Source organism: Garra rufa, chromosome 7 (genome assembly GCF_049309525.1).
Source record: "Garra rufa chromosome 7, GarRuf1.0, whole genome shotgun sequence".
Lineage (NCBI taxonomy): Eukaryota > Metazoa > Chordata > Actinopteri > Cypriniformes > Cyprinidae > Garra > Garra rufa.
Window position 1 is genome coordinate 49,343,148 of NC_133367.1, and position 60,948 is coordinate 49,404,095.

A 60,948-nucleotide genomic window follows, 5' to 3' on the forward strand; every position below is an offset into this window, starting at 1 on the left:
CCCAAGATGATGTCCATGGTGGCCCCCTCCAGAACCAGAAGTTGGATGAGTTCTTGGTGAAGAGCTCCTATCTGAAGGTGGATGGGTTGGCATTTACGATGGATACGGGGTCGTGCTGTGATGGAACGTGTTATGGGCTGAATCTGGTAGACGCTCGACGAAGCTTCGGTTCGGAGCTGTAACTGGCGACAGAGGCTCCCCGAGATGAAGTTCCCCGCTGACCCGGAGTCGATGAGAGCGTGGGCTATGACAGAAGATGTGGAGGTGGTTAACTGAACACATGTAGACAGAGGATACATCTTTTCAACTTCGGATTGGATGACACTCACCGCGGTAGGAACAGGACGAAGGGGGCATTTCATCCGAACATGCCCACTGGCTCCACAATAGAGACACAGACCCCGGGTCAGCCTTCTCTGTCGCTCAGCGGATGATAGTCTACCAGATTCAAGTATCATCGGCTCTGGTTCTGGAGGGCTGGCGGTCTCCACTGGGCGGAGGAGTGCATTAGGAGAGACATCGGAGAGAGTATGATATGATTGCATGCGGTCAGAACATCTGATGGATTGCTGTATGAAACGCTCCAGACCCATAGCGTCATCCAATGCAGCTAGTTGGAGGCGAAGACGGGGTTCGAGCCCGAGACGATAGGTGGTCAGCAACGACCGCTCGTTCCATCCACTGGCAGCGGCTAGGGTTCGAAACCGTAAAGCATACTCATGAGTGGACATCGATCCTTGTGATAAGTGATAGAGCTGCTCACCCGCTGATACTTCCCCGTCTGTACGGTTGAACACCTCTTTGAAGTGATTGATGAATGCCTGGATGGAACGAGTGGTCGGCCCGCTTTGCTGCCACATCGATTCGGCCCACTTCAAAGCTGGTCCTGTGAGAAGAGAGGTGATAAACGCTATTTTAGACTGGTCTGTAGGATAGAGCGCTGGTTGCATAGTAAAGACAAGAGAACATTGCAGTAGAAATCCATTGCACTCCTCCGCCCCGCCAGCGTAGGGCGCTGGTCGGGCCATGGGACTGGATGGTGGTTCCGAAGAAGTGCATGGAGGTACGGGTGCCGGTGGTGCGGAAGGGGTGACAGATGGGGATGACAACAAAACCTTCCGCAGATTATCCACCAGTTCCTGGAATGGATCCTGAGCACTCATGCTGCTTACTGTTATGGTCCGGGCTTCTGTTATGAAGCAGACGGGACAAGAAGGTAAGTGTTATACAAATGGTGTTTTATTTATACAAGCAGCAGTGCCGGAGGTGAATGGTGAGTTCGTGAAGGTGAGCAAGACTTGAAGTGATGAATACTGAGCTGGATGGTAACGTGAAGAGAGTAACAGGTCCTTTCCGTTTTAGGTGGCGAGACTGGAGGATTCCAAGAACGAAAGCCAGAGGGGTTCAGAGAGTTCGTGGATCCACCACCCTCCGCTGACGCGGAAGTCAGCTTACGGCCACACACCGCTAATGACAGGATACTGAGAAGACACAGAGGACTGGCGCTTGGAAGACTGGAACGAGACAGAGATAAGGTAAGTACAATTGGGTAAGTAATCTCGATAGTGATACTCGCCAAGAGTTACTGGAAGTCCGCTTTCTCTGGAACGAGCCCGGACAATGAGTGGTGTGTGGAGAGTGTCTTTTATGTGTTGGTGATGATTACGTGCAGGTGTTCATTAATCAATACTCAGGTGACGGTGATCTGGGAGTGATTGTGGGTGCAGAACCTGACCAATCCGTGACACGTACAGTATACAAATGAAATAATTTAAAATATTTAATTAACATAATTTACAGAGTATCTACAGTATTTAAAAAATTAAGTTTAAAGGCTTTTTAAGACCTGAACAAATAAAAGTAATACTGTATGAGTGGAGAAGGGCAATGTCTATGGTAACACATTAATGGCTGGTATGAAATGACTGTAAAACAATATGATACTAAACTAAAATTCCAAAGCTTGAAAACTTTCTAAAACTTGAAGGCTTTTCACAAATATATTTCACATTTCAGCCTAAAAGTACTAAAAGGTAGTCAAAAAGAAATATAATTCACATAGAATAACATATATAACATATAGAATAATAAAATTTAACTAGCCCAAATGAAAAAGACCATTTTTTTAAACTAAATCAGATAGGAGCCTAAATGTCAATCAAAAATATTTTCAATTCACAAATATCAAGGCATTTTTTTCACTATTTACAGTGTATCTGCAGAATTTTTTAAATATCAATTTAAGGCAATTCATGACCCTTTTTAAAATCAGCACAAGTAAAATGAACACAGTATGAGTGGGTTGGATAATGTACAGTAACATATTAAGCCATTATAATTACATGATTTATAATTCTGATTTTGACAAAAACACTGTACAATGACATTTCAGCCTTTATATTTTTAAATATTGATAAATCAAGTATATAATTTATTATATTTATTGAAAACATGTTTAGATTTTTAGAAAGCATATAAACTTCTTTCACATTTACAGCTCTTATTACAGCTCTTACGGGGGCAGCCGTGGCCTAATGGTTAGAGAGTTGGACTTGTAATCCAAAGGTTGCAGGTTCGATTCTCAGGTCCGGCAGGGATTGTAGGTGGGGGGAGTGAATGTACAGCACTCTCTCCACCCTCAATACCACGGCTGAGGTGAGTGTGTTCACGGTGTGTGTGTGTTCACTACTGTGTGTGTGCACTTGGATGGGTTAAATGCAGAGCACAAATTCCTAGTATGGGTCACCATACTTGGCCTCACCTCACTTCCTTTCCTTTCCTTCCTTATGTGTCTGCTGCATAAAATATTTGTAATAATCTGACTATAAACCCCTGCGTGTGAACCATAGTCTGTATGAGCAGCAAGTGTGGATCACTGCAGACATCTACTGGACAATTCATCAAAATGTTTTTGCCCAGAATAAATTAATCATAAAATGTGTTCATGTAAACCCCAATAGAAATACATTAGTGTTAATTGCTTTATTTTAGTCATTTATTTATTTATTTATTTGTATTAATAATAGCCTGCATAAGTGATTTATTTAAACAGCCCCCATACAAATCAAAATGTAGGTTGAAACGTATTGCATCGCAGGACTTTTTGGTTTTTAACATTTCTGTTAAGTTAAACCATGGCTTGCAGGTAAAACTTTGAATGTTTGCTGCCATCTCCAGGACTGACACACATGCACAGATATTGCAGGCATTATTAACTATTAATTAGCATTAATTAGCATATATAATATTATATTTCATACAAATCTTACTGTTGAGAATTAACAGAGGTTTCGATGTTAAAGTTTTATGGAAAATTGTGATAATCGTTTGCTTTAGTTGGGCTTTTGACCCTTCACTTTTTAACACTATAGTTTTTTCTAAACTAAACGTTTCTAAAGCATGTTTGTTATTCTGGGCGCTGTTCAAATACAGGTATGTGCCAAAAAATTTGAATATCGAGGGAAACTAAGTTTCAAATAGTGAAACGTGTATGTTATATTAGTTCACTACACACAAAGTGATATATTTTAAGCCTTTATTTGTTTCAATTTTGATGATTATGGATTAAAGACAAAAAAAAATCCAAATCCAGTATTTCACAAAATTAGAATATTTCAATGAGCAATTAAAAAAAGGATCTTAAACACATGTTGGCCTTCTGAAATGTGTTCATGTACTGTATTATGTCCTCAGTACTACTTCCAGCATCAAGGCGGCGTGGCATGGAGGCGATCAGCCTTTGACACAGTTGAGGAGTTATGGAGCCCAGGTTGCTTTGATATTGGCCTTCAGCTCGTCTGCATTTCGGGGTCTCTGTTCCCTCATCTTCCTTTGACAATACCCCATAGATTTTCAATGGAGTTTAAGTCAGGGGAGTTTGCCGGCCAATCAAGTGCAGTTATTCCATGGCTATTAAACCAGCTACTGGTAGTTTGGGCTTTGTGGGCAGGTGCCAAATCCTCCTAGAAAATAAAATCATTATCTCCAAAAAGTTTGTTGGCAGCAGGAAGCATGAAGTGCTCTAAAATGTCCTCATAGACAGCTGTGTTGACTGTGGACTTGATCAAAGACAATGGACCCACAGCAGCAGATGATATGCTCCCAAACCATCACTGACTGTGGAAACTGCACACTGGACTTTAAGCAGCTTGACTTTTGTTCCTCTCCGGTCTTCCTCCAGACTCTTGCTTTCCTCTGAAAACAGGACTTGGGACCACTGGGCAACAGACCAGTACTTTTTCTCCTTAGCCCAGCACAGATGTTGTTTTTGGTTCAGAAGTGTCTTGACGCATGAATGCTCCAGCTGTAGCTCATGTCATGCAGACGTCTGTATGGTGGTTCTTGATGCACTGACACCAGCCTCAGTCCAATCCTCATGAAGCGCCCCCAGATTTCTGAACCGCCCTTGCTTGACAATCCTCTCAAGGCTACTGTCATCCCTGTTACTTGTGCACCTTTTTCCCTTCCTCTTAACACTCTGTTAATATACTTCGACACTGCTTCTTTTGCATGCCTTTTGAGACTTTTCCTCCTGATGGAGGGTGTCAATGATGGTATTCTGCACAACCGTCAAGTCAGCCGTCTTCCCCATGACTCTGAAGCCTACTAAGCCAGACTGAGACAATTTAAAGGCTGAGGAAACCTTTGCAGGTGTTTTGCGTTAATTAGCTGACTAGATTGGGACACAGGGAGCCTACAATCTTGAACTTTGTCGTAATATTCAAATTTTATGAAATACAGTTTTTTTTTAATCTTTAATCCATAATCATAAAAATTGAAACAAATAAAGGCTTGAATTATTTCACTTTGTGTATAGTGAACTAATATAACATACAAGTTTCACTTTTTAAAACAAATTATTGAAATAAATGGACTTTGCCTCGATATTCTTATTTATTTGGCACATACATTTGTCGTATCCTGTAGGGGGAGCAAGTGATACTCTTTGGTGATGAGGAAGAAAAAAATTATACATTAGGAGACTCAAACTCCTCCTTGTCAGGTGACACATGAAAGTGAAACTATTACAGCAGGATCTGTTTTGTCGTATGAGGAAGTAACTTACATTAAGAGAGAAAAACACGGTGAGTACCACAATTTCACAATCATCTTTGATAGACAAAATCAATCCTGACTGGTTTAAAGTGAAGTACAACAATAATCAGATATAGATGTTTTAGATATTTTGAAAGGTGTTGAACCGGGGTAAAGTTGGTTTTATATTCGCACATTCGGACTTCCGCCTTCAATAACTCTTTTAATCTGCAACAAAAAAGGCTAATTTCGGTCAAATATTATTACGGACCATTATGAGCACAAACGCATTTTTCTGTAGAACTTTTTTAAAACAGCGTTTTAAAGAAGCGGGTAAACACGCTTATCTCTATGGAGTGTCATGGCGTCATCGCTTATCTAAGGAACCTTATCTAAGGATGTTAATGTTTCTTTTTTTTGTTGTTTGGGAATTTTTTATTCATAAGCAAAAAAAATTCTAAATCGCTGCCTTCTTTTTCACATTTCTTAATTAAAATTGTTCTTAATTAAACTTCTTTTTTTTGTCTGCTATGACCTTTATGTATCCGTTTAATGTTTGCATAATAATAATAATAATAATAATTTATTATGACTGCTAATTATTCACTCTCCATGATACTAAAGTCATCAGAGAACGAGATATCATAGAGGAAGTTTATTTGGGCAAAAAGTTAAATTTTAAATAGTTGAAACAAATACTTTAAACGTATAAGCGATCATAAATGCAAATGTATTTTGTAAATTTCTAATTAGCATTTGTCAAGTATTAATTCTAACTGTAGTGGTGTGTCAGGACAGGAGTGTTTTATCATCTTGATCTTGTATGTTACAATGATATATTTATTGATATGCACAACAGTAAAAACACCAGTGGCAGGTGTTTTTTTTAGGCGATCTTCGATACTACCGCATTCATACAGCATTTTTTTACAGTAAAATGTTAATTAAAAGTACTTACATCAAATCTATAGAATTTATCTTAATTGTTTGTGAAACCTATTCAGCTGTAGATACACAAACACTAATAAAAATAAATGTATTGCAAAGTTCTTTAATAGAGGGTTTTGTTTTGCATCTAACAAAATGCAGTGTCTATTTAAGTGCAAGTCGATCGTCTTGTTGGCAGAGGTTATTATTTACACTAACTCTGCTCACTCAAGTCCCACATAAAGCATCAGTTCCAGTGGGGTAGATCAATAAGTCTGTACCTTTTGACACGAATAACCCAAGTTCACAGCTGCCTTTGCCAAACTTTTTTCTCAAACTGATCTACTACAGCTAAGTGGCAGATGTGGAAACATAGTATGATACTAAAGGATCTGAGGATCCTCAAATGCAAACTGTGCAGTAATTTATTAATTTATTCATATAATCAATCATTAGTCATTATCCATTTAAATGTTTAATTATTTGATTATGTTTTATAATTTTAAGCATTTTAACTTTTATTAATTTACTTATTGTTCTTATGCTTCTATATTTTATATTTCTTCTTATTTCACTTGCTTAAGCATTTCCATTATTGATTAATGTCCAGTTTTTGTGGGGTAACAGGGAATGTTTATGGAAACTCAAGGTTGACAACAATGACAGCTGAGTAAAAACTAAAGATCTGTGTTGATTTAGCTTATTGTGAACTGGGGAAACAAGTAAAATCATTTTTTAAATGTGTTCTACTATATTTGTGCATTATGTGTCCTGCCTTCACAACCCCACAAAACACAAATACTTGTCAAAGAAAGTCTGTATATTTTGGAGAGTATAAATACAAGACCTAAGGGAACTGCCCAATTTAAAGACTGGGACAAGTGTATTTTTGTCTTGTTTCTGGTCAAAATATCTAAAAGTTCTTCAATTAAGATGCATTTTGCTAGATAGATTGCAAAATGACAAGATATTTAGTATTGTTTTAAGCAAAATGTTTCAACATCTGGAGTAAACAGTTAACACTATGAAGTATTTATCACACTTAAAACCGGAAAAACAGAAGTAAAACAGAGTGAATTAAACAAGAAGACATGGGCTGAAGTATGTTTTGTAGGGTCCAGACAAGATGTTCCAACTTGCTTTGGAGCAGTAAACCTGTGCTTTAAAAACCTATTCAAATAAATCATATGTCATTGTTAAAAACAACACCGTTCTTGTTCATTTGAAGGCAAATAATTGAATAAAAGCAGTTGTAAACTTAAGCAATTAACTATGTTCAGGAGATTACAAGAGATTTTTCCACTTGTACTAGATTATTAATTGTTAATAAAACGGCAAATATTTATTGTTGCTAAAGACAATCTATAGCATTAGAAGACATAATGTGAGTAATATTTGCTGGTACATCTGTAGTTTGCTAAAATGTAGTTGTCTGTTTGCACACAATGAAAAACAATTAGAACTTTTTTTAGATGGTCCCTATCTTGTTTACCACACTACATTCGACATTCAGTGGACAATCGCAAGTAAATATGGCATTAAAACAACACTTATCCCTTTTGATCGATTGTAAAAACAAATGAAGTAGGTTGACTATCATGTTGCTGATCAGAATTTGCAAAAATTTACTTTATTGCACATATAATCAGAAAGTTATTGAACTCGGAAATGTGTGAAAAAGAATGTGCAAATATAAAACCAACTTTACCTCGGTGTTAAAATTAGAAGAGAAACACAGAGTCTGTAAATCATCAGATCAAACCTTTACTTTCATTTTAACACAGTGCTTGTCTGATTTTGTTGTGCTGTTTATGAATAAATTGGATTCTGTGTAAATAATGTCAGGAGGAAATTGTTTTTCATGAGTGCAGGTCATTACTGTGAACTGACTGTTGAGACAGAGCTGGATTTGAGGAAATTAATTGTTGAGATGATTCATAACTCACTCTGTGGATCAACATCTGGATCTGCTTTTAGATGAAACCATGGCCTCCAAAATGAATCTCTCTGATGAACATGAAAGAAAGAAAAAGACAGTCAAGAGGTGAGAAAATGTTTGAAATGTTTCGCATTTTTAATGCTCAGAAACAATAAATGTATACTACAATAGCATTTTCATGTTCAGTCAGATTCAGGAGGTGAGTCAGATTTACTTGAACACATCGATGTGTCTGTGAGGAAAAAACAACTGATGGATCTTTCAAACATTTCTATAATGCATGAATGAAAAAAGCACATGGGGCAGATTCATTTTATTTATATGAAAATAATACTTTAATCTTTTAACTCTCAAGTCACAACAGACTACTCAAGTGAAATATCAACATTAAAGGGAGTTACAGTAACAGTAAATGTGTTTCTGTCAGAGCAGTGTGAGATTTTCAGAAACAGTTTGTATTGCTGTTATATTTCAGTCTGTGGCAGAATCAATCTCCTGAACCCAGCTGTGTGTCCATGAAGAGTGACGCGTCAATGGATCAGCCAATTGCTTTCAGTTTGGGAGAATCATCTGCTGATCTGAGGTGTTGTTTAATTTACAGTATAAGAAATAAATGATATTCATTAATTTACTGATGTGCATTAAATACATTAGTATATTTACAAAAATGTTCAATATTTGTTTAACTACAGTCAAAAACATAAAGGACCAGAATCACAAACAGCAAAGAAGAACTTAGACTCCATTTTCAAGGTTGGTTTTGTGTGTGTCCATCCCAAAACAATAATCCTCTGGGTTAAATTATTATAAAAATTATCTGTAAAATCGTCTCTGGAATAGTCACATTTACTTCCCTACCCAAAAAAAAGTATTAAGAAACTGAGAAATCTGTGAAATTTTCTCTTTAATAGTCATATTTACTTTCTAACACACGTAAGATATTAGGTTACTAAAGTAGAGAAGATGAATCCATATGTAACCTGACTGCTGCACAAAGATGAACATCAATCTAGCAAACAGACAATCCAGTCAAACTCCCTCTTTTAACCTCAGTATCTGTAGACGCTGATGTTTGAGCATACAGTGGAAGTTATTATCAGGTGTGATATAATTCAGTGATGTTTATAAGTATTCATGCTCTAACTCTTGTGTATTGATCCTTTGGTTCACCTTCTCTGTGACTGAATGGATGTTTATTGTTTGAATATTTACTATGATTTCAGGAGATTGAGCACAGAATCGTCTCTGAGTTAAAAAGTTTTAAGAGACTACTGAGTCCAGATTACCCAGAATGCTCTGAAAGAGACCATTATGATGATGAGGGTCATAACAGAGTCAGAGAGGGGCTTCTGAAGATCACACTGCTCATCCTGAGGAAGATGAACCAGACAGACCTCGCTAACACACTACAGACCAGTAAGAGCTCTGGATCAGCAGATTATAGCCTGTATTTTTATGATCAACCTTCTGTCTTCAGTCGCTAATGTTCCTGAATGTCACGACACATCTAACATATCAAACCGAAAAATACATTTCTAAAACATTGCTCTGCCGATAACAACAGTTATTTCCTTTGCTCAGAACTGATGCCTGTGTATCAACAAAAACTCAAATCCAGACTCCAGGACAAATATCAGAGAATCAGTGAAGGAATGTCCAATCATGGAGACTCAACACGTCTGAATGAGATCTACACAGAGCTCTACATCACAGAGGGAGGCAGTGGAGAGGTCAATAATGAACATGAGGTGAGACAGATTGAGACAGTGTCCAGGAGACCAGAGACACAGGAAACACCAATCAACTGCAATGACATCTTTAAACCCTCACCTGGACAAGACAAACCCATCAGGACTGTGCTGACTAAAGGAGTCGCTGGAATTGGAAAAACAGTCTCTGTGCAGAAGTTCATTCTGGACTGGGCTGAAGGAAAAACCAATCAGGATGTTCATTTCATATTTCCACTTCCTTTCAGGGAGCTGAACTTGATACAGAAAAATCTCAGTCTTGTGGATCTTCTAAACCACCTTCACACAGAAACCAAAGAATTTAAGTCATCAGATTATGAAGACTACAAAGTCATGTTCATATTTGATGGTCTGGATGAGTGTCGACTACGTCTAGATTTCCAAAACAATCGGAGCTTGTCTGATGTAACAGAATCAGCCTCAGTGGATGTGCTGCTGACCAACCTCATCAAGGGGAATCTACTTCCTTCTGCTCTCCTCTGGATCACCTCTCGACCAGCAGCAGCCAATCAGATCCCTCCTGAGTGTGTCCACCAGGTCACAGAGGTACGAGGATTCAACGACCCTCAGAAGGAGGAATATTTCAGGAAGAGAATAAATGATCAGAGTCTGGCTGATAGAGTCGTCACACACATCCGATCATCAAGAAGTCTGTTCATCATGTGTCACATACCAGTCTTCTGCTGGATTTCAGCCGCTGTTCTAGAGAGGATGATGGGTAAAGCAGAGAGAGCAGAGATTCCCAAGACTCTCACACAAATGTTCACACACTTCCTGATCTTTCAGACCAAACTGAAGACACAGAAGTATGATGGGAAATATGAAATCAATCCTGATCAGGCTAGAAAGACTATTCTGTCTCTAGGAAAACTGGCTTTTGAACAGCTGGAAAAAGGGAACCTGATCTTCTATGAAAAGGACCTGAAAGAGAGCGGCATTGATGTCAGAGAAGTGTCAGTGTACTCAGGAGTTTGTACCCAGATCTTCAGAGAGGAGTTTGGACTGCAGCTGGGGAAGGTGTACAGCTTTGTTCATCTGAGTATTCAGGAGTTTCTTGCTGCTTTATTCAAGCTGCTGTCCTTTTCTGAACAAAACACAGGACTGAGGAATGAGTTCAGGTCACCAATGACCAGTTTACTGAAGAGAGAAGTGGACAAGGCCTTACAGAGTGAGAACGGACACTGGGACCTTTTCCTCCGGTTCCTTCTAGGTCTCTCACTAGAGTCTAATCAGACTCTCTTACAAGGCCTCCTGAGAAAGACAGTAAGCAGCTCTGATATCAATCAGGAAACAGCTGAATACATTAAACAGAAGATCAGAGAGAATCCCTCTCCAGAGAAATCCATCAATCTGTTCCACTGTCTGAATGAACTGAATGATCGCTCACTAGAGCAGGAAGTCCAGAAATACCTCAGCAGAAAAGATAGACAAGATGTCTTTGGAGCCAATTGTCTCTCTGGAGTCTCTCTGTCTGCTGCTCAGTGGTCGGCTCTGGTGTTTGTGTTGTTGAACTCAGAAGAAGAGCTGGATGAGTTTATACTGAGTAAATATGATCGATCAGAAGAATGTCTCCTGAGGCTGCTGCCAGTGATCAAAGCATCTAGAAATGCTGAGTGAGTATTTTACAGTGTCTTTGTTTTATTGGCATTGTTTTATACGGTATAGGTTTGTGTTTCTCTGTGTTACTGTATATTTGAAGGTCTTTCTTATTTGACACTCAGCTATCATCATAAAGCGCTCTACTAATGACCTGATGAGTTGAATCAAGTGTTTGATTAGAGAGATTTGTCTAATCTGTGCAAAGTCAATATGCCTTTAGGAACAGGGTTGTGACTCTCTGATATTATAAATATTGGAATTGGGATCATTTCCAATCACTTAAAAGTTACATTCAGATTTTTTGAAAAAAAAAAAAAAAAAAACTTAAATTCAATCTAATAATTCATAAGTTATTAGCAGAGGTGGAAAGAGTAATAAAATATGCTACTCAAGTAAAAGTACTGTTACTTCAATGAAATTTTACTTAAGTACAAGTACAAGTACTGGTCAAAAAATCTACTCAAGTAAAAGAAAAAAGTAACTCATAAAATTTTACTCTGAGTTAAATTTAGTCAGTATTATTATTTTTTTTTAACAGCAGTGCTGGGTGGGGGATTCTAGTGTTATTCAAAAAAAAAAAAAAAAGAACAAGGGGATATAATTCTCAACCTGGTTGTTTTTATTTGAGGAAACAACTTTACAAATTAAAGTGCAATAAAAACAAATAAATAAGATACAATAAAAAAATAACCATATAAAACATTTAGGGAAATTTTTAGGCAAATAATCCCATAAAGCTTTAAACATCACAACCACTGAATGTTGATATGCCAGACATGTCCTCTTATTTATTATTATCTTATTTATTTATTTACTTCTGCAGTAAAGAGAAAAGTATTTATTTTTAAGTCTTTTTTATTAACCAAAACATTTGTTTTGCCTTACTATTCTTCTACTGCATCTTATAAAAAACTTAAAATTCAAACAAACTTTAAAATAAAACTTTAAATATACCTTATAACCTTTAAAGAAAACCTCTGCTAAATTCTAACTTTTTAAAATTATATATACAGATTTAAAGCACCTGAATTCCTTACTGAAGACAGTATTTACAACTCCAGAGAACTTTTTCTTAAATAAGTGAACCTGCCTTACCAAACAGGACAGGGAGATGCCAAAAGACCACTAAACCTATCCCTTTGAACCTGACTGACTGAATATCTACTGTTTCCATTAAAAAATTAACATACGAATTCAAACTACAGCAAATACATTCTAAATCTGTTGAAACGCATCGATGTGAAGGTTCGACACAGACACAATCATTGAACTGTCAGTGCGCGCCTGATGCTCATAAACACAGAGCCTCACTCCTCTTCTATGGGTGAGCATTCATTATAAAACACTCACAGGACAATAATTTGGACAACTATGCAAATGTTTTGACGCAAAAATACGATAGGGATCAGAGCCCAGAGAACGCGCATAGTTTGTGAATCAATAGCGGACTTATGCGTGTTTTTTTAGTAACGGATGATATTTAAAATGTAGTTAATAAGAATATTTAAATGAAAACGTACTTAAGTAAAAGTAAAATTACAATATTTAAAAGTTACTTTAAAAAGTAGAAGTACACAAAAAACCTGCTCAATTACAGTAACGCGAGTAAATGTAATTCGTTACTTTCCACTTCTGGTTAATGAGCATTGAGAATAGCTGGATGGCTGAAACGTCTGCTCTTGCTCTATTAAAATCATTAATTCTGTTTGTTACACATGACATGTAATTCATATTATGTCTATGGTTAGACAGGGCTGCCACCTCTCACATATTCAGTGTGAGACTCACGCAATTGACACTTTTCACTTTTCGCTCCAGGGCGTATTTGTGTTTGTGCTCTTGAAATCGCCAAAAGACAGTGTTTTCGTAGCGCTGAGCAATGTAGCCAATCACAGACATTTATATTGATCTAGAACGCCTGTGATTGGCCATTGTGTTCTGAATTCGCTCACCTCTAAATGCCAGATTGCACTTGTGGACCAGTGTTGCCAGACGTACGATAATTATCGTATTTGTACCATAATTTTGACCTCTGTACGATGTACGATCAATAATACCACAATGTACGATAATTTCAGAATTTTGTGACACCATGGTCGTTGTAATTATAGAGCTTCTATTCTCAAAGATCTAGCTGTGTGGATCCTACGTCTACCTGCATGATTGTGAGGAGACGTGAACGTGGCGTTACGCATGTCTTTCATCCGTTCTTACGTCTTCTCAACCAATATCATCGTGGAGAATGGCTCTCTCTCACGAGCACAAGTTAACGTTCCTGTCGCACTTAGGTCAGTTGTTTCAAAACTGAGGTTGTTAGTTTAACAATAAAGTATAGAAAATGAGTGCTGAAAAGGATAAATAGTTGTAACATCTAGACTAATAGCTGTATTTTGAACGTTTGACTCGGGTAAGATAGTTTAGCATGAGTGCTGAAAAGGATAAATAGCGGTGTAACCCAGTGTAATAATTTACAAGGTTTTTTTTTATATACATGTTTATATTTCAGGAGCATTTTATAAATGTATATGGGTGTGAATAAGTTCTATGTTAATTAAGTTGATATTTATTATTTTTGTATTTTGATATTTCTATTGTTTATCCAATCGAATTCACTTGTCCATGTTGGGTGTCCAATCAATGCTCTAGATTAAGGTGAAGGGGGCGGGAAGAATTGAGGGCAAAGTTGAACGAGGAAGAATCGGGAGAGCACGAGAGAAGAGCGTGCGCTCATCTAGTGTGATATTGTTTCACAAAATATATAGTATAACTAATGCTATAATGTGTTTCAATAGTTAATGTAGTTAGTGTGTTGTCAAAACGAGAACAGAAACTTATACTACAGAGACGGGTAAGAATTATTTCTCCACAAAATAGTTCTGGTTGTATTTATTCTAGCCTCCATTTACTAGTACAGCGAATGGACTATTTATAGAGACTAAACAGTGTCTATCTTGCCCGGATGGATTGTGTGTTTAGTTGGCGAGTCGTCAGCATGAGGATTCGTGGCAGTTTCAGATGAGGATGAGTCCAGATGACTTGAGTTAACGTGAGTGCTCGGAATTCCTGTGGCCTTATAAGGAAATCGCCGCGATCGTGGGGTTGACGGACATTCAACGTCGTGAGGTGAAACACGCTCTTCGGATTGGGGATATTAAGGTATTTTTTTTTTGTTTGTTGCTCAGTGTTGAGTGAAGCGGTCTTTTGTTTGTTTGTTGACCACAACGTACCCCAGCATCAAACAGGCCTGCAACGTGACAATGAAAGACTTACCGATTGAATAAGGTTAAGTGTGAGCTCATATTGCCGGCTTAGTATTTGGTTAAAGAGTATTTTGAATTTGAGTGAGAGTTTGGGGACTCAAGTTTAAAGTATATCTAAAAAGAGGGAAACAAATAACTATTTACAAAAACGTGAATATGTGAAATGTGTATTTGATTTATTTTTTTGATACATCTGTGAATTGTTGAAATTCCTATTGCTTATTTTCATAACTGTTATTTTATTTTACATTTTTTAACAAATCCTGAAACTTGATCCTTACAATATTTTTCAGTAAATTGTCATTTAACTTACAGTATACTTGAGTGTTTTCAATTTATTATTATTTGAGATTTAATTACTTTATTAACAGAAGGTAAATTCTAAAATCCTAATTCATAAATGTTTAGGTGATTTTTATTTTAAATTTAAGGGACCCAAGGAGTTAAGTAGCAAACACAGTTACACAGAATACGTTGAAGTGAGTAAATAGGCACACATAGCTCACAATAGTTGATAAAACAAAGTTTATTCATACGAACTCAGAGCGCTCCATTATCTAACCATGTAGGAAAGGGTTGAAAGCGCTACATAAATTGGAGGCACCGCTGGGATTCCTTGCGTGTCCCGTTACAGTTGTGTGCTGTAAAAGAAGAAACAAAAGTAAGTCTCAGTGATCATCTAGTTAGCACAGAGTGACCATGACTGCTTATTCAATATATCCTGGGCTGGTGGATGAGCTTAAAGGATGGTGTCGAGGAGAAATGCTTAATGACGCACATGCGCTGATGGTCATTGTCCCTGAAGAAGTAGATATTTCTCAAATAGAAGACACCCTCCAATCTGTTAAATGTCTGGGGCGAGTGCGTGTGAGAGGACGCATGTACAACAGCAAACTGGATAGTTTGACTGTTTTATGTGAATGCAAAGAAGTTGTAGATCCTTCTAAAATCCCTCCTGAAATACTTCCCACAGGTGGAATGGTAGCCTGGCCGATTGTCATGGTGACCCGAAGTCCAGTTTCACCAAGTGCTCCTTCTAGTGCAGAGCAAAATGATTCATCTACCGCTGTGGATGATAGCAATGTTCAGGAGTTGTTGGGCGCACATGATGGCTCGGCTGAGTCCATTATTCGTGCCGTGGGGGATCTGCTAGCTAAAATAGAAAAACCAGTGAGCGATAGCAGCAGTTATCGCCGCCTCCGTGTTTTTTCTGGGACTGTGCCAACTCCTGCCGGAGAAGAGCCTTTAGAACATTGGCTGGAGCAAGCTCGTCTCATGGTGGAAGAAAGTGATTGCTCAGACAAAGAAAAAAGACGTCGGATTATGGAGAGTCTACGAGGTCCAGCCTTGGCAATAATAAAAGCTGCTCGTGTAACCACTGCTGATCTCAAGCCAGAACAATGTTTAGAGGCTATTGAAAGTGCCTTTGGTTCTGCAGAATCAGGGGAAGAGCTTTATATTGCTTTTCGTTTGATGCAGCAACAGCCCAGTGAAAAACTGTCAGACTTCCTTAAAAGGTTGGAACAGGCGTTGACCAAAGTCATAAAGCGAGGTGGTCTGTCGGTTGCCGCTGCAAACCGTGCAAGAGTGGAACAGTTACTTCGAGGAGCAGTTGCTGCTGATCTTATGTTGGTTAATCTCAAGTTGAGGGAAAGGAAGGTAAATCCTCCATCCTTTTTGGAGCTTTTGACTGAGATTCGCAGTGAGGAAGAATACGAGGCATCTAGGACTAAGTTAAACTCAACTGTGCATAAAATCCATGTTAAAGCAGAGGTAGACAATAAGCAGACAGAAATTCAGACTTTAAAAACTGAGTTGAAGGAACTGAAAGCTATGTTCGCTTCTATGGCAGCCACGCCATATGGAGTTGTGAAAGAAGAAGCGTCTGCTGGTCCAGTCATGAAAGCTACAACCTTAGAAAATTGCCCCGACCCTGAAGTGACTGCACTAAAAAAACAGGTCAAAAGATTGCAGCAGAAAGTTCAAAGTAAAAAGCCCATTGCCTCTGTCTCCTCCTTGCCTGTGGAGACTTCTAGAAATTTCACTGGTACATATAAGCCGACCACGTACAGTGATCCAGATGAATATTACTGCTACCGCTGTGGAGAAAGTGGACACTTCGCCGCAAAATGCAGAAATGCTGAAAACCAAGCAAAAGTTGTTCGAAGATTAATCCAGTCGCTGAAAAAAGCCAAAAGTAAAGACTCGCATTCACCTGAGCCAAAAGACAGTACAACCAACTGTTCAGTAAAGAGGAGTGCTGTAGACATACAAAAACAAAGGCACCTTCCAGAAGGTTTGGTTGGTCCAATGTCGGTTGTTCAGATAAAGGTAAATGGACATGAATGTGATTCCTTATTAGACAGTGGTTCACAAGTAACCATCATCTTCGAAGCATGGTACAAGCAGCATCTGTCTGATGTTCCCATTCACCCTGTCACAGGTTTGGCCATATGGGGTTTAAGTGAGTCTAGCTACCCTTACTTGGGTTACGTGATGGTAGATGTTGAGTTCCCTAGCAAAATCACAGGAACTCAGGAAACCCTTTCAGTCTTGGCCTTAATCTGCCCAGGACCGTGTAGTCCAGATCAAACACCAGTTATTTTGGGTACCAATGCTAACCTTTTCAAGCGTTTGGCTCGTTTGTGTAGAGAAAGTACTGGAGTGGACATTGCACAGACCTTGGGCATAAATGTGAGTTCAGTTTCCGAAGAATTGTCATGTGACCCTGCTAAGATCTCTGGTGAAGACGGAGTGGGCAGTGTAAGGTGGCTTGGTCCTGGCCCCTTGTCCTTGTCCGCAGGAGGGGATTGCGTGGCGATCTGTGGGGTAGAGTTAAATGAACCATTAGGAGAAGAGGTTCTGTTGGTAGAGGCTTCTCCAGAGGCCACTCTGCCAGTTGGAGTGTTACTGCAGCCCATGGTAGTGCCACATTCCGAAATGGATGTCCACCATTTCCCAGTACTGATGCACAATGAATCCCTGAAGGACACCGTGATTCCAGTAGGAACAGTGGTTGGTCACTTACATCCAGCAGATCCAGTAACATCCGCCCCAAAGACAGGAGAGTTCGATACAAAGCTTATTAACTTTGGAGATTCCCCAATTCCTGAGACATGGAAGCAAAGGCTAAGGCAAGCATTGTTGGAAAGAGCTAATGTGTTTTCGCTTCACGAGTGGGACGTGGGTTTGGCGAAAGGAGTGGAACACCATATTCGGCTATCCGATACTAGGCCCTTTCGTGAGCGCTCTAGGCGCCTGGCTCCTGCAGATATCGATGATGTTCGAAGACACATTCAGGAGCTTATGAAATCCGGCATCATCAAGGAATCACGAAGCCCCTACGCCTCCCCTATTGTAATCGCCAGAAAGAAAAATGGAAGCGTAAGAATGTGCATCGACTATCGCACACTTAATGCTCGTACAGTGCCTGACCAGTATACTACTCCGCGCATTGATGATGCGTTAGACTGTTTATCAGGGAGTAGATGGTTTTCCGTCCTTGACCTCAGAAGTGGCTATTACCAAATAGCTATGTCTGAAGAGGATAAGGAAAAAACTGCCTTTATATGCCCCTTAGGATTCTATCAATTCGAGCGTATGCCACAGGGCATTACTGGGGCACCTGCGACTTTCCAACGCTTGATGGAAAAAGCTGTTGGGGATATGAACCTGCTTCAAGTCCTTGTATACCTTGATGACCTGATTGTCTTTGGGAAGTCGTTAGAAGAGCACGAAGAAAGACTTCTGAAGGTTCTGGACAGGCTAGAAGAAGTGGGACTAAAAGTGTCATTGGACAAATGCCAATTCTGCCAGACCAAAGTAAAGTATGTTGGACATATAGTATCTGCTGAAGGCGTGGCAACAGACCCTGATAAGGTCAAGGCAGTCAGCACATGGCCACAACCTACCGACCTTAAGTCCTTGAGATCTTTTCTTGGCTTCTGTGGATATTATCGTAGGTTCATAGCCAACTACGCTGCAATTGTCCGTCCCCTTACTGAGCTCACGAAAGGTTATGCCCCTACCCAGCGAGGTAAAAAGTGTGAAAAAGATCGATCTAAGGCTTACCTGAAAGAGTCTGAGCCCTTCGGAGACAGATGGAACCAGTCATGCACCGATGCCTTTAAGCAGATCATTCAGTGTCTAACTAATGCCCCAGTCTTAGCTTTTGCAGACCCATACAAACCCTACATTTTGCATGTAGATGCCAGTCTAAAAGGGCTAGGTGCTGTATTATATCAGGAGCATTCATCTGGTCTGCAGCCTGTAGCATTTGCTAGTAGAAAACTGAGTAATTCAGAGCAGAAATATCCTATTCACCAGTTGGAATTTCTTGCCTTGAAATGGGCAGTCGTGGATAAATTCCACGATTATCTATATGGAGCAAGATTCACCGTACGTACGGATAATAATCCACTTACGTACGTTCTTACCACGGCTAAACTCAGTGCCACTGGACATCGTTGGCTGTCTGCACTATCCACCTATGACTTTGATGTGTTGTACAGACCAGGCAAGAACAATACTGACGCAGATTTGCTGTCTCGTAATCTGGCAGATGAGGAAAAATCTGAGGTTTGGCAAAGCATCTCTGAGACCGATGTAAGGGCCATATGCCAGGAAGTTCATGTTGACTTAAAGCTCAACAAGTCACCTAGGTATGTAGAACAACTAGCAGCTTCACCTGAGTGTATTCCTGATGCGTATGCTTTCCCGGTTCAACTGGAATGTGACTTCTTGGAGCAGAAATCCATAGCTGATTTGGCGAGAGCCCAAAAGAATGATGTTGTCCTGAGGAAAGTAATTGAAGCTTTGAAGCAAGGGACATGGCCTACTGAAGTGAAGGTGAATTCTGAGTTGTGGCTCATGAAACGTGAGGAGAATAAGCTTACAATTAAAGAAGGGTTGCTTTTTCGAAACAGTAAAACACCCTCTGGAGAAGAAGTTTCCCAACTTGTCCTGCCTGCTGAATTCAGGGAGGATGTGTGCAGGTTGTTGCACGATGACATGGGTCATCTGGGCATAGAAAGAACCACCGATCTTATCAGGAGTAGATTTTACTGGCCCAAAATGGCTTATGAGGTGGAACAATACATCAAGAATTGTGGAGAGTGTATTACTCGCAAAACACCATGCGGTAAAGCAGCGCCTTTGCACCAAATTACCAGCAATGGACCGATGGATCTGGTCTGCATAGATTTTCTCTCACTTGAGCCTGACTCCAAAGGAATAAGTAACATCTTGGTAGTCACAGATCATTTTACACGGTACGCCCAGGCGTTTCCCTCAAGGAATCAGACAGCTCGCACTGTAGCCAAAATCTTAGTGGACAAGTATTTTGTGCATTATGGCTTACCTGGGAGGATCCATTCCGACCAAGGGCGAGACTTTGAGAGTCATTTAATTAAAGAGCTCTTGCTACTCTTGGGGATTCGAAAATCACGTACCACTCCATATCACCCTCAAGGTGACGCTCAGCCTGAGAGGTTTAATCGGACCTTGCTCTCGATGTTGGGAACCTTGGGACATGAGAAAAAACGTCAGTGGAGTCAGCATGTGGGGTATTTGGTCCATGCCTATAACAGTACCAAAAGTGATGCTACAGGGTACTCTCCCTATTACCTAATGTTTGGAAGGGAAGCAAGACTCCCGGTTGATCTTTGTTTTCAAACGTCTGCTGATGGAACAGAGGAAAGACAACATTCTCAGTATGTTGCCAAGCTGAAAAGAGATCTAAAAGAAGCTTATCAACTAGCCTCTGAAGCTTCAAACAAAGTTCACCAACGAAACAAGAGAGCTTATGACAGCAGAGTTAGATTCCAGGTTTTGGACATTGGTGATAGAGTGTTGGTGAAGAATCTAGGACTGAGAGGAAAACACAAACTTCAGAGTCGATGGAGTTCTTTGCCTTATGTTGTGGTTGACAAAATGCCCAACTTACCAGTGTATAAGGTGAAACCTGAACATGGTAGAGGAGTAAAAACCATCCATCGAGATCACCTCTTACCCATTGGACAGTCTGTGAGAATGCTGGAGAGTCCAGGATATGCATCGTCTGAAAAGAGAAGAAAACATTCAAACTCAAACCAAACAAACAAAGAGGTGCTAAAAGAAACCCAAAACCACTTACCTGAGATGACAGAATCCTCAGGGTCAGAGTGTGAAAGGTTTAATGTGCCTTACCAGAAGTACGTGCACAAGTTGTTGAAAAATAAGATGACAAGAGACAGATCTCCGGATAGCAGTGCAAATGAGCAAGTAGCCGGTGATACTGATCAGGAGGGAAGTAATCAGGCTGAGGAAGAGTGCACTGACAACGACATTGTTGGTGAATCAGAGTCAGACTCCGAAGTTGAACCAGACACTGTGACTATCTCTGAAAGGAAGTGTGCAAGACCAAAAGCGGTTATACCTTCTAGTCAGAGATCCCATAGTAAGAGACCTGTGAAGCCTGTTATAAGACTGACTTATGACGAACCTGGAAGAAGTAGTGACCACCCAATTGAAATAATTCATAGAGGGGTTATTATTAAAGTAGGTCAGAGTTAAAATAACTAAATGAATAACGAGGTATAGACGTAAAGTTTTGATTTAAATGTCTGATGAGGACATTCAGACAATTAGAAAGGGGAGGGTGTAACCCAGTGTAATAATTTACAAGGTTTTTTTTTATATACATGTTTATATTTCAGGAGCATTTTATAAATGTATATGGGTGTGAATAAGTTCTATGTTAATTAAGTTGATATTTATTATTTTTGTATTTTGATATTTCTATTGTTTATCCAATCGAATTCACTTGTCCATGTTGGGTGTCCAATCAATGCTCTAGATTAAGGTGAAGGGGGCGGGAAGAATTGAGGGCAAAGTTGAACGAGGAAGAATCGGGAGAGCACGAGAGAAGAGCGTGCGCTCATCTAGTGTGATATTGTTTCACAAAATATATAGTATAACTAATGCTATAATGTGTTTCAATAGTTAATGTAGTTAGTGTGTTGTCAAAACGAGAACAGAAACTTATACTACAGAGACGGGTAAGAATTATTTCTCCACAAAATAGTTCTGGTTGTATTTATTCTAGCCTCCATTTACTAGTACAGCGAATGGACTATTTATAGAGACTAAACAGTGTCTATCTTGCCCGGATGGATTGTGTGTTTAGTTGGCGAGTCGTCAGCATGAGGATTCGTGGCAGTTTCAGATGAGGATGAGTCCAGATGACTTGAGTTAACGTGAGTGCTCGGAATTCCTGTGGCCTTATAAGGAAATCGCCGCGATCGTGGGGTTGACGGACATTCAACGTCGTGAGGTGAAACACGCTCTTCGGATTGGGGATATTAAGGTATTTTTTTTTTGTTTGTTGCTCAGTGTTGAGTGAAGCGGTCTTTTGTTTGTTTGTTGACCACAACGTACCCCAGCATCAAACAGGCCTGCAACGTGACAATGAAAGACTTACCGATTGAATAAGGTTAAGTGTGAGCTCATATTGCCGGCTTAGTATTTGGTTAAAGAGTATTTTGAATTTGAGTGAGAGTTTGGGGACTCAAGTTTAAAGTATATCTAAAAAGAGGGAAACAAATAACTATTTACAAAAACGTGAATATGTGAAATGTGTATTTGATTTATTTTTTTGATACATCTGTGAATTGTTGAAATTCCTATTGCTTATTTTCATAACTGTTATTTTATTTTACATTTTTTAACAAATCCTGAAACTTGATCCTTACAATATTTTTCAGTAAATTGTCATTTAACTTACAGTATACTTGAGTGTTTTCAATTTATTATTATTTGAGATTTAATTACTTTATTAACAGAAGGTAAATTCTAAAATCCTAATTCATAAATGTTTAGGTGATTTTTATTTTAAATTTAAGGGACCCAAGGAGTTAAGTAGCAAACACAGTTACACAGAATACGTTGAAGTGAGTAAATAGGCACACATAGCTCACAATAGTTGATAAAACAAAGTTTATTCATACGAACTCAGAGGTAAAGGGAATGAAAGGGTTGAAAGCGCTACAGCTGTAACATCTAGATAAATATCTTTATTTTGAACGTTTGACTCAAATACGATAATTTTCTCCCAAATACGATAATTTTGAGCTTTTGGTACGATACTTGGACATTTCCAATCTGGCAACACTGTTGTGGACTCTCACTGTAAATAAGCGGTTCATTGATAATAAAAGGACTTTTGCGATTAACTGCAGCGACACATTTTAGTGATTATCAAGGAAGGGCTATTGCGCACACCAAGGCTACGTATAATCCGTTTAGAATTTGAATAAAAGTTATGTTTTTCGTTCTGCTAACAGCTGTATATCCGGTACAAGAAGCAGAATTTCGGGAGTGATAAATCCCTCATGAATGAAGGATTAATTTTCGAATATGAGAAAAATATAATTCCTCAGAACAGCAGACTACAGAAAAATATTTGAATTTTCGTGTCAAAATATATATTGTTTTAAATGCAGTTGCAATTATTTATAATGACTAAATCTAGGAATTCTTTTACTGCACATAACTTTTTACCACAACAAGAAAAGTAAATAGTTTTGCAGCACTGCAGCAGTTATTTTACGTTATTTCGTGATAAAAACACAGTATGACATTTTTATAAATATATAAAAAAAATAACAAATAATTTCACAATGCTGAAGTCAGATCAAATTTTAATAAAAAAAAAACTGCTCATGCGAACATGTGTGTAGCACCTTTTTTGTATCATGATTTAAAATGCAGTGTTTAGTTCTAATTTTCAATTTATTATTATTTTTTAATTGCAAAAACAGTTTCATTGCCAGAAAAAAAAAATATATTTATGGCTGGTAAATTCTCTCAAATCACCAAAAAATGTTGTTTGTATCATGAATAAAATGGCAGATATGGCAAAAAGTTTTAGGCCCTGCTTGTAAGTGTAGAAATTACAACAAAAGTATTGGAGCTCTGAATTGTGAACTCTCAAAGTGCACCAGATAGATGAATTTAACTGTAAAATGTACAAAATTTTCTTACGGGGGAGCATGCTCCCGGACCCCCCTAAAGACACTGTGGGAATACTCACTCCAAGCTGAACTCAAAAGTTGGCAGCCCTGGGTTACACATGACATGTAATTCGTTGTAAGTAAATCTAAGGGGCAGTCTTTGGTCTCATTTATCTATTATTTGTTCCAGAGAAGAAGATAGTTTATGTAGCATGTTTATGTCAATTCAATGCTGTATATCAGAAAGCTGCCTTTACTCTTTTCTAGCAACTTTTTGATAGCTGTTTTTGTTGTTGTTGTTTATTAACTATTATTACTCAATAAATAAAAATGTAAACTATATTTTAAATAATGTATTTAATGATAATTGTTTAGTATTAAGAAGCGTGCCTGTGTTCGTGATGGTGATTTTAGTTAACGTTACATTGTTCCGCCTTTAGATGGCGACAAGAGACTGTTTTATGAGTGAACAGTTAAATGTGACTTTGGGACTTTTAAACTGAAAATTTAAGCGGAAGTTATGTTTAGCTTCAACAACAGTTTGCCACAGCGAATAAATGGACTGAGCAGCAAAATCACCTTTAACAGAAGAATGGATGTTAATATTTTCTTCAGTAAACTTTTAAACTAATGTCATATGATCGTGAATATGAATAATGAATCAGATGCAGGTCCGTTAATCACTTGCTCAGTCCATCTCTCTCTCTCATAATACTCAAACATGATACAGTGAGGTTTTAATACAGTAATCATAGGCTTTTAATGAAGCAACTCAACTTTCCTTCGTTACTAGTTCTAAACTGACGTTTTGGAATTAGTGAGATTTGTAATATTACTTGCATATCATTGCTCTTTTGTTGATTCTGATTGCTTTCATTTTCCTCATTTGTAAGTCGCTTTGGATGAAAACGTCTGCTAAATGACTAAATGTAAATGTACTGCTGCACAATAAACGGGCTGAATACAAATTAAAATATAGTTCAGGGTTAAGACTCAAGTCATTTTGGGGAATATTTATGGGAATATTTGGGTCCTATTTTTTGAGTCAAATGTGAATTTATTTAATTTTGAGTCTGAAGTCTATTAAAATGGGACTTGACTCTGAGTCTCTCTCAGTGCCTGGTTTAATAATTGATATCTATGATATGTATTACATCTGTGTTTATCAGCAATTACATTAGACACATGAGTCCAGCACTAATAACTCATCTTTAGTTGTTCTGTTTATTCTCTGCAGTCTTTCCGGCTGTCCTATTACACAGAAAGGTGTTGCTCTGATTTCTGCTCTACTGGAGGATCCACACTGTAAACTGGAGAAACTAGAGTGAGTCTCATCACATCTCAGTAACTATAAGGTTTGGAGTAAAAAGTAAAAACTCAGATGTGTTTTCTGTAGCAGTGGTTTTGTTTGCTGCCCTTTCACCCTCAGTTCAAACCCTTTTTAAATAAATAAATAAATAAATAGTAAATAAAAATAATTCAATTGGCATCTTATTAATTGCAATATTTTGATGAAGCCTTTAGTGTTTGTCTTTAATATCACAGCTACAGTGACTGCTAGAATCTAGAAGTGCTTCTTTCATTACTGCACACCAGTATTAGAGTACAATCGGGACAAAGACACGTGTCTCCTCAGAGTTATCAGACAAATGAATATTGAATGCAACTTCCAAAGGGAAAGAATAGAAATATATGAGGTGGAAAGAACAGCTTTTTATGTCACACTCGAGGTAAAAGACTCACCAGTATGGGGCAATAGTTCTACAATATTGATATAAATATTTCAACTAAAGTAATATGTTTTAGTTAATTATTGTCTAAAACAACCCCTTCAGCAATGATTGTACCATATTCTGCTTTGATCAAATAATTCACTTTTATTAACTGAGTAAACTGTAAAATGGATTTATTAACTCCTTCAGCTCTGCGGCATATTTTGTATTTTTTACTGATTTTGTCATCCCTGAATTCAAAAGAGCACCGACTCACATACATTGGAGTAAATTGATAAAAATGGTCTCATTTCATAGTAATTTTTTAACATATTCTTTAAACACATGGGTGCAATAATTACTATTTTTTGATTGCATTTTTTCATAATATTTTGATAAACACAAATAAAAGATCAAATTTTATTATTATTTAACTGAGATTAACTTATTATTATTATAATAATAATAATTATTATTATTATTATTATTATTTTTATTTTACTGAGATTTAATTGAAGGGAGGCAGTTTGTCCTCTAGGGGTCTCCATTCTGCAAGATAAGGCATCCCTGAATTAAAAAGTGTCCTATTCCCACATACATTGGGCTAAATGGATAAAAATGGTCTCATTTTACACAAAACACCTTAAATTTGAACAAATGGGTGGAATAATTCATAGTTATTATAGTATTTGTTGATAAACCATAGTGTCCTAACTCTGATCAAGATCGCGGTGAGCGCTAGGGGCCGGTGTCCAGTTCATGAGCAGTGCGTCCTCCTCCCTCGTGTTTGGAAAGACATAAATCGAGATCGGATTGGTCTAGGAGTTTGATCTGTGTGTCTTTGGACAGATCTGATTGGGAGCTTTTCAGACATATGACACAATACGTGAAGACGTAATCACCAGTCAACATAAACGTGTTAAGGCAAGCTTCATTTGATAAATAACTCATCTATGTTTGGTCAGTTTGAGCGATATGAATATAAATATAAATATTACTTCGTCATCTTCACGAAGGGGGCATTGTATATGGGGCAAATTCAGCCAAATTTATATGTTATGTTATGTTATGTTATGTTATGTTATGTTATGTTATGTTATGTTATGTTATGTTATGTAAAATAAATGGAAAAGTGATGGGATGGACAAGAAAGTTGAGTTTATAAGCTTTCAAATGGCATATATGTCTAGTTCACTTCTTCACAATTTATTAATTCTGTTCAATAACTCTGATGAGGGGGATGCAGAGCTGAAGAGGTTAAAAAACAAACGAACAAACAAAAAAACAGGAATTATTTCATCTAAATAAAAATAAAAAGATTGTGATAGATTCTTACACTGCTTGAAGATCCCATAACTTAAAATGGCTTTATACTATCTTAATTAAAAGATTGTTTATATCTTGTGAGTGATATCATATTACTAAATATGTTGCATTAAAATATGGTGATTATTTATTTTTTTAACACCAAATACCATCTTTTTTAAATGCTCCAGTTAAAGCTGAAAACATAAACAAGACCTTTGTTTCAAAATATAAGTCTGTAATTTTAATGATTCTCGTTTGCTACATAAGTCTGTAATAATTTTAAATGAGTCTGTGCATCTTTAGCCCCATTGTAAACTACCACACGAGTCCAAATATAATATGATATAACATAATCCAAAATAAAACATATAGATAAATAATTACAAAAATACAAATTGACAAATATTTATCAATTTCATGAATAACAGATCTACAAATACTCAGTGGCACCAAGACTTGAATATTTTAATCTGTTTGAAGAGTACTTATTTAAGAGGAAACAGCATTCATAAATGCTACTTTAATAGAGTGATGTCTATTTTCCAAATTTCCCTGCCCTCTCAACTAGGGCTGGGCCGATAAACGATATCATATCGAATCGCGATAAAATTTATGTTAATAACGATGATAAGCTCTAGACATTTTTTGCTCGATATGGATTATTCTAAGAGCCAATCACACAGCAGAAATATGCGACAGCGGCCAATCAGCGTGCAGCGTGCGTGTGCACGTCAAAGTACAAAGTTCATTTCCTACAGCACTTTGCGAAGCAACCTTACACCAGGACGACAAAAAAAGAGAGTGAAAGCAGCGACGAAAGAGAAACTAACCTCGAGTTATTATCCAAAGATGTTGAAGTTGTCGACAAAACAGGTAGCACGAATTCCGTAAGTGGTTTGACTATCTGAAAAGTGACTCTCAGCTCAGCTGAGAGTTTGGCGCGATTGTTAAAACTGAAACCGAAAGCAAAAAACACACGTGCATTCAAAAGCAATTTTAATCCCCCTTGTTTAGAGAGTGACTCCGCAATGCGCGCAAATTAGGCTAAATGACATATCTAGGCTGTTATCAGTATGTAGACTATAATAGGTTGTGTATGTCTATAGCTCTGTATCATGCTTGAAATATTCCGTCTCTATTTGCACTTTGAATAATGAGAGAGTAGCCTACTTTGATTCTGGCTGAATTGTCAGCACTTAATACGATTAAGAAAGAGCTGTGTCGTAATTTTTTGATATTTATACTGTAGATTGTTTCAAAATGCAGTGGTTGCCTCTAATTTAAATAGCTCAACCTATAATAGAGAAAATAAACAATTGTGTTTATAATAATAAATAATAAATAAAAAAATATGTTACAAATTATGTTTTTACAATAATTTTATGTTTACATTTTTTACATTTACTCTCATTTACCATACTCTGTCACAACTTTTTTTTTTTTTTTCATTTATTTTAGTAAGTTATTTTAATTTTTAAGGCCAAATCTGTAATCTGCTTGTGTTAATAAACTATACTTAAAAGTGTCATTTAATGAATCCTTTGATTTTTGTGGCTTTAGTCATTGTTGGGATACTTTTTTAAAGCTGGCAACATCAACAGCTTATATCGAAATATATATCGTCATCGTTCAATATGGGGAAAAAATTATCGAGATTACATTTTTGCCATATCGCCCAGCCCTACTCTCAACCACCTCACAACCTCAAAAACACCAGAGTAATATGTTATACTATAATGTTACTATTCATATTTTAATATTATTGTCTATATAGTACTACACATGGTTTGATGAATGAAAATGATGAACTAGTTCAGTATCAGGAATCATGTGGGTAAAGTGCATTTCAATTAGTTTCTTAGCTTGTGCTTGTTCTGTCAAGTTGAAATCTCCATAGTGCCAATCCTGGTGTTTAGAAAAAGTAGTGCTCATACAAACACACAAACAAACACACTCTCACCCTAAAGATTAAACACAATCTCAGAGATCATTCATGTTCTTCACTCTCTACAGGCTGAATAACTGCAGTATTGGAGAGGAAGGCTGTGCTGCTCTGATTTCAGCTCTGAGATCAAACCCCTCACACCTGAGAGAACTGAATCTGAACTATAATAAACCAGGAGACTCAGGAGTGAAGCTGTTGTCTGCTCTACTGGAGGATCCACACTGTAAACTGGAGACACTAGGGTGAGTCTCATCACATATCAGCAACTACAAGATTTGGAGTAAAAAGTAAAAGTAAAAAAAAAAACAGTTTTCTGTTGAAGTGGTTTTGTTCGCTGCCCTCTCACCCTCAGTTCAAACCATTTTAAAATACATGTAAAAATTAATAAATAATCATTTAATTGGCTTCTTATTAATTGCAATACTTTGCTGGAGCCCTTTTTCAACACCAGCACTTTAGTGTTTGTCTTTAATATCACAGCGACAGTTACCTCGTATTGTTACATAGACAAACTACATTTTGGGGCGTTGAATTCTTTCTTGAAAACCAATTTTTGAAAACCTATTTCTTAATATTGAACGAATAAAACAGGAAAAACACAAAACTTGTAAATAAAATAAAAATGTTATATATATAATTTAATAACAATAGTCTACATATGAATGGGTGTTCATCAACTGATTGCATGTCGTCAGAGGTTACAGTGTTGACAGCTTCATAAAAAATAGTCTAATGGAAGCGCTGTAGTTTTGCTGTATATAGCTACTAAAAATATAAAAGTATAGCACACAAATAACATTTTAATTTACTTGCATTTTTGACCAAAGACAGTAATTGATTTCATGAATACAGGAGCCTGATTTTTGTTTGAATTGTCAGAATCTATAGTACATAACAAATAAAATAATATAAAAACAAATCACAAACATTTGCAGTCAAGACTGTGAAAAAACAAGTGCTGAATGTAAAACAGATTTGTCCAGGTTCACATTTAATGGTTCACATCGATATTTTATAACTTGCACTAAACAATATTTCTATGAAAACTATTTTATGAAACCTGGCACGAAAGTATATTTTTCTTGTTGAAGAAAGTCAATGAATTTAAATTCTAGTTTTGATCTAAACAAAAAGATATAGATTTAATCAAAGCAAGAATTCCCATTTAAGAAATAATATTACAAATGATTTATAATTACTACAACTGACTTCCAGTCACAGCCTCAGATGAAATCAACTGAAATAAAAGCAGAGGAGGATTAAACAGCTCCACACACAGCATTACCAGCTTCACACATTACTAACCAGGGCTGCGTTTCCCAAAACCAACTTTGGTCACAAGTTCAGTCGTTACCAACAGAGTTCAACAGAAGTTGTGACCATAGTTGGCTAATGATGCTTTTGGGAAACGCACCCCAGTTTGACTTTATTTGTCACACAGAAGTTCACACTGAGAATTAACAGAGGTTTATTTTCATAGTTTTAGTGAATTTCATTTGAAGGTTACCATTTTTTGAATAGTGTTTGCTTTAGTTGGTCACTAGGTCATTGTCTTTATAACATTGTTTTTTAAAGCACATTATCATAACAAAGAAAAATTCAGATATACAGATCTTTGAACAAGCTACTAAAAAAATCACAACACAAATTTGAATTTATTTATTGAGGGAAAGCCCCTTGAGATGCTCCATCTCATTTTCGACGGGGACTCTATAACGCATACATAGAACAATACGAAATACAACACAAGTAAAAAAAAACATACAAAAAATTCACAGCTCAAAAAAAAAAAAATAATAAAATAAAATAAAAATAAAAATAACATATACATAAATATATATATTGCCTATAGACAATTCTCACTCTAAAGTTAAAAACATAAACAGGTTGTTTTCAAGTGAGATATTAAATTAATCCTAAAAAGATGAAAAGATGTAATTGATTTAAGGGAAGAAGGAAGATTGTTCCAATCATATGGAGCTTTATATTGAAAAGACCTTCGACCAACTTCAGTAAGGATTGTAGGAATAAAAAAATGTGGATACTGCATATGACGAAGTGAATAAATAGATGTAGATGAAACTAAAAACTGTTTTAAATAAGAAGGAAAATTTAAATAAATACACTTGAAAAGAAACTGAAGCCAATGATATTGCCTTCGGGATTTAGGTTGAAGCCAACCAAGAGCTTCATACAACATACAATGATGAGTTCTATAAGGACATCTCAAAACAAACCTACATAAAGAATTATGAATAATGTTTAAAGGTTTTAAATTGGTATCAGAAGTATTTTGATAAATAATGTCTGCATAGTCAATAATAGGAAGAATTAATTGGGAGATTAATCTTTTCCTGACTTGAAATGAAAAGCAATTAATTGAGCGATAAAGAGAACCGAGACACCCATATGATTTTTTAGTAATATAGTCAATGTGATGCTTAAAAGACAATTCAGGATCGAGCCAAAGACCAAGATATTTGAATCGATCGACTTTCCATAAGAGTGACCCATCTTTAAAAATAATATCTAAGTCAAAAGAGTGAGAACGATGACATCTTCTAGAAAACACCATACTACAGGACTTCTTTTTGTTAAGAATGAGTTTATTTTTATAAAACCAATTCTGTAATGAGTTAAAGTCTAACTGCAAAGAGGACTGAATATATGAAGTATCAGAATGAGAAAAATAAATAACGGTATCATCTGCATAAAGCTGAATAGACGAATGTAAGCAGATTTTGGGAAGGTCGTTAATAAATAAACAAAAAAGCAAAGGACCTAGGGTTGATCCTTGGGGAACACCCTTGTCAACAACCAAGTAATCCGAGTTTAAACCTTGGAATGAAACATATTGTCGTCTATTATGAAGATAAGAATTAAACCAAAGAAGAGAGTTTTGATCAAAACCTATAGAATGTAACTTATCAAGCAGAAGATAATGATCCACCATATCAAATGCTTTAGAAAGATCGATAAAGATAGCACCGGTAGTTTGACATTTATCAGAAGAAGTAAACAAATCACTGGTGAATTTCATTAGAGCTGTAGTGGTAGAGAAATTAGGTCTAAAACCTGACTGAAATGGGGACAAAATATTAAACTGATTAATATAATTAGATTAGATAATTAATTTCTCAAAAACCTTTGCTACAGTACAAATAATAGAAATTGGACGGTAATTATTCAAATCAGATGGGTCACCACTTTTGAAAAGAGGAATAGTCTTAGCACATTTCCATATGGAAGTCATTGAACAAGAAGATAAAGATAGATTAAATAAATCAGTCAAAGGATACATTAAGATGTGAGAAGCTAGTTTAACAAATTTAGCTTCCAAACCATCTGGACCAGGCCAACTATATTCTTTTAACCCACGTATTGCTTTTAAAGTATCAGAGGGAGAAATTTTACTGAAAGAAAATAGCTGATTTAAACAGCCACTAGAAGAGAAGGTATCAGAATATTTAATAGTAGAATGTGTACCTATGGAAGTAAAATAATTATTAAACGCATAAGATACCTGAATAGGATCAGAAATATGTTCATTATTGATCATTATCTCTTTTAAAGAGGTTTTGTTTCTCTTATTTAAAACGTTATTTAAATGGTTCCAGAAATGTCTGGAGTTACGAAAATCTTGAGAAAAACAATCATTATAGTAATTAGATTTTGCATTCCTTGTCTTGGTTTTACACATATTCCTAAGCTGTCTATAAGATTCCCAGTCCTCTGGCAATTTAGTTTTGCGATATATAGTCCAAGCCTGATCCCTTTGCTTGAAAAGATTAATCAAATCTGAGTTAATCCAAGGAATTAAATTAAATAAAGTCGTAGAATTGGTTAGGGTAACATATGGGTAAGAGCTGCAAAACAACACAGTCATAAACACAAACTAAAAAACAAAATAGAAAACACAGAATGACCAAAGAAAAAGCGACTACAGGTTAAGTCTGATACAATAATAATATTAAACATAAAAATGACCTTTTAACTCAATAATATAAACAAATAAGGTGATAAAAAACAGATAAATTACTAGCAGCGGTTACAGAGCAAAGTATACTTAAAGTGCTACTCACAATCAAATCACAAAGGAAATTGATATTCACAGAATCAAAAAACAACAACAAAAAAACAGCTGCAATTCAGAGACCTACTCACAATCCTCCACTCACGAAATAAAGAATAAATAGTCCGAAAAAAAATAGTCACTTAAAAAAGAGGATAAGTAGTCACGGAAAAAAAGATCGGCATCCTCGGCTCAACGAAACAGTTTGGGCTTTCCATCCACCATGACTCTTAGAGTTGCAGGAAACAGTAGAGAATCACGACACAAATAGCAAAAACTAAAGCAAATAGTTAGTATAAAAGAAAATACTAAGACAATTCATTTATTCATATTGCAGTGCATTTTGGGAGGCATGGATGACTTTTGATTGACATCTAAACCTCTGTTTTCAATAATAACTTTTTTGTTAGACATATGACAGAAATGAAGTCAAAGCGGTTAGTAATGCGTGAAGCTGGTGCTGCTGTTTGTGGAGTTGTTTAATCCTCCTCTGCTGAGATCTTCAGAGATTTAATGTTTTATTTCAGTTGATTTCATCTGAGGCTGTGACTGGAAGTCAGTTGTAGTAATTATAAATAATTGTTTATATTTCTTAAATGAGAATCCTTGTTTTGATTAAATCTACCCTACATTACCCTACATTTTTTTTAACTGAATAAATGATTTTTTTTTTTTTTTTGTTGTGTATTCTGTCATACATTAAAGGCATAATTCGATACGGCAAAGTCAAAAATATTAGAAAAGATTTTTAGAATTCATTTTGAAGAACACTTGCTAAGTTTCCATCAGGTTTTTGATGTTTTGTTATCGACAAAGAAAATATGCGTAAAAACAAAAAACATTATTTTTCTGATTAACTTTTATATATTTCTTATATATATTTTTTTCTATATAATTATTAAATTAACAGAATGAAATAAACTGTGCAACAAGTAGCAGCCTATATGCAGAATTTAGTTTCATTTTTGTGATGCGCTCACAGTGGCATCCTGTTTGTTTCCGTCATTTAAAAAAAAGTGTTGTTTTTATTGTGAATATAGCCTACACAAATATAATAAATATTTAGAATAGTTTCGAAAAATGTCTTACTCTTAAAATACCACAGAAGGAGTAGCCTATTGTTGAGTAAAGTTGTTTCCACATTTATAAGGGAGGAATAAATCAAGTGATGGTGTCGGCGCCTCTGGCAGTTAAGCATTAGGCTACTAACTGGACAACGCAGTCTGTTCATTGACAATAAAATACAGCCAATACAGGTAAATAATTACAAAAATACAAATTGACAAATCTTTTTCCTGTTCATGAATAACAGATTTGCAAGTACTCAGTGGCACCAAGACTTGAATATTTTAATCAGTTTGAAGAGTATTTATATAAGAGAGAACATCATTCATAAATACTACTTTCTCTAATTCAGTGTGAGAAAAAAAATACAGTGATGTTCATTTTCTAAATTTCCCTGCCCTCTAAACCACTTCACAATCTTAAAAACAGCAGAGTAATATGTCAAATTAAATTGTTAAAAATGTAAGGGTCAAGAGATCAACTAATGCAAACATTGACCACTTTAAAGGTTGCTTACAAAATGTGATTTTCTCCTTTGGTGATTCTGCTTGTTAACATCAGGTGTCTTCAATAATGATCAATCATCACTTAATTAATCACTAATTATCTCATTAACTTTAATGTCATAAACTCTGCTTCAGTGTTAATTTACACTCTTGAGAGTAAACTCAAACTCCCGGGAGAGATAAATTAACTCTGGCCTCAGTCGCACTTGAGTTGCATTTTTATAGTCTTCAGACTTGACTTGACGATTACTTTTGACCCGACTCCAGGAGAAGGACTTGTGAATATGTTAAAAGCAACTCGAGTCTTTTATCCTTAAATACTGATATTCACAGTAGGGTGTTCAATTGCGTTGAGGTACAATTCATATTTCTTTATTAAATAACAAAATAATTAGAAATCTTTCTGTGAGGAGTTATTTTACAAACAGCACGAGTGAATCTCCGCAAGCTCTCTGTCTTTAAATGACCACATCGCGTCTGCACTATAAGCGAGCTGCACACTGCACGGTTGAAACAGGAATTGTCACAGTTTACATCGTCACTAAAGTTTATAATTTGCATTTCTTTTCAAGTTTGGCCAGTATTTAAACCATTCAGCACTTCTGCGCTCTCCAGAGACGGTGTGCTCATGCTCACTCAATAATTGCCCTATTGTAAAAACTAAAGTACACAGCATGATCAAACATTTAATAACATTTTTTGGGGAAAAAAAGCTCCCCTCAATCGCTTAAAAAATAATAATAATAATAATAATAATCCTCCCTCCCACAAGAGTCACGTAAAAGGGAAATTCACCCCAATTTCAAAAAATGTGTGTAGTCTAAAATTAAGGCACTGTTTTTTTTTTTTCACAAAAAAAAAACATTTATTGACTTTAAAATGTAAAAATACATTTTAAAATATCATACATTTCAATTTTTTATTTTTCAGTCTGTAAACATGTTTTATTTTGAATAAACCTAAAAATGTATAGATTTTATGTCATGGCTCTGGGCTGCTGCCTTTCCCTTCGCCACACGATGTCGCTGTTTTCCCTTCCCTGCACTACACTTCTCTGATTGTTGCACCTGCCTTGATTGTCACCTGTCTTCCCCAGCTGATAACACTTATGATTTGTCTTTATAATCTCCACACTTCCACTACCCTGGTGAGTCTGCATTGTTTCCTGTAACCTGTCTTCTGTATGGTTTGTTTCCTGTCTCTGTTTTCAAGTTTTATGTGAATCCTGCTCCTGCCCAGATCCAGTCGTGTGTGCCGTGTTGGCCGTTTGTTTGTTTGTTTATCTGTTTATTGTCAATTAAATACACTCTCCTGCATTTGGACCCAGACACTTTATCTTTACGTGACATTTTAACTATAAAATCTTCAGTTCCAGTACAGGGTATATGTCAAACATTACATGACAAACCAGTTTTCATGACTGCTGCTTTGTCAGAGAAAGTGTTAACAGCATTATAAAATAACAGTGATATCTATTGATTTTATTTGGAGTTAAAAGCTAACTTAGAAAAGTGTTTTCAATATCATTTTTAATCTCAGTGAGAATAAAAATAATGAACATTTATACAGTGGTGGCCAAAATGATTCGAACACTAGTATTTTCACCAGCTGAAATCTCACAGAAACCTCACTGGATTATTTCAAATTATAATGCGGTATGACGGTATTTATCTACAGTATGTATTTGTTCATTTTACAGTAATAATGCTGTGAAAACTACAGAATTTTGTTACAGTGTACATGTAAAAATTTTTGTTTTTTTGTCTGGACCTCTGCTTGGAAGAAAATATAGAGGCCTGTGTCAAATATTTCCTTATGTGTCATGATCGATAGGACTCTTATAATAGAATTTGATTAAAGAAACTCACACTTGACTTCCGGTTATGGCGCGGTGCTGAGTGGACGCGAATCGGAGCTCCGCTACAAATACTGACTTAAATTGTATTTTATAACCCAATAAACGCTGACAAACCAATTCTATTTGAAAATCTGATACATCTTAACGTTTCAAGATGCCACCAAAACCAACTAAAACGACACAGAAACAAGTTAAATCGACCGTACCTGGAGAGGCCGAGGCAGATGCTAAATCCAATGAAGCTAATAGCGAGGAGGGAGCGTCAGGTGTTAGCCAAGAGTCTGCAATACTGGACGCTATCCACTCATTGAAATCGGACTTTGCTGTGCGATTTGATGGCTTGCTCCAGGCGATTAACGCAGTTCAGTGCGATCTTAAAGCTCTCACAACACGGGTAACGGAAGCCGAGGACCGAATAAGCAGTCAAGAAGATAATGTCACGGAGTTGCAAACGGAAAGCGCAAAATTGAAAACTGCCATAGAATCCCTCTCATCAAAAGTCGATGATCTGGAAAATCGCAGTCGTCGGTCCAATCTACGATTAGTGGGACTTCCAGAAAAAATTGAAGGAAAGGACATGTGCGTCTTTCTAGAGAAATTACTCCCTCAGATCCTCGGCCCGGAAAACTTTCCTGGCCCTCTTGTAATTGAGAGAGCTCACCGAATCGGCAGATTCTCCGAAGATCGTTCTGAGTCTGACTCTCCACCGAGAGCTGTGATAATGAAATTCCTAAACTACGCTGATAAAGTACGTACTCTGAAAGCAGCTCGAGCAGCAGGCACCGTGATGTTAGACAAAAGAAAGCTTATGTTCTTTTCTGACGTGTCAGCTGAACTGCACAAGAAACGGAAAAGATTTGACTCAGTGAAGAAGGATCTTCGCGATCTCAACTTCCCTGAATTGCGTTATGGCATCTTGCACCCGGCTACTCTGTGCGTGACATACAAAGGAAAGCGACACTTGTTCGACAATCCTTCAGATGCTCAGAGGTTTTTGCAAGATTTGAAAGACAATGTTTAGCAGGACTTAAAGGAAGACGTTTTTCTTCGTGGTCAGTTGCATTAACGTAAGCAAACTTCTGGTTTATCACTGATGCTAAAATAATATGTATATATGTGTATATATATATATATATATATATATATATATATATGTATGTGTGTATATATGTATATATATATGTATATATATATATATATATATTTCGTGATGTTGGGTTGACATCTTTGACTGTTGCGGACGCGTCCGACCTTCAGACAAGCTGTTCCTCACCGTGAAAGGATCGCGGGTGGACCGGCGTAGTGCCATAATCAGGCTCTTTCGAGAAGACCTTGGGAAGTGTTTAATTAGGGAGGGGAGGGGGAGTGATGGTATTTCATTTGGGGAAATAGCTGTTCTGTCTGGCTGTATTTGGCCTTTACCAAGGTGTTTTTTTTTTTTTTATTATTATTTTTTTTTTTATTATCTCTCTCTTTTTCTTTCTTTATTTACAATAATAGTCTGTATACTTACTCTACTACTTTTTGCAAAAATGGGAATATGCTGTATATACAATAATGGCTCCCCTATTTGATATTCAATTTACATCCTGGAATGTAAGAGGCCTTAACAAAATTGTAAAGTTAAAACAAGTGATGAACAGAATTCGGCAAATGAAAGCTAAAATAGTGTTCCTCCAGGAAACCCATTTAGCTTCAGAGGATGTGAATATGGTGAGGAAGAGATGGCCAGGGCAAGTACTTTCTGCCTCATTTAGTTCACAATCTAGGGGGGTTATTTTACTTATACATAAATCCATTCCTTTACAAATAATTAACACTATCAAAGACAGGCTAGGGAGGTACATAATTATCCAAACCGAGATATTTTCTGTTAGATTGAATTTAGTAAATGTTTACGGACCCAATGTAGATAATCCTATTTTTTACAGAAATCTATTTTTACTATTGGCTGGACTGCCAGGATATTTTGTTATTGGAGGAGATTTCAATTGTGCTTTATATCCAGAATTAGATAGATCAACTAAATCAGACCTCTCTCATGTACAGACCAGAATAGAGTTAAAACAGTTTATGCAAGATTTCAATTTAATAGATATTTGGAGGAACAGACACCCGGATAGTTTGACTTATTCATGCTACTCTAGTACTTATAAAACATTTTCTCGTATCGATTACTTTCTTTTATCTACTGATTTAATTTCTAAAGTTAAGAACTGCTGGTATGATAGCATTTTAATCTCAGATCATGCGGCAGTTTCATTTACATTAAACTTTCCAAATTTTTTGTGCAGACCCCCAAGATGGCGACTACATATATCCTGGTTGAGAGATCCTGAATTTTTGGAATTCATTGATAAACAGATAGATTATTATTTTGAAATTAACACAAATCAAACATCTGCCTCAGTCCGGTGGGAAGCATTTAAAGCTTTTATAAGAGGTCGAATGATTAGTTACACAAATTATAAATATAAGCACTGTCGAATAGAAATGGCAGACCTTGAAAACAAAATAAAGAAAATTGAATCTGAAGTATACCAAAAAATTACACCTGATCTTCTTTTGGATCTGCACAAATTGAAAATGAAATATAACGAACTTTCACTAGAACGTGCAAAGAAAAGTTTGCTGAGACTTAAACAGACTTATTATGAAGCGGGAGAGAGAGCGGGTAAGTTACTAGCCTGGCGTATTAAACAGTTACAAACTGAAAGAGCCATAAATTCCATTAAGATAAAGGAGAGTGAGGTAACATTTGATCAAACTGAGATAAATGAGGTCTTTAGGAACTACTATCAGGCTCTTTACAGCTCTGAATATTCAGAATGTGCCACAGTGAGAGAAAAAGCTTTCCTGGATACTTTGGACTTTAAGTCCACAGATTTGGGTTTCATGGCATCTCTCGAAGATGACCTAAAATCTGAAGAGCTGTCTGAAGCCATTCGTAGTATGAAAGGAGGGAAGACCCCAGGGCCTGATGGCATACCGATAGAGTTATATAAAATTTTTCATCATAAATTAATTGGCCCCCTTTTGGACATGTACCAGGAATCCCTGAAAAATGGGGCTTTGCCTCCTTCTCTGAATACTGCGATAATAACTCTGCTGTTAAAACCTGGCAAGCCACCAACTGATTGTGGTTCATATAGACCAATTTCTCTCTTAAATAATGATTTAAAGATTCTTTGTAAGGTGCTAGCAAAAAGATTAGAAATTCATTTGCCTAAACTTGTTCATATGGATCAAAATGGTTTTGTTTGGGGGAGGCAAGGTTTGCATAATATCCGTAGAGTATTAAATATAATATATGAGAAATCTAATACTTGTGATAATGCACTTCTGTCATTAGACGCTGAAAAAGCGTTTGACAGGATTGAGTGGCAGTACCTGTTTAAAACTATGGAAAGAATGGGATTTGGGGATAAGTTTTTGAAATGGTTCCGGATCCTGTATGCTAACCCTTCAGCTGAGATACTAACGAATGGAATAATATCTGCCCCTTTCAGACTCTACAGGGGAACACGCCAGGGCTGCCCGCTGTCTCCCTTGCTATTCACCCTAGCGATTGAACCACTGGCTATGGCAATTCGTAAACATACACATATTTCAGGTATTACAATTGGCCCTTCCGAACACCGCATTTCATTATATGCAGATGATATAATTATATTCTTGTCCAATCTAAAACAATCTATCCCAGCATTGTTAAATTTGATTGAAACATTTGGAGAATTCTCAGGGTATAAAATTAATAATTCTAAATCTGTGTTGTTGTTCCTCCATAAAGCCGAAAGACTTCTCCCCCCAGTTCAAACACCCTTTAGAATCTCACAAGACGGTTTTATTTATCTTGGGATTAAAATTACGCCAACTGTTAATGAAATTATATCAGCTAATTATAATCCCATATCAGATTCTATAACTGGTCTGTTGAACAGGTGGACAAAACTCCCCATCTCTATGATTGGCCGTGTTAATATATTAAAAATGTCAATTTTGCCCAAATTGTTATATCTCTTCCAATCCATCCCACTTCCTCCACATTCTTCTTTTTTTGTCCTAATGAAAAAAACTTTTACAAACTTCATTTGGAACAACAAGCGCCCTCGCCTCAGACTTTCCTTGCTTTACTTGCCGTATGATAGAGGGGGGTTAAACCTACCCAACCTAAAATGGTACTACTGGGCGGCTCAAATTAGAGCAGCAATGTTTTACTTTGAGAAGGATTACCCTCCAACCTGGGTATCTATAGAGTCTTACGTGATTTCAATCCCTTTGAATTTATATTTATATTCAGCAGATGTTAAAAAGTTGATTAAGTGTACAAAAAATCCATATACCAGAAATACTATAATAGTTTGGTTTGAGGCTCTTACTTATTTAGGTGAATTACCACAACTTTCTTGCTTTTCACCAGTTTTTGGTAATGAAAATTTCCGTCCCGGTAGAGTCGATTCAGGTTTTAAAATTTGGTCAATTCAAGGTATTAGTAAGGTGTCTGATCTTTATAATGAAGGGAAATTCATGTCCTTTGAAGAAATTAGGACAAGGTTTGGAATTCCGCAAAAGCACTTTTTCAAATATTTGCAATTACGTAGCTTCATTCAATCAAGACAAGGCCATAGTCTGGTTAAGCCTCCTTTTTCTACTTTGGAAAATATTACACTTAAATATTTGAAAGGTAGAGGTCAAATATCTCTATTATATAAACAGTTTGTGGCCAAATCTAAAGAATCGTTTAATGACAGACTTCAAGCATGGCGATCTGACCTGCAGGTTGATATAACCGAGGAAGAGTGGCAAATAGTATGTTTAAAAGCCCAAACTCAGACAATGAGCACCCATATGAGACTGCTTCAGTATAAATGGCTGAGTAGACAATACATCACTCCAGTTAAGTTACATCACTTCAACCCGAATATTCCTGATGAATGCTACAAATGTAAACAAGAAAAGGGAACTTTATTCCATTGTATGTGGGAATGCACTAAAGTTAATTGTTTTTGGGTTAAAATATTGAACATTGTAAGTAAAATCATTGGCAAAGTAACTCCTCTTGATCCCAAGCTGTGTATATTACATATTTGTCCTCTGAATTTTAAAACTACTAAACATGAAAGAATGCTGCTAATTCTTTGTTTGTTGGAAGCCAAACGTGTAATTGCATGTTGTTGGAAAAAAGAAGAGTCCCCTAGCGTGTCTCAATGGATAAAGGGGATGACTTCATGCCTTGCTTTAGAAAAGATTACCTATTTTTTGAAAAACAAACTTCATGTTTTTTGGTCCATCTGGAAAGTGTTCCATGACTTCTTGCAGAGTCTAGATGGTGACTCTTTTGTAGAACTGATGGACATTGAGAGTATATAGACAAGTATCTTACTGTTGTACGGGAGTGTTTTTTTTATTTATTTATTTTATTTTATTTTTTTTTTTATATGTTGTATTTTTATATTTGTTTATTTTTATTTATTTTTTTTATTTTTTTTTTTTTTATTTTTTTTTTTTTATCCGGTTATAATGGAAAATAGAACTGTTGTATTAATCTGTATGACAATGTTTGAAAATAAAATTGTTGTTTAAAAAAAAAAAAAAAAGAAACTCACACTTACAACTCAACACCTCTTAAAAAAAGCAGATCACAGATCATACATTTTGTCTATAAATTTTTTCTAACAGCTTCATAAATAGGAAGATTTTAATATATGAGGATTTTGAATGGATTTTTTTTAGCAGGCCATTAAATGACTTGAGACTCGATTCTGACTCGTGACCAAAGACTTAAGATACGACTCAGACTTCAGGTTAAAGACTTGTGAACATCTCTGCTATAATGTTACTCTTAATATTTTTATATTATTGTCTATATAGTACTATATGGTTTGAAGAACAAAAATAATGAACTAGTGTCAGGAATCATGTGATAAAGTGCATTTCAATTAGTTTCTTAGCTTGTGCTTGTTCTGGCAAGTTGAAATCTCCATAGTGCCAATCCTGGTGTATAGGAAAAGTAGTGCTCATACAAACACACAAACAAACACACTCTCACCCTAAAGATTAAACACAATCTCAGAGATCATTCATGTTCTTCACTCTCTACAGGCTGAGGGACTGCAGTATTGGAGAGGAAGGCTGTGCTGCTCTGATTTCAGCTCTGAGATCAAACCCCTCACACCTGAGACAACTGGATCTGAGCCATAATAAACCAGGAGACTCAGGAGTGAAGCTGTTGTCTGCTCTACTGGAGGATCCACACTGTAAACTGGAGACACTATGGTGAGTGTTATTATATTATTGAACACAAAAACTGTGTGAAAATACTGCCAAAAAAAGAAAATTATGTTGTCACTTTACTTCTCTTTAAGTCATTTCAAAACAGTACGACTTTCTTCTGTGGAAAATAAAAATAGATATTTATTTTGAGACATGTTTACCAGAATAACAAATAATAGCCCGTACTGGGCAGAGCCTATAGACAGGGCTTACTTCTGTAGGCATAAATTCGACAACCTGCGTGAGAAATACAATTTATTATTTTCTTATGGCCTAAATATTAATTTATTCACTCACAGCTACCCCCATCTTTGGCACATTGCCTGTTTTATTGAGCTGACATATCAAAGTATGTGACCATGGAGAACTCTATAGATCATATATTTCAAACTTTTGTGAGTACATATTGTTGTTACAAAATGTAGTTACATATTTCTTGTTACATGTGTACTTCCAGAAGTGAAAAAATTGTTGTTACCAATGTCCTGTTACACATTTGTACTTACAAATGCTATTAGGTGAGTTGTTACATGTGTGTAATTATACCAGTATTAGAGCTACAGATACAATATACCAATGTGTACATACACTGTAGTTACATGCTACGTACACATCTAGTTACACATGTAAGTTCACAGGTATTAGGGACACTTAATATAAAATGGGACCAAATTAGTAACATTTAAAATAAAAAATTTAACTTTTTGATTTTAAATAATTAATTTACTCTATTACTCTTAATTTAGACAAATTATTTATTTAATCCACTTGAAATAATTAGTTAGTATTGCCATAACTTTAATAAGGAAAGAGAGGTATTCGTTTCCAACATTTATTAACAGCTGCCATGTACATACAATTGGGTGCACTAAGTTTCTGTTAGCAATTTTAATGTTAATGTTGTAGACATTTTAAGATTAAAAATTACATAATCGTTAAAAATGACATAAACGGGAGGAAGGCTTTGGGCGCAGTGTGTCAAATCCCACAAAAAGTCTTTGGAAAACCTCAAATGTTTTGCAGAGTTGTGGTGGAAACTGCAGGTTCGGAGCAAATGTCATTCCCGGAAGCAGGCAACATGCCCTGGCCAAATTTCCAAGATCAGTAAGCACTGGGTTTCCCTCAATGATGATGCCCACTGGTTCACGACAGACATATATCTGCACATGTTCAAATCCTCATGGACGCTGCTCTCCGTTTGTCCCTGTATGAGAATAAACAGAACAATAAGTTGCAACAGAGAACAATCTTCAAAAGGTGTGGTTTAGTAAAAGTTCTGAAAATGCCACTCTTACAGTTTATCATCAGATGATTACGACTCCTGCATTAATGTAAAACAAGGATTTTACTTTTGTGAAACTGCAGTAAAAAAAACGAAAAAAAAAAAAAAACGTATTTTTAAAATCAAGTCCACAAGCAACTGAAAGACAAAAAGGGGACCCTGGTTCCTACACATACATTTGGGTGTTTGTAGGTGTGTTTTTGAACTTTTGACAGAGCCAGACTAGCCATTGCCAACCAATTACAGTATTTGTCTAAGACAAGCTAACCAATCCCCAACTCCAGCGCCGTACTATAACTCAGACAGACATAAGATTGATATCTGAGGAATAAGTGCTTTTCCCAAAAGAGTCAAACTATGCTTTTTAAACAATACTTACATAGTAGTCAGAGATGATTCTTGCCCACTGTTTCCCATGTATTGAATGAGGCATCTCAGAGTCACGTCTCTTTTCTTCACGAGGTACTTGGATCCTGTAGTTGGTAGTGAATAAAGGAAAACTGAATATTGCAGGCAATATAACTACAAACAGGGTTTCCGCGGGGTCTTAAAAAGTCTTAAAAAGTCTAACATTTAAAAATCAAAATTTTAGGCCTTAAAAAGTCTTAAATTCGATGTTCTAGGTCTTAAATAATTTTACACAGGTCTTATTTTTCCGATGTCCATGTAACGCTACCTCTAAAGCTCATTTAAATTCTCTTTTTGTTGTTTCCGTGGTGTTGTAGTTCTTTATTCCATGGAATGTCTGGATACTGATTCTGATTGGCTGGCAGGTGTGCAGTAAAACCGTTTAATGCACAGGTAGTTCCAAGTCAGTTTAATCAAGAGAGAGAGAGAGAGAGAGAGAGAGAGAGAGAGAGAGAGAGAGAGAGAGAGAGAGAGGTCGGAGATCGCATTGTGCTGCGCATATACATAAACTTCTTGTCAGCGTTTGCCTGCGATCCTTATTAAAATAGCATAGATACTAGATCGCTACATTATATGCATCAGCAACGGGGTGGTAAAGCTGCTGTTTTTGAATGAATTGTTGTTTGTAGAGAGAGACGCACAGCATGCAGGTACGCACGCACATTCACATACACACACACACGCAACTGTCATCTCTCTTGCCTTCACACTCTCTCTTGGTCGATCGATAATCTACTGAAACAAATGCTATATTTCATTCAAATAAATGTGATCTTACCGGACTATTTAATCTCTGAGTCTGATTTGAAGCGGCCAGAATGCTAGAGCTGCGTGTCATAACTGACGAAAATAACCGTCTTTTTTATCCATTCAGTCAAATTTTGCGCTGCAAATATCAATCCTAGTTTTAATTTGTCTATAACCATGGAATAAGCGGGATAATCAACGGCTTGCCGTGCGTTAAAGGATTTAAAATGCACTATTAGCCTCCACGTCGTGCATTTAAAATCCTTTAACGCACGGCAAACCGTTGATTATCCCTTACTTATTTCACAATTCCAAATATAATTTGCTGTATTTAAACTACAAATGAGACCAGCATGCAATAGCCAATCAGCTTTCTGTTATTGGCGCGAGTCTCTCTCGGATTGTACCGCAGAAGTAAAATGGATTTAACTTTTTAGCTATGGGGAAGTACAAGTTTAGCGATACTTAGCTTGAAAAAACTGAATATAGGGCTTGGCTAAGGCCAGTTGCTAACAACTAGATTTTTTTCTCCCTCTGTGGAAGTTACTGCGTCTTCAGAATCGCAGTAGCAGAAGAGTAGCAGAACACTTTTTCTGTATATAATGTTATCAATAATAATAAGAAGAAATATAGGTCGAGCTAGCTGACTGCCAGCCTTCGAAAGAAAGAAAGAAAGAAAGATTCATATTTCAATACATTCAACGTAAACAGAAATTGATAATGGATAGTGTATTTCTGGTCTATTTGTGACATACTTTAAAACAAATGAATGTAACAGCACTCTAAAGAAACACACTGAGGTAAAAATTTAAAATGTATAGATTATTTATAACATGATATAGTTCAGTAATATACCAAGTGAGCTTTTTGCTGAAAATTCTCACAAATGTTACATTAATTTTAGCTCAATAAAAAAGTAGTTAGTCAAGTAGTTACTTACATATTAGACAATATGCAACATTAGCAGGAGCATTCTCCTAGCAATGTTTTGCTATACCGTAATTCAGCGTTTTGCTCGAATCAGTTGAAATAACTCGCTCATGAAGTGACTTACCGCCACCTGCTGGTAGTTTAGTGTGTTTAAAAGTATGCCTCCACACCCAACATTTCTAATGTATATATTTATAAATCAATAAATGTATTTAAAACATTAATCTCACTTTTAATGCAGTGTAAATTATGTAATCTCACTGCTAACAGCCATTTAGAATTTATTGATAAATTCATAAAATAAATTTCAAAGGTAATGCATACATTTCAAAAGTAAAAAAAGTCCTTTATAAAGGTAAATCAAATATGCAGATTTAAGATGTAAAAGCTAATAGAGCACTGATGAAAATATTGCTTCAGAATTTTTTTTTTTTACATCAGATATTTCTAGTTTTACTTTTATGGGGATATTTTGTGTGGAATAGTATCTGCTGATATGAAAAGTTCACTGTGTATTGTAGTAATAAATTTAATTTATGACAGCCATGAAATTGTGTTTACTTTTTACATTAAACACATTAAATATTACATGTATGCATGTAATATAATATCTATTTCCATTACAGGTTCGGTCTTAAATTTCATATAAGGTGGTATTAAAAAGGTCTTAAAAAGTCTTAAATTTCACTTGTTCATATCTGCAGAAACCCTGTACAAACATACAATGTCATTATCAGTGTGGTTCTGTGATCTGTACTATACAGAACCACACTGTATTCTTTACTATACATCAGTGGTTCTCAATCCTGGTCCTGGGGGACCCCTGCTCTGCACATTATGCACGTCTCCCTTATTTAACACACCTGACTGAGATCATCACCTCGTCAGTTCAGTTCATGGATCTCTCTCCTAATGAGCTGATGATCTCAATCAGGTTTGTTATATAAGAGAGACATGTAAAATATGCAGAGCAGGGGGCCCCCAGGACCAGGACTGAGAACCAGTGCTATACTATACTGTAGTATACTATACAATCTATATGAGTACAAGGCAAGGCATGGCTGTGTCCAAAGGTCCCATGATGCAGTCTATAATGTTTTAGATTATCATTCTTTCCTGGTACAACAGCGCTGTATAATTTACAAGGCCATCCCATCTGTCATTAAAAATAGAAAGGGATGCAAATTTTGTTTTTTTTCCCCTTTTTTCCAACTCTCAATAACTGACTTTTGGGTACCTTAATTCCTCTAAATGGACAAACCTTTGAAACATTTACCTCAATTCCACCTTCTAAAGAGCTTACCTACTCCATGAACTGCTCCTTCCAGTAGATCTGATGGTCTCCTAAAAAAGCAACTTAAATGAAAGAAGAGTTTAGGAAAATATAAGGATCAAGTTATTGCAATGCAAAATAAATATTTAATCTTTTTAATTGAACAAATGGTTTAAGACAATGTAAAATATTTCAAACAAATATATAAAAAGATGAAGTTTAAGAATTTGTGTGATGCATTGCAGAAAGAGGCGCCAAAAAATGCCCCCATCTTTTTCAATCATGCAGGGAACAACTGTGACAACAAACCTAGCAGCTAACGTAACTTTTAACTGACACAACGAGGATGAGAGACCATGTTACTGTTTTGCTAGCTAATTCGGAAAGAGGCAGAACATTTAAGACAAATGATTTGAGACATAATACCGATGCTAACATTATTAGACTCCATAAATAAACAAAATGACGATGCTTTTTTAAGTAACCAAACTAAGTAGAAACATAATTTGGCAATGCATCTCATATATACCTATACTACGTTAACGTTAGCAATAGTTGTTAAGATTAATGTTAATTTCAAGACCTTCGGTAAGCCCGCATTGCAACTTTATGCAATGTAAATAGTTACTTACATGTGTTGCACGTTGTATAAAGCTCTCAAAAACTCCACAGAAATCCGAAACTGGTCCGGTTCAGGTGACAACGAGCAACGATGTTGGTGTTCTGCATGTGGGCCGGTCGTGACGTTATACTTTAGATAATAACACTTAAATAGAGTTTTGTAGGGGGCAGCCGTGGCCTAATGGTTAGAGAGTCGGACTTGTAACCTAAAGGTTGCAGGTTCGAGTCTCAGGTCCGGCAGGGATTGTAGATGGTGGGAGTGAATGTACAGCACTCTCTCCACCCTCAATACCACGACTGAGGTGAGTCCCTTGAGCAAGGCACCGATCCCCCAACTGCTCCCCGGGCGCCGCAGCAATGGCTGCCCACTGCTCCGGGTGTGTGTTCACGGTGTGTGTGTGTTCACTACTGTGTGTGTGCACTTGGATGGGTTAAATGCAGAGCACAAATTCCTAGTATGGGTCACCATACTTGGCCTCACTTCACTTCCTTTCCTTTCCTTTCCTTTCCTTAGAAGCATTTTGGTAACACTTTCTATGAAGCCCCTATTTATAACACATTATAAGGGCATTTCTAAGGCATTATAATAAATGCATAATGCATTATAAGAAACCTTATAATATGTTATACCATCTCATGAATAATCATAACAACAATTATAATACATTATAATACTTGAGTTTTTGAGGTTATAACTCTTAAGATTATGATCATTTATAACACACAATGAACGGCATATTAAATCTTCTTAATTTATAATGGACTATATCATATTACATTTATTTTTTACATTATATTACGTTTTATTTTGATGGTCCCCTAAGTCTATTGACTATAAGCTTAAACTTTCGAACTACATGCCAACTAACACTCCTTAGAGTATTAGTAGGCTTAGGTTATGGATGGGCTAGGTAGAATGTTCATGTACTTGCAAAATTACTTATAATATAACATAATAGTTTGTCTTTTGGGGAAACATCGAAATTTAGTGTTAGCATATATTCAGCATAATAATAATTACTGCTAGCTGACATGCAGTTGCAGAGTTACTTATCAAAATCTGTCTGAAGGGTACCATCAAAATCATCAAACTGTTCATATTACACATTTATCTAAACTGATACCTGATCTTAGGGTTCTTTGGGAAATATTATTATAATTACTTATAAGTGGTCTTTGTATGCTTTAAGTAAAGTGACATGAGAAACATGGCAAGATATGAGACTTATAATATGTTATAACTATGGAGGAGGTAATCATACTCTTAAAAGCTATAACCACAAAAAAGTAAAAATTATAATACATTAAAACTGTTCTTATGAATACTCATGAGATGATATAACATATTATAAGGTTTTTTATAATGCATTATGCATTCATTATAATGCCTTAAGAATACCCTTATAATGTATTATAAATACGGGCTTCATAGAAAGTGTTACCAGCAGGGCTTAAAAACGAAAAAAAAATCCATTCGGTTCACTCCGAACAGAATCGATATTATAACGTTTCTGTTCTTGCGTTCCTCATTAAACAATACGTTCCGAGAACGGTTTTCTAGAAAAAATACCGGTTAATAACGTTATTTTATTACACGGCGCGATAGATAGATAGATAGATAGATAGATAGATAGATAGATAGATAGATAGATAGATAGATAGATAGTGTGTGCCTTTTAATAACATGTTTGGCATTATGTTTACAAATGATTCAACCAAATTCCGTGTTCGTGTCATCTGAACTTCTTGTCTTTAAAACCGAAAGTAAACGAGTTCACCTGAAGGCCGTAACTAGGGTTTGAAAATTAGTGAGGTCCGAAGTAAGGTTGAGAAACACCGCTTTAATTAATGTTTTTTTGATGACTTAACGTTGACTAAAGAGCATGAGACGTCTTCCTGCTGGCCAGTAACAGTAACGTTATTTGTCATAGTATTTCATTCTGTAACAAACAGATTTGTATTATGCTATTGTTTTTGATAGTGTTATACATTTCTTTCAGATATTAACGATGATCGCTGCGTTTGTCTTACCGATTGTGTTATCTTCCTGTCAGCAATTAAGTTACAGATTGTCTAAAAGATTTTTTTTATGAATGTACAATGTTGCCGGATATTGCTACGAAAAACAAGCAATTTCAAAAATAAAGAAAAAGATATCCGAAATAAGTTCAAAGCTTGTGTTTTGTAAATAAGATTAATATATCAGTAACACTAACGTTCAACTTTCCACTTTATAAACGTCCCAAAGTGTCACAATAAATTGGAAAAATGAGTCAAAATACACGTATAATAGGTGGATCTGGCAACAAACGGAGGCTGCACACGCGCTCTCACTCAACGCGCTCTCAAGCCTCGTTCACTGCGCTAGCTTCTCGCATCAACATGAATTGCAAACACTCATGTGATATGAGGTGGTTTAAACGGTTTAAAATAATCATTCAGAGAGCTTGGCATTTTATTTTTGAATATACAAAAATGACCGAGGTCCGGACCTCGGTGACCTCATAGCTGGCTACGGCATATTCCTTACCTAATATAGCCAATTATAGGCTATTTTCACTCAAACAAAACAGAACTCCAGATAGTTATGCTTTTACATTTAATGCATAAAAGCAAAAGAAAACGTAATGCATAATTTTAACTACAAGTTTTAATTAGGCTACAATAACTTAAACCTAAACATACCTTTGCACATGAAACAGCTAGGTGTAACCTTAAGCTCGTCGCATCAGAAAGGGCTCTGCTTATGTCTGCTTCGCGGGCATTTCACGGTGTATGCGTCACCGTCGCATTTGCGCACACAATTTGAATTCATGTTTTTGGTCTGCCAAATTGATATAATAAAGAGAACGATAAAAATACCGTTATTAACCGGTTAATTTGGAATTTCTGTTTCCGTTTCTGTTCAGAACGATTAAAATTGATTTTGTTTTCGTTTTTGTTTTTGTTCCTGTTCAATGTCATTTGTTTTCGTTTTTCGTTTTCGTTCCTTGAACCGGTTCAGAGCCCTGGTTACCAGCATTTTATTGTGAAGGTCAGTAAAAAACAATTTTTTGATAGGGAATAAGTTACAAAAACAATCACACTTTTTACTTTTGCAAAACTTAAATGAATTCAAAAAGAAAAGGGAATCAATTTATTGGGAGAAATAATTTTTTTTTTTTAATAAATTCCTATGAACAACACCCTTGAATGCTTTTTACAGTGCAGGTCCTTTCCAAAAAATTAGCATATTGTGATAAAGTTCATTATTTTCTGTAATGTACTAATGAACATTACACTTTCATATATTTTAGATTCATTACACACATTTGAAAGTAGTTCAAGCGTTTTATTGTTTTAATATTGATGATTTTGGCATACAGCTCATGAAAACGTCTAGGTTACGAAGGTAACCCTCGTTCCCCGAAGGAGGGAACGGAGACGTTACATTGGGATCTCGCTTGAGAGACCGATCACCTCTGAGCTTTATTAAAAAGGCCAATTGAAAATTGGCGAGTGGACGTGCGCGCAGCCGTCTTATATACCCGTATGTACGGGGGCGTGGCCGGCGCGCACGTCCACTCGCCAATTTTCAATTGGCCTTTTTAATAAGGCTCAGAGGTGATCGGTCTCTCAAGCGACATCCCAATGTAACGTCAAAGTGATTCGACTGAAGGGGTAACCCCAAATTCCTATCTCAAAAAATTAGCATATTTCATCTGACCAATAAAATAAAATTTTATGTTTTATCAAGGGCAGGGTCAATGCAGCTAGCTATCAGGAGATTTTGGAGCACTTCATGCTTCCATCTGCTGAAAAGCTTTATGGAGATGAAGATTTCATTTTTCAGCTCGACCTGGCACCTGCTCACAGTGACAAAACCACTGGTAAATGGTTTACTGACCATGGTATTACTGTGCTCAACTCTCCTGACCTGAACCCCATGGAGAATCTGTGGGATATTGTGAAGAGAAAGTTGAGAGACGCAAGACCCAACACTCTGGATGAGCTTAAGGCCGCTATCGAAGCATCCTGGGCCTCCATAACACCTCAGCAGTGCCACAGGATGATTGCCTCCATGCCACGCCGCATTGAAGCAGTCATTTCTGTAAAAGGATTCCCGACCAAGTATTGAGTGCGTAACTGAACATAATTATTTGAAGGTTGACTTTTTTTGTATTAAAAACACTGTTCTTTTATTGGTCGGATGAAATATGCTAATTTTTTTAGATTTTTGGGGGTTTTCATGAGCTGTATGCCAAAATCATCAATATTAAAACAGTAAAAGGTTAGAATTACTTCAGTTGTGTTGTAATGAATCTAAAATATATGAAAGTCTAATGTTTATCAGTACATTACAGAAAAGAATGAACTTCATCACAATATGCTAATTTATTGAAAAGGACCTGCATTATATTAATATGCTCTTGTCTCAAATAATGCCTTTTACCTTTTCTGTTTTGTCTGTTTTCCAAGTTGTTGTTATATAATCAACAAAGAAACAACATTTTACTTGTTTGTAATTTCCAAGCGTGCCGTAGGTGTCCTGAAAAGTGAAGCCAAAAGTTTTCGATCGCCCCCCGGTGGCTGGCTGCAGTATAGGTCATAAACCCCGCCCTCCCCATGTAATCTAATGGGACGTGAGCCAAACTAAATAATCGAATTACACTGCAAATAATTTTTTTCCAAAGGTGATTTCCATCGTGTGAGGTAGTTCTTATAATGCTGATTCATGCTCAGGTGTTCGTTTTTCTAATAAGTTTGCTTTTAAGTAGTGATTTGATGCTATAAAAACGGGGTGTGGTGTCATGATTGTGATCGTGCGATTGGGTCTGCGGGAGTTTGGGCGGGACTTTGACACCGCGGCTCCGCCTCACGACACTACTGCGCATGCTCTGGCTCCAAACGAACCTTTACTGCGCATGCTCTGGCTCCAAATGACGTAACTTCCCCCAAGATGGTAGCGGCCATATTGAGCTGTTTTGGCTTCACTTTTCTATAGTGGAAAGAAGCGGAAACGCGTTGTCCATCTTTTTTACAGTCTATGGTAATTTCAGACCGCTGACTCTGCAATATAATATGCGCAACATAGCGCCAGCTAGAGTTTCTGTTCTCAATCTCTGGTATATTTAAGCTATTTTCTCAATTTACTCAGTCATTTCCCTCGAATCACTACTTCATGGTAAATTATGACAGCATTTGACAGCATTTATATCCAAATGCACATTTTCCCAAGATTAAATTAAACGATTCTGTGTCCGGATGATGCATATGTATATCCCTGGGCACATTATGCAACGTACATTTACACTGTAAAATGAATAATGCACAGCAAGTAGAAAATACAATATTACTTTAATAATTATAACAACATTAACAATCGCGAAAAAAACTGATGTTAAGAGTCATAATGCACAGCCAGCACCAAATAGACAGAACGGCAAAACTTAAAACTGTACTGTATTATAAGTGCTATCATTCATAATTAAATAAACATAGTCTTTGTGATGACCAGAAGCTGACACAAAGTTTTTGAAAAAATGTTTGCTATTTTTAGAGTAAAACACCAGTATAAAGCATAGTATCATAGTATCTATTTTGTAAAAATAGACTTAGATTCCTGAATTTACGCTGCTGTCAGCCGAAAAACTTTTACCCTGCAAGTGCCAATCCGGAAGCCGGAAACACGGAAGTGTGAAAAAGGCTAATTACTTATGTTTAATGCTGATTTGCGGAGGTCCCAAGATGGCGGAGTGAGAGGTGGTTTTTCAGCAGGCTCTGAATTAAAACATTAAATTTAGCCAAGTTATTGATCCAGTTTGAATGTAATAGCCCTATTATATTTCCTAACAATGATGTCGGACATGATAGAAGAGATTGAAGTTGATCAGGTTAAATCCACTGAGGTTAAGGCCATGTCCAAAGAAGATAAGGTTAACTGGGACCACACACCGATTAAAAATAAAAATGCTAAAAGAAGCAAGGTACACGATGACCATGCCAAAAAAGACAAGGTACGAGACGACCATGCCAAAGAAGACACGGTGAACGCTGTACTCCAGGCGATACAGGAGCTAACCCAAAAAATGGATGACCAAACTCAGCGATTTATACGCTTCGAGAAGCAGATTAATGCCAATTCATCAGCCATCGACAAAAACAAAAAAGACATATCAGAGCTTCAATCTCAAGTAGTTCATCTTAAAAAAGAGAATGCAATTCTGAAAAGCGCGTGTGAAGAGCATGCTCGCTATAAGAGAAGGTGGAATCTGAGGTTGACCGGCTTGCCAGAAAAAGATGACGAAAATACCCGGGAGACGGTCATTGGTATTTTGACCCGGATTATCCCTGTGTCGGTGGAGAGGCTGCGCGACACAGTGGACACCGTGCACCGGCTTGGTAAGAGAGAGAGCGCCGCGACCTCAAACAACGTTCCCAGAGTTGTCATCATTCAGTTTGGAATGCGCACGATTCGGGATCTGGAAGTCTGGAAAAAATCTAAGGATGCTAGGGTCTGCAAAGATCTTCACATCAGCTTTAAGGAAGATTTTTCCAAGGAGGACAGACTCGCCTGTGCCAAACTGTGGCCGTTGGTCCAGGAGGCCCGAAAGAGGGGAAAGCGTGCGTACCTGAAGGAGGGCTATGCGCTGATTGACAACAAGAGAGTGGACCCAGATTGACTTTTCTTTTTGCACTATTGTTATTGTTCTTAAGGTATGGTATTACCTGCATTTTTACAGGGCTATTGCAATCCACCACGAAGTTTTGTGGCTAGTAAGGTTACTCATTCCTGCGCATCTTTTCTGTTAACTTTACTGTTATATCTTTGCATTTATAGTGTCTTTGTTTTATGTTATCTTTGTTATCGTTAAATGTGAGGGGACTTAAAAATAATGTCAAACGTAAGGCAACATTTCTCTATTGTAAGGAACAGAAAGTAAATTGTTGTTTTTTGCAAGAAACACATTCTGAAATTGAGGACACACGTTTTTGGAAACTTCAGTGGGGGGACTCTGCCTACTTCAGCCATGGGACATCTCATTCAGCTGGGGTTATGATTTTGTTTTACAGGTTTCAAGGCTCAATTGTTGACCATAAAAGTGATAAAAATGGTCATTGGTTAATGGTGACTGTGGAGATTGGCGGTGTTAAATTCATCTTGGTGTGTGTATACGGTTACAATAGTAAAGCCCTTAACAAACTATTTTATGATGACCTATGTGTTAAGATTAACCAATGGAAGGTGACATATTCAACGGATGAGGTTATCATAGGGGGGGATTTTAATTTGGTCCCAGACAACTCAGTTGACCGTCTTCCCTCTAGAGGGCACCATCACACCTTTGATGATATTTACAACAACCTGGTTTCAAATACAAATTTGATTGACTGCTGGAGGTTAAAAAATTCCGGTGTTAGACAATACACATGGTTCAATGCATCTAATAATGGACAATGCTCCAGGTTGGACTACTGGCTTATTCCTTTTAACTGGTTTAATAATATATCTAAATGTGAAATCTCTACAGCTCCCCTAACAGACCATTGCTCAGTGACTCTGATCCTTAACTTAAATAATAATAATAAGCGACCTCAAAACACAATTTGGAAATTCAATAGTAATCTTTTGCTTAACAAAGACTTTTGTGATGAAGTTAAAAATCTCATTGTTGATGTGACATCTTTGGATTCTTCACCATTAAATAAATGGGAGTGGTTTAAATTCAAAGTTAAAGAAACAGCTAGTAAAATGGGAAAATACTCTTCTAATAAAATGCGGGATAAACAAAAGGAAATTGTTACTAATATTAACATTCTATGCTCCAAAGCTGTGTTGTCTAGTGAGGAAAAAGCCCAATTAGAAAATCTCAAAAATCAACTAGATAATTTATTTTTAGACAAAGCTCGGGGTGCTTTTATTCGCTCAAGGGCTCGTTGGATCGAGGAGGGCGAGAAAAATTCTTCCTACTTTTTTAATCTTGAGAAACAAAGGCAAACGAAAAAGAAAATTTCTAAATTAAGTATTAATGGTGCTGTTACAGATGATTTAAATCTAATTAACAAGGCAATTAGAGACTTTTATAGTAACTTATATTGTTCAAGATACTCTGAGGCTAATTGTAAATCTTTTTTTCAATCCATTCAAGGGTGGGTTGAGGTAATTGAGGATGACTTTAAGCAAATTTTGGAGGATGATTTAATAATTGAAGAGCTGGATGAAGCCATTTATCAAATGGCCAAGGGTAAATCACCTGGCTTGGACGGTTTAACTGTCGATTTTTTTGTCTTCTTTTGGAAAGATATCCGTCAGCTTTTATTTGAAGCCCTTGGTGAATGTATCTCAAGACAAGAACTCTCTCCCACAATGAAGCGTGGTCTCATTACTTTGATCCCAAAGGCCGATAAAGATCCACTTTCTATTGAAAATTGGAGACCGATAACCCTTTTATGTACGGATTACAAATTACTAGCTCTTGTATATGCCAATCGCCTGAACAATGGCTTGACAAAGGTTATTAGTGAATGTCAATCAGCCTTTATAAAGGGAAGGAATATACATTTTCATTCAAGACTAATTCTTGATATGTTGGACTACAGTCATTTAATAGAAAATGAGAGTCTATTATTATTCCTTGATTTTTATAAAGCGTTTGACTCCCTAGAGCACTGTTTTATTGCAGAAACATTAAAAGAGATAAATTTTGTAACATAATCAAAATGTTTTACTCAGATATATCTAGTTCGGTGTCTTTGGGATCGGAGATCACTCCTAGCTTCATGATGTCTAGAGGAATTCGCCAAGGGTGTCCCATATCTCCTAAACTATTCATTTTAACTACCCAGATGCTCACTTTGGCTATTGTTAATGATTCAAATCTGCATGGCATTAAGATTTGTGAAAAGGAATTTAAGATTAGCCAATTTGCTGACGACACTGTCATTTTTTTAAAAGATAAAAGTATGGTTGACACTGCACTAAACATAATTAATGCCTTTTCGGATGCCTCGGGTTTGTCTCTCAATATTAAGAAATGTGTATTGTTGCCTATCCACTCTTGTCCAGAGAGCTCTATTGCCTCGATTAATGTCCAGACGGAGGTTAAATATTTAGGTTTAACAATATCTAAGGATAATCGGAGGATGGAGGAGGTTAACATTGAGAAACGGGTCGTTGATATGAAAAAATCTCTGAGTCACTGGCTGACCAGAGATCTCACAATATTTGGAAGAGTTATTCTATCGAAAGCTGAAGGTGTGTCTAAGTTAGTATATCCTTGTCACTCTGTGTTTATTTCCGACCGTAATATTAGAAAGGCCAACTCAGTCATTTTTCAGTTTCTGTGGAGAAATAAAACGCATTATTTAAAAAGGTCCCAGTTAGTTAAAAAGTATAAAAATGGTGGATTAAAAGCCTTAGATTTTGAAGCCTTGATAGGCTCATTTAGAATTAATTGGTTAAGAACTTTTTTTGCTTGTTCTAACTCTATGTGGTTTCACATACCTAGGGCTATTTTTGGAAAGCTTGGTGGTATGGATTTTTTACTCAGATGTGATTTCGATATTAGTAAGATTCCACTTGCACTGTCTAAATTTCATAGGCAAATACTACACTTTTGGAAAATGATATTCACACATAATTTTACTCCACACAGTTCGGTTCTGTGGAATAATAGAACAATTCTTATAAACAGAAAATCTGTCTTTAAAGCTGAATGGTTTGAAAAGGGTATTCTCTTTGTAACTGACCTGATGGATTGTAAAGGTGTTTTACTGGATCACACCAGTTTTGTTGAACGTTCTAACATAAGCTGTACTCACAGAGAATATCTAAAAATTTGTAAAGCTATTCCTGTAGCCTTGATTCACTTAATCCAAAATACTTTGACTTACTCTGATGTCACTCCAGTATTGCCGAATTTATCAGTTGGTCATCACAATTTACTAGATAAAAATTTCAAGAACAGGGTTGCTACAGATGCTTTTAAATCTAAATTGTTTCATGATTATATTAAATACAATGTACCTGCAAACCTTTCTGACACGCTGGATAAAGCCTTCTCTAAATATGTTCAATGGCCAATTCCGCCTAAAGTCAAAGAAACTCATTTCAAAATTTGTCATAAGATTTATCCTGTTTCCAATTTTCTTCACAAGCGATTTAAATTTGACAAGGTGGGTTGTGCTTTTTGTGGTTTTACTGATGAATCTTTAGATCACTTATTTTTTTCCTGCTCCTTTTCATGCCGATTCTGGAGTGCGGTCAGAGACTGGCTGACTACAAAAATGTCAAACATCCCTGTATTTAACATCAACTCTATATTGTTTTATGTTGATGGTTTAGATAATGCAATATCAGACATTGTGAATATTGTTATCCTTCTTGCTAAGTATCATATACATTGTTGTAAGTGGAGAGATTCTACCCCCTGCTTTGAACATTTCTTCAACGAATTTAAACTATTTTACTCCTCACTGAGATTACTTAAAAATTGTCGTGCCCAGAAAATATCATCGGACATGTATAAGTTTCTTGTGTTGTAATTTTTATTTTATTTATTTACTTATTTTGTTTTGCCTTACATGTAAGATGGATCCCCTTACGGTTTGATGTTGACTGTTATTGTACTTGGTAGGATACTATGCTGTTACCTCTACGAGATTTTGTATCTAAGTTTAATAATAAAAAAAAAAAAAAAATAATAATGCTGATTTGCCTTCTTCTTCTTAAAGTTTATTTGGCGGTTTACACATCAACTGATAAGTGTTTTACCGCCACCTGCTGGACTGGAGTGTGGAACAAAAGTTTAACGCTGATTGGCCGATACAGTAAAACTCCTTTCACCAATCAGAAACCTTTCTGCTCCTATTGCTCCAGGCTGCAGTTACCCCTGTCTCATTTTCTTCTGCGCTGCTTACGCTGGATTAAAGCCACAGTGCATTGTTCTTGATCAGAATTGACCTGATTAACATGAAAAATAACAATTTCACCATAAAATTCAGACAAAATCATTTTAAAAAGAGAAGATTCTGAAAGCATTGAAGTAGATCCCATAATAATTTAATATGGATTTACAGTAGTAACAACAAATGATATGTTTTATATGTTTAATATGTTTTTAAATCTGATTGTTTCATTATAAACATGGTGATGATCTCTAAGGTACACATCCAACATAATATATGATATTTACCATCTGAGTCATGTCAACAAATGGAAAAGTCAGTCATCTATTCATTATTTTGTAAATTATTGTGCCTTTAGCCCCAACAGCAGGGCGATTTTTACCACAAAATACCATACTTTTATATATTCTTTTCGTTATTGAAAAACTGTGGCTTTAATTGTCTTAAACCAAAATGGGAATCATTAAGACGACCTTTGTCTCAAAATATATTCAATAATTTTAGCGATTCTCATTTGCTTCTTAAATCTACAACATAAAAAAAAAAATCAAATATGAGTTTGCACAGAATCAACTACATGAAAACACATCACTGCGGGGAGTTATTGGCCAAACTTAAAATACCTGTTTAAATTATTAAAACTAGAGATATTTATTAACTAGATGATTTTTTTTGATTTTTTTTATCTTGTGCAGCATGTTATATTCACGTGTGGGGAACACAGCCACATCACAGCATGCTGCTCATATCATAAATCAAAGCACATGACAGACAGTTTGTGAAAAGGTACAGCTACTTTATGCAGGCTGTGTGCATTCTACTGTGGACTGACTGTTTTGAAACTTATATGGTAGTTACATAGCCCCTAGTCCTCAGTTATCATGAAAAAAGCCAGGAAATTTCAGTTGACAATATGGGACCTTTAAGTGAACTTTTCAAAACCACAAGAAAATTATAGTTTTGCTATAATGTCACTCTTGTTTTAACTTTTTTAACATTTTCACCTAAAAAAGTTGAGCATCACAATCAGTAATCATGTGGGTAGAGTGCATTTAAATTGATGTTTTAGCTGCTGACAAATCAAAATCTCTCTAGCGCTGATCCTGGTGTACAGAAAAAGTAGTGCTCATACAAACACACTCTCACCCTAAAGATTAAACACAATCTCAGAGATCATTCATGTTCTTCACTCTCTACAGGCTGAGGGACTGCAGTATTGGAGAGGAAGGCTGTGCTGCTCTGATTTCAGCTCTGAGATCAAACTCCTCACACCTGAGACAACTGGATCTGGGATTTAATAAACCAGGAGACTCAGGACTGAAGTTACGCACTGCTCTACAGAACGACCCACACTGTAAACTGAAGAAACTACGGTAAGTTATTGAGTCAATGCTTTCATTAATTATCTTCTATTAAAGCAGATCTTAGTGTATTTAATCTTTCTCTTTATTGTACAGTATTTGACAGTGGAAACTCTACAAGCTCCGAACAAGTGAATCAAAACAACACGTCCTGAACAAGACTGTCACCTGGACAAATGCAGACACTGATCCAGCAGTTTCATATCTGAAGGAGTTTTGTTTTTAATTTTCATTCAGCCTAGATTTTTTTTTTCCAGTTTCATGGGAACATTTTTTTTTTATATATATATAAATAAGTATATTGGACATACTAACCATACCATAACATTTTTAGTGTGAAACTACAGTATATTTCAAGCTAATAATTGCATTACTTACACAGTGATTTCACAGTGGGACTTCTATTATATCTAACTTAATTTGATCTTTTTTTGATACTGGACGTTGTTAAGCGTGTGCAAGGTGGTTTGTTTTGCCGATCATATAGACACATGCGCAGTAGCGTTTTCTGAATATAATACTTATGCGCTGGTTTAAAGGGACAATATTGCGTTGTGATGATATTCTAACCTGTGTATTAGTAGAGATGAATATTAATAAGTAATAATTGATAAATAATAATTTACACAAACGTGATGTGATGCTCTCTACACACATGCAAAATTTTACAATTTTAAAGTTTTAAATTGCATAACTTTAGAGCGTTTTAACAAATTTAATGGATTAAAAGCATAATATCTTTGTCAAGTATTATTTTCAGTGAGTGTATATACAACATATTAAAATGAAGCCATTTCATTCAGGTCATATTTATTGCTAAGTGGAAGCAAAAATGTCTTTTTATGTGTCATTTTAAAAATATGTCTCTGTCATTTTAATCCTAAAGTTACTATACAATATGTAAAATACTTGAAATACCAGTACACATTCAAGGGAAAATGGAAAAATAATAACAACACCAATAAAATTTTTTTTTTGTCAGAAAAAAATGAATGCATTTAATGATATTTTGAGGGGTAAGAGTTCCTTCTTTAATGACTATTAGTGATGCACGGGTCAATGTATAAACAACCCGAACCTGACCGACGTTTTCAACTAACCCGCCCGCAACTCGGACCGCAGAAAAAGAGAGAAGATATTGTACCCGACCCGCTTCCTGACCCGCATGTTTAATATTTGGACTGACGCGGCTGCGGTGGAGAT

At 36.3% G+C, this 60,948-nt stretch overlaps 1 protein-coding gene across 1 annotated transcript; it reads left to right on the top strand.

Moving 5' to 3' along the window:
* Positions 1–9,152: 9,152 nt before the first annotated feature.
* Positions 9,153–60,694, top strand: LOC141338965 (protein NLRC3-like). Its single transcript, XM_073844578.1, has 6 exons — positions 9,153–9,316; positions 9,482–11,261; positions 28,531–28,704; positions 42,066–42,239; positions 59,584–59,757; positions 59,842–60,694. The coding sequence occupies exons 1-6, from the start codon at positions 9,280–9,282 to the stop codon at positions 59,846–59,848; spliced, it is 2,346 nt and encodes a 781-aa protein (XP_073700679.1). The 5' UTR covers positions 9,153–9,279; the 3' UTR covers positions 59,849–60,694.
* Positions 60,695–60,948: the final 254 nt, after the last annotated feature.

Bases quoted from the DNA above. Each gene is read 5' to 3' on its own strand.
- LOC141338965 (XM_073844578.1), top strand. From the start codon at position 9,280: ATGAACCAGACAGACCTCGCTAACACACTACAGACCA. The intron at 11,262-28,530 runs GTGAGTATTTTA...CACTCTCTACAG, and splicing joins AAAGCATCTAGAAATGCTGA to GCTGAATAACTGCAGTATTG. The intron at 28,705-42,065 runs GTGAGTCTCATC...CACTCTCTACAG, and splicing joins TGTAAACTGGAGACACTAGG to GCTGAGGGACTGCAGTATTG.